Here is a 72089-nt window from a genome sequence, read left to right as displayed (position 1 = left end):
TATTTCTTTGGCAGCATTATGCATCTGTCGATTTTCAGAAAATCTGCTAGTCACAGGAGGTGGCAATGGTTCGCCCTTCCACCTAAATGCATGTACTTGAACACATGCACAACTGATAAAAAAAACAAATCACACACCACTGAGATTACTGAGATTCACTGTTTCAGATTCATGAGTGAAGGAAAGAATTGTAAATTTAAGGGTTTGTTGTCTTTGTTGAACACATTATAGCAGAAAATGATGCAGAACTAGCAGAAAATGATGCCAAGCAAACTATAGGGGATGTTATAAAAAGTAACTTTAACAAAATTGTGAAAAGAAAACTGAACGAAAACGTAACTTGGCAACGTTTTTCGACAATTGAATTGACATTACTTTTTATAACATCCCTATATTTTACTGGGTAATGTTGTCGGGTAATTCTCATTATTAGAGTGGTGAGTAGGCCGACAAAGAAAGTATATGGCATTGATACTTCTTTTGAACACCTAATAGTTTGAGGACCTTAAAAGAGCAGAAGCTACTTTGAGTAGACCAGAATACTTAGTTGGAGCGAAACAAAAACATACACACATTTTTACCAGGCTTTTTAACACATTTTGAGACATAAAAGTGCATGCTGCCAGTAATGTTAGGTACCGTTACTTTTGTCACATTATGCACTGTAGCAGGTGTAGTTAGAGTGGTGATAGTGAAGGATTAATCAAGCACGCCACCAACTGCGTTCACATCAATGGTCGCGTATTTTAAAAATAAACCTGCTGTATAATGAAAAAAATTTTAGAGCATTTATGATTTTATCCGAATCAAGTTAAACCGACTGGGTAAGCAAACCATTTGCATAAAATCTAAAGGCATAAAGTGATTCATGTATTATAACTATGTGAACAATTTCAGCAACGCAGGGCAAAGTGACAACAGTTCTATTAAAAACCCCTCCCATTATAACATGCATGAAAAGCACCACACCAGAATATTTTATAGTGCATGTAATATTGAGACTACTAGACTGTCTATTGACCTTTTAGAAGAAGGGTATCTCCTTCACGTTCAAGGGGCAACCACTCAGCCTTTTCATGAGCTTTTCTGTGAATATTTCCTGAATTTCAGATATCAATAGGATTGAGTTAGAGTGAACAGATTTTGCTTACGCATTGAAATCTAGTTCTTTATGTAACTGCAATCATGGGTGCCAAACCACCTCCAATTAATTTTTAACATTTAACTTATTTTTTAACTGCAGCAGCACAACTAGCTATGAGTTCCCAAAAAGTAGCTAGAAACAATTCCTTTACCTCTTTGAGCCTCTTGGAAGTGTTCAGCTTCTCAGTGCTCACCTTACAACATTTTTTTTAAATACGTGTTTGCGTGCCCACTGCTCTTGCTCCTTGTACAGTGAGGAGGAGCACATGACAAGAAGAGACAAGAAAGAAGCATAGCGAAAAAAAGCGAAATAAGCGAGGACTTCTTTTGTATTGTACAATGTGTGTAACATTACTTTTGCAACAACATATAGATAAATTATCACGGCTATGTATTCATTGTAGAGTCATACACAGCTGCAACACCATGACTAAATTTCAACCTTGTGTTGGTTTAGGATACCTTTAGAGTGGCAAGCTAATGATATCTGCATTTGTTTGGCACATATTAAGATGCAGTAAATTGTGATATGGTAATCTCATTTAGAATGCACATCATGTGGCTTCATTGTATATGTGCCCACAAGTAACTCTGGTTGCAAAGCAATAGGGCAGAGCCTAAACAGACGTCACCGACCACTCCAATCTGAACTTGCCTTTGCTACTTGCCCATTATCATCCCAGCAAAAAATGAATAATTGAATCTGCTACAGATATGTGCTAGCTTAAGCTAAAGGCCAAGTATGAAGGGTGTTTTGTCATTATTGAGATCAGTTATTTGTTCAAGAACACTTGCTGTCAAACACAAATACATTCCTGTCGAAGCATCAAGACTCAAATATAAAGGAAAAAGAAGTGTATCTTTAAAAATTACAGGCCACAAGGTGCAAGATAAATATTTGATATACTTGGGATGTAAGGCACGCACAAGAGGTGCTGCCATATTATACTTTTCCTTGTGTTAAAACCTGCTTGCTTTACTCACCCAACACACCTGTAAAGATGCCGTGAAAACACCAAGGATTTGATTCAGCAAGTTTGAACACATGTCCAGGGATTCCACCATTCTTAAGCAGCCCTACAGCCTCCGAAGGCCTGCAACCATTTGTAAGACAAATATAGTTCTACCCAAAGTTCTTGGTTTACAGACACACATGCAAGACGCATAACCACTCTATAGGAAGTTTGCATGATAATGCGCTGGGTAGCAAAACGGATGCCAATATCAAGTAGCCCGGCCTGCCGCTTCTTTCTTTCCGTTTTTAATTATTCAATCCTTGGTTAATAAATGTTCCCCCAATGTGAAGTGTACTGGCAGTTCGGTGAAGAATTGCAATGTATTTCAAACACAGTCCAATTCATGGCAAGTAAGCATGCAATAGCGTTTTGTCAGCTGTTCGAGAAAAGAGCATGAAGTTTAGCTAAAACCCATGTTTGTTATAAACACCATTTAATTTGATATAAAAGTTGTGAGCATTATGTGAAGGAACACGGACTCATGTTTAATCAATGATTTCTTATATTGTACTGATATGAATGCAACTAACTGAATATGAAACGATAATTTTTGCTTGAGAATTTAGAGTTATGAACACTGTCGCACTTACCAGCTGCATCTTGTCCAAAACAGCGGCAAGATAGGCTAGTTTCTGTAGGTGAGCAGTAATGAGCAGTGCAAAGTAACAACAAGAAACACCAGTAACAACAGTATGGGGCAAGCACAGACTGCCAACTGTATAATTTATTGCACAAAAGTTCACCTGAATATCAGTCAGACAACTCGTGCAAATGAAGGTCCAGTTGGGAATGAACAAGTTACGAAATCAAAAATGCCTGCTTTCACTAACAGGACCCTCATTCACATAAAGTATGCAGCGATAGGCCCCTACCGAGGTACATCACAGCATGATGTCACTGGCACATGTAAAAGGTGTGGCTGGAAAAACACTCCCGCTGGTGGCTCAGCCCGGTACAGTCGTGTGGAGTTTGGGGCAAGTTTTAATTTTCCAAAGCTTACACTTCACGTTACAATGTCGACATTAGCTGTAGTATGTGTCAGCAAACATGTAGCTGTGTGGTAAACTGTGTGGTAAAATATTTGCCACGCTGTCTGTTTATCTTGAAGAAGTGAACACACGTGGTGGCCTGTGCGAGAAACAGCGGCATAGTCTTCAAAAATGTGCACTGTTGATTGCGGCGTGTAGTGTGCATTGAAAGGTATTGAGAATATCGGTTCAACTGAGAATATTTTGTGTGGTGTGTGGAGTGTGAATAACAGTGTGTCTTGTTTGCGAAGACGTTAGCACTCATGACAGGGACCGGTCAATGAAAAACTTGATTCGACATTTTAGTCCAGGTAAATATACACTTGACGCAATCATATGCGAGTGGGTACATCTCGGTGTTTGCGCTGTGTGCAGAAAAAAATTGCATGGTCACCGGGCTAGAGGATACATTTTGATGAAGCTGCATGTATGAACCGCCCCGATGAGTACGCAAGCCCAATAAAGCTATAACTCGTTTGATCGAAGGCCTCATATGTCTTCAGGTAATAAGCAGAGATTCTTGTTTCACATATTGTCACGGGGTCGTGACGTGGCCGAAGACAGGAGACTTCGTGATAGGATTTAACTGTTTATTTGGGCGAACCTGTGCCCGGTAAACTGAAAGTCCAATTACAGCAGCAGTCTCGCACAGATAGCAGTCTCGGACTGATAGCGGCGAACGGAGCGTAGGCCTTCGATCAACAACTGACAAGCGGCGAAGCGCGTCGGCATTTATACTCCCGCCGTCGAATGTTCTAGCGCTATCGCTGGCGGCGGCGTGCGTTCCAGAACAATCTGTACCATTCGCACAGTGGGCGTGATCTTATCGAAATGATCTACTACAGTCCGGAACCCTCTAGAAAACTGCAGGTGCGGTTTGCGCTGAGAATCGTGTGGTGTTTTGGGACGATAACAAAAGCTTGGGAAATGGAACGTGGCATTGCCCCCCTCTGAAAAAAGGCATCGTCCCGATGCTTTAACTAAAGATGAAAGTACAATAATAATGCAAGAAAGTACAATGAATAAATTACGATACAACAATAATACAAAAAAACACTAGTTAAGTTTGTTAACGCGCATGAAACGGCTTGAGGCGCGCGACATGGACGACTTCAGGTCGCGATCGGCGTCGTTGAGAGTTCGTGATGCCGTCGGGGACAACCTCGTAATCAAGTGGGCCGAGCCGTCGAACCACCTTGTACGGTCCGAAGTACCGTCGCAGAAGCTTTTCACTTAGTCCACGTCGGCGTATCGGCGTCCACACCCAAACACGTTCACCGGGCTGGTATTCCACGAAGCGTCGTCGAAGGTTGTAACGGTGGCTGTCTATCGTCTGTTGATTCTTGATACGGAGACGCGCAAGTTGTCGGGCTTCTTCGGCACGTTGAAGGTACTCGCTCACATTGAGGCTTTCTTCGTCGGTGACATTGGGTAACACGGCATCGAGCGTCGTTGCCGGGCTCCTTCCGTAGACCAATTTGTATGGAAATATCTGCGTCGTCTCCTGCACCACCGTGTTGTATGCGAAGGTCACGTACGGAAGAATGGCGTCCCATGTCTTGTGTTCGACATCGACGTACATTGACAGCATGTCGGCGATCGTCTTGTTAAGCCGCTCGGTGAGGCCGTTGGTCTGTGGGTGGTACGCTGTCGTCCGGCGGTGGTTTGTTTGGCTGTATGCCAAGATTGCTTGAGTTAAGTCGGCAGTGAATGCCGTTCCTCTGTCGGTGATAAGGACCTCTGGGGCGCCGTGACGTAGGACGATATTTTCGACGAAGAATTTAGCTACTTCGGTCCTTCAAGGTGGCTAGCCAACACAATGCGTGGTGGTCGCTCACAACTTTGAAGGGCCTGCCGTAGAGGTAGGGGCGAAATTTCGACGTAGCCCAGATGATAGCGAGGCACTCCTTTTCTGTTGTGGAATAATTTGCTTCTGCTTTGGATAGCGATCGGCTGGCGTAACTAATAACCCTTTCAAGTCCGTCAGCCCTCTGCACAAGAACGGCGCCAAGACCTACGCTGCTTGCGTCAGTATGTATTTCTGTCTCGGCGAATTCGTCGAAGTGGGCAAGTAACGGAGGCGTCTGGAGGCGATGTTTAAGCTCCTGGAAAGCGTGTTCCTGCGGCGTTCCCCACTTAAACTCCACGTCGGCCTTGGTAAGGTTAGTGAGAGGATCGGCGATGCGGGCGAAGTTTTTCACGAACCGCCTATAATAGGCACACAGGCCCAGAAATCGGCGCACGGCTTTCTTGTCAGTGGGCGGCGGGAAGTCGGCGATGGCGGCTGTTTTCCGTGGATCGGGACGAACTCCAGACTTGCTGATGACGTGCCCCAGAAACAAGAGCTCCTCATACGCAAATCTGCACTTTTGTGGCTTCAGTGTGAGTCCGGAAGTCTTGATGGCTTGAAGTACAGCTTCAAGGCGCCGAAGATGCTCGTCGAAACTCGAGGAAAACACGACGACGTCGTCCAAGTACACAAGGCAAGTCTGCCACTTCAATCCTGCCAGTACCGACAGATGGGACTGCGTGGCTTCGCCGTCGATGCACCACGTCCGCAGCCAGGAGAACGACCACGTGACATCGCCGACTACCTGACAGGAACTCGGTGGACACCACGAAGCCCTTCGCGTTCGCCGTCGCCCAGCCGCCGCACGTCACCGCACCACCGACAATACTCTGGCCCAACGCGGGGCCGGTCTCCAAGCCCGTATCCGGGAAACTAAGGGCAGCAACCGGTGGAGGTGCGGTTGCTGTGCGACGAACTACCGAAGATCCTCCGACGACGACGACGCCGCGACGAAGCTTTCCGAACACAACGCCAACCAGGCAAAGCCCTGACGGCGAAAGCTCACTTACTGAAGGTGGCCTGACGACGCAACATGGAAGCAGCGGAACAAGCCGACGCAGCCGTGACCCGACGCCACGCCCTAACTGTAATGCGAGACGGCGAACTAGCGACCTCGACGTTCTTATCGACGGCCACAGTGTGACCGCTCTCGTCGATACTGGAGCCGACTATTCTGTCATCAGTGGGTCGTTCGCCGCGAAGTTAAAGAAAGTTAGGACAGCTTGGAAAGGCCCTGAAATCCGCACAGCCGGAGGTCATCTCGTAACGCCTGCAGGAATCTGCACAGCGAGAGTCACCATTAACGGCCGTATTTATCCTACGGACTTCATAGTCCTACAGCGTTGCTCGAGAGATGTCATCCTTGGCATGGACTTCTTATGCCTCCATGGTGCTGTCATTAACCTAAAAACAAAGTCGATAACGTTATCCACAGAAGAAGCACTACCGCCGCGCACGCCGTCAGGACACCATGCCTTGAATGTGCTGGAAGAACAAGTCACTATTCCGCCTCGCTCAAGCGTCATTATTTCAGTCGGCGCTCCTAAATCACCTGACTTGGAAGGCGTCGTTGAAGGCAGTCAGCATCTGTTGGTCACCCGAAATATTTGCGTCGCAAGAGGAATCGCAGAGCTGCGGGGAGGCAAAGCAACGGTTTTGCTCACGAATTTCAGCAATGAGTACAAACATGTGAACAAAGGAACAACGGTCGCATACATCGAAGAAATTGTCGAAGCCACCAGTGCTTTCGCCCTCGCCGATTCTGCGGAACCTGCTCAGAGGCACCAAGCCCCTCCCATATCTTTCGACGTCAATCCCAGACTTCCGAACGATAAGCAAGAACAGCTCAAGGCCCTGCTCCTGCAATACGAAGATTGCTTTTCGTCGTCATCGAAAATTCGGCAGACCCCAATCACGAAACATCGCATCATAACCGAAGAAAATGCCAGACCACTCCGTCAGAGTCCGTACAGGGTTTCGACGCGAGAACGTGAGGCCATGAAGAGACAAGTTGATGAAATGCTGCGGGATGACATTATCCAGCCGTCCAAAAGTCCATGGGCGTCCCCCGTGGTGTTAGTGAAGAAAAAGGATGGGACCCTACGTTTCTGCGTCGATTATCGCCGCCTGAACAAAATCACGAAAAAGGACGTGTATCCCCTCCCACGAATAGACGACGCACTTGATCGGCTCCATAACGCCAAGTACTTTTCGTCAATGGACCTTAAGACTGGCTATTGGCAAATCGAAGTCGACGAAAGAGACCGAGAGAAGACGGCGTTCATAACACCGGACGGCCTCTTCGAGTTTAAGGTGATGCCCTTCGGCCTTTACCCAGCACCTCCACCAGATGTCACGGGGTCGTGACGTGGCCGAAGACAGGAGACTTCGTGATAGGATTTAACTGTTTATTTGGGCGAACCTGTGCCCGGTAAACTGAAAGTCCAATTACAGCAGCAGTCTCGCACAGATAGCAGTCTCGGACTGATAGCGGCGAACGGAGCGTAGGCCTTCGATCAACAACTGACAAGCGGCGAAGCGCGTCGGCATTTATACTCCCGCCGTCGAATGTTCTAGCGCTATCGCTGGCGGCGGCGTGCGTTCCAGAACAATCTGTACCATTCGCACAGTGGGCGTGATCTTATCGAAATGATCTACTACAGTCCGGAACCCTCTAGAAAACTGCAGGTGCGGTTTGCGCTGAGAATCGTGCGGTGTTTTGGGACGATAACAAAAGCTTGGGAAATGGAACGTGGCAATATACTCAGTACCTTTACCGCTCGATATTCATGAAGTGACAATGCAAACAACAAGTTTGTGTGTTAGGTCCTAAGGAAGCAATGTAAATATGCAAATAAGTTGTAGGTGTCAGATGCAGCGATGTAACTGCACAAAACATTACGTATATATTAGGCTACAGGTTTAGAATCGCATACATCTCAGTGGTCTATAATAAACGTCACGAACAACTTTCTTGCCAACCAGCCCTTGCACAGAGGGTGGGATGGCTGGCACGGTGCTTGGAGTGACGTCACACTATTTGCAAACATAGAAAGGTTTCTTACTTAGGCAGCATTTTGCACAATATATTTTTTAGATGCAAGACTGTACTCGTCCACATTGATCATACTGATGTCTTTTGTTGTTATTTTGTGCTGTGAATCACTAGGCATTTAGTCACCATGATCTTTAAAAGCTAATTTCAGTGTTCTCTCTAATATTGCTGACAACTGCGTTGATGCATAAATTTGGCAAAAAAGCAACCCAGAAAGGCTGTCACAATAAATACACCAACATGGGTATTCTCCTGCAAACAAAAGTCGGCACTGGTCCTGTCATTACCCGCCTTCCTTCTCTCTTTGCCTTGTTTGTGCTGAAACAGCCAAACACCTGATGAGTTAGATGAGAAATATGAACGCATCAAAACTATACGTGCTTGCATCAGCAACTACACAACAGCGTGATAACCGCACCCCTGCCACATAGCAGTGAAACATATTTTGAACATGCTGGCAGTGTATTATTTTATAAAAAGCAACTCTGGCAGATTACAAAATCTCACATTGTGCATGCAAGTTTTCTTCAAAGTCAGGCGTACAATGTAGGTGCTAGCCGGTACATTATTAGTTACAAGCAAAGGCGTCTTGCAGGTACACATGCAGATTGCACGAACACCTCTCTCTCTCTACACTAGGCACACACATTATATCTTTTAACAAGCACACGCCACTGTTCAGGGGCATAATAACACTCTACCGTGAACGTATGCTAATCAACCCACTTAGGCGGTTGGCTAGGTGAATCGAACCAAGTTACAAATTGTATCGCCCGCGAACGTAAACAAAATGCTGCTTTGCATCAAATGGCACTGCAGGCTTCGTTTAATCAACAACGTAGCAAGCGCCATGTGCGTCTTCCTCACTACATTGCACATATGAAAAAAATCGATCACCATACACGTGCATGTTGCCGCAGTTGTCTCGAATTAGCTCCAGTAAGGCCGTGCCGATGCGCCATGGCTCTTCTGGCATTGGCATTGTGAAAGCGAATCGGCAACCGCACTCGCAAAGGCGCGTAAGGTTGCCGTTTCACGACGCCTCGTTAGAGTGAAGCAACACACACTTGCACTGAGTGGCAGACTTGGTCTACATAAAAATGTGTCCCCCTTACCTTTAGTTTATTTCACACTGTCCTGAGGGAAGCGACTACAGGCGTCAGCCGTCACCTCGAAGTCCTTCGAGCGCCCGCCCAACCCGCCGATTCCTTGGACGACTGGCACTTGATCCGCACTCGAACAACCGCGGGAATAGGGCGCAATCTTAGCACATCACACGAACGAGGAACGGCGCTTCTTTGCGTAAATTTAACATTTCGTGCTCTCGTGTGTAGCAGCGCGAACACATGACAGACGCACCGACACGGCATGCCCACGAAAACAAAGAAGACAAACAAATGTGGCTTTAGCTGTGAATGGATTTGACTTAGATATCTGTGTGAGGAAAATAAAAAAACATCTGTCGCTGCTATAAACTGAAAAAATGTATGTTATCTGGCAAAATAACTTTAAAAGTGATAAACGGTTATTCAAAAAACAAGTTACAACTTATGAATATTTTCCAGGTCTTTGTTTTGTTTTTGTTCTAGCAGACGACAGCCTCCTACTGCTTCTACGACAGACGTAGTGCGGTTTCACGTTCGGTGCGTGTCGCCGACGCAAAGCTCTACAGTAGTGATATCAGAATAATCAATTCTCAATGAATCGTAGGATGGCTACAAAGCAGTAACATTGTGACATAGTGCAGTACGCAATCTTTCAAGGTATGACATTTCTTTGCTCTGAAGCAAATCGAAGCAAGCCGGCCGGCGCAATCAGCTGATGTCGCCACTACGCGAGGCATGGTCATGCGCAATAGCGTCGCGCCCCGCGCTCGATTTGTCATCAAGCGATAGAGCTACCAAGTGGAATACAGCTAGATACAGGGATTAATGGCGTATCACTCTAATTCCCTGTGGTGGCCGAATCAATCGCAAGAGAGCCCCGGAAAACAACCTTCAACTGCTCAAGCTTGTGTGTGGGTGTAAAAATACTTGTTTTCATCCGCGGCGGGGCAGCAATCTATAGTTAAAAGACATGCGAAAAGCAAGTGACGTATATACAATCACAAAACGTATGCACACAACAATAAATACGAACGCATATTGTACATAAATATGCCAACACATAGCGTGTAAAAAGCAAATTTATATACATAACTTAAACTCACGGCACCCTTCAGCGCGAATAGCTTAGCAAGCTAACGCACTCAGTTCGCGTACGCGAGCACAACTGAGTGGCGCAGGTTCGAGTCCCGCCAAGTCTAATTTTTTTGTTTTTTTTTCAGCGTTTTTATTGTACTGCTATCTTTTCTAATGCCTTAGGTTCTAAAACAAAATAAGAGCAATATTGCGTTCAAGTACGTATGTGGGACTGTGTTTTTTGCGCAACAGTTATAAGTATTTTTATTTTCATTATTAATTTTTTTATTTATTTCATAATATAACAAAATTAAGGACTAAGGAGAACATTGGGTCTGCTTGATTGTGAAGGGACTCGAGAAGTGAGAAAACTCAAACCAAAAAATTTATTTGAGAATAAACTGAGCATTTCACAGCCGGACCAGTTTCTTCAAGGGTAGGCCCTAGGTATGCGCGAGACTTGCTATATGACTCATCTCAAGCTGTGGCAGTTGAAGGAAGGCAATATCACCGAGAAGCAGTTCCAAAATATATTTTGGTGGATGTTTTTTGATTCCTCCAAAATAAGGGCTGCACAATTGTGATCGAGCCAAACCAAGAATTGCGGGCACGAAGTGAGACAGAAAATGAATAATGTTGATTGTTTGAAAAATTGTCCTTAATAAAAGGAAATGTTATGGAGTGCTACGTAGCTTAACTCGCAGTAGGAATTTTATATATACATATAGATAGTTTAAAATGGACAATGTTGCAGACACAGACATTGGTTAAATTTCTTTGAAGCACAGTTGAAGCATCGATGTAGAACTGAAGCATCAAAAGAAGCTCATGCGTCCCCACTTTATTGCGCTTTACATAGCTTGTATGCGTCCATGCAGCCATGATATGATATATTTTAAAGCATTTGTTTAACCAATAATCTTCTTATTGATTAAAGCTGGCCCATAAGATGTGTCTTATGTAGCACTACAATTGAAGCGTAATCTGCATGGTGGTCTGAAACAATGCTTTTGAAAATCTCAAAACGACCCAGCTCTATACACGACCATCCGTGCATCAATGATAAGCACCATTATGTGTTTGTACATATCAGTTGTGCTCTCATACTTAATTATTTTTCTGACCACTCCCTCTGCCCCTACCTCGTTTCTGTCGTGAAGCTGTGGCAAGTTGTGTATAGCTGTATTAATAGTGTAGGAGCACATACTATCAATAAAAAATTATTTTTAGGCTACATGCAATTACTTTTCATAGATTTTCATTTCTTTTGTCGGTGCTCAGGAGAGCTAAGCTCATGGTCGATATTTTAAAATGACATTTCTCTTTGCCAATGTTAATGAGAACAATTTCAATAATATTGACAAGATCATTCACATTGAATTTATTTCTCACTAATATTGTTTCTACCAAAAAACGAGCCCTTGAAGTTATGCATTTTTGCTTGATTTGTTTTCGTGTGACAGCATGCAAGTAAAATGACAGTTATTGTCATTCCTTGTGAATGACACATTTTCTGTGTGACAGACTTTAGCACCAGGTCATCTGCAGAAGTTGTATTCATTCTGGAAAAGGGCGAACAGCGGTGACTGACAACACAGACTAGCCTGCGTTATTCTTTTGTACTATATATGTCACTGTGCATTCATTTATAACTTTATAGAGCTCGGATTTTCTACTGAAAATGTGACAACTGTAGAGTTTCCACATTTTTGCAACAATCCACATGCCTTTCATACACTAATGCACATTTTCGTAAGCACCTTACAAAATCTGTATATTTCCGTAAGACCTTACATTCTGCATTTTCCTTATGAAAGCTTCTGTACACTCCATACACTTTCCTTATTCTTCCATAACTTCCATCATGAACTCTCCGTATGCTCCATAAGTCTCCTTATCTTTCCTTATCCTTCCATATACTCCATAAAAAGCTTTCCATATATGCCATACATTTTCCTTATCTTTCAGTATACTCCATAAAAAGCATTCCGTATACGCCATAAAATTTCCTTGTTCTTCCTTATACTCCATAAGAAGCCTTCCGTAAATGCCATACAACTTCCGTATATTTCCATAAAACTCCATATTTTTTCCGTATGTAGCGTAAGGAAATGTTACGGAGTCCATATATTTTTCGTAAGATTTCATACAGAACGTTTCAGTAGGGTGAAGAGCGAGAGCATATTTCTGCTTGATTACAAATTTATTCTGCAGCGTGTCCCGTATTCAAGTACTGGTTTTCACTCATAAGACAGCATATTTACATTAATACGTTGCTTTCTTCTTGAGCGCTTCTCTTCAGAGGTATAATGTTATCACTTCTGAAATTTCTCTTTGTGTCGGATATATGCGACTACTAAGCCGTGTTTTCTTTTGTTTTGTTTTTTTGCCTGTGTGCCAAGATTTACGCACCTAACGATAGTTATAGCGCGAGAACAGAACGACAATACAGAGACAAGAAGGCCATGAAGGACACGTGTCCTTCGTGTCCTCGTTTTCTCTGTGTCGTTGTTCTGCTCTCACAAGGCCACGAATGACACGTGTCTTTCGTTTTCTTCTTGTCTTTGTGTCGTCGTTCTGCTCTCGCACTATAACTATCGTCATGCCATACCAACTAGCCCAAGCTGCCACAACTCTACGCACAGATGTGAAAATCTATCAGAAAGTATTTTCAAAGCGCTTGTCCGAGAATACCATGGCAGCTCTTGAATTTTTTCTCTTATGTATTCGCTCACTCGTCATGCAGTTTCACACTTTTCTCGCAGTTATCTCGGGGCTTCATCTCAATAAAAAGTGAGTTGATGTTAATTGGGGAAACTTCACACAGCATCATACCAATGGCGCTGTTACACTTGTAAGTACTGGTTTCGATAGCTGACTCCTGAATTCATCTTCCTTGCACTTGATTGCACCCTCCCTTCATTACCTTTTACGTGGATATGACGTGCGACACCAGTGACTGACTCACTTAGGTGAAGTTCATTGAATTATTACCTGGGCCACGTCACTGAGAGCACCACCAATACCGTTCACAATGCTCATTTCAACTTTCGGTCGTTTGCTTTGCAAACGATTGTTATGTATACTACTCCGTCGTGACATAAATATGCAGTTTGTGACGCAGTGTTTGGTTTGACTAGCTGTTTATGCAAATCAGATTTTATGGCCGCATTATTTTCAACAGCGAACAGCTGTTTAAAAGCATTATTTACGCAACTCAAGTGCCTTAACATCTCAGCTATTAACTGGACGTATTGTGTTGGAGCGTGTAATTGGTTTAATAAAATCTTTGTTCGGTAGATTCATCTAATTTCTGTTTTAGCGAAAAGCGAAAATGTATCAAATCACCTGAATGATCTGCACAACAACCACGATGTACCTTGGGAATTCAAAAAACATTCTAACTTTATTAGTATTTCTTCAGAACGCGGCTTCCGAACCCGTTCTGTACGCCAAATTGTAATGAAGTTAGAATGATCAGCGTGATTATTTTCGCACTGATTTCTAGGCATAAGCGTTGAAAACAATCAATGCCTCGCTGTAATGCCCCTCCAGTTTCAGAGTGAATCGGCCATTCAGAAGAAACTTTGCCAGTTAGAGTATCGTAGCTTTCTGCAGTTCATTTAAAATTCGGAAGCTGTGAAAGCAGTCGCCTTCTACCTTGCTACCGCGCTTCGGTGGTCTAATGGGTAAGGTACTCGGCTGCTGACCCGCAGGTCGCGGGATCGAATGCTGGCGGCGACGGCTGCATTTCTAATGGAGTCGGAAATGTTGCAGGTTCTTGTTCTGAGATTCGGGTGCACGTTAAATAACCCTGTTGGTGAAAACTTCCGCAGCCCTCCACTACGGCGTCTCTCATAATGGTATGGTGGTTTTGAGACGTTAAACCCCACATATCAAATCAATTCAAGTCAATCTCTCTTGCTAGATATGCATGGCAACTATCAGCAGTTATCACCACCCTATCGGGTAAGAGCGGGCACACGGCGAGTGCAGAAAAGGTTATATTCGGCCGCGGATCAAGCGAGTCGTAGTCGCGACGTCACGTCACCCCGACGGCCGGGCTGGCAGTGTTTCTTCTCGGGACTTATACAAAACGGTATCGCACGCTGCCAGGGCTGGTCGCGTATTCAACGCCGTAACTCATGTATCGAAGCAACACTTTTAGCGCTGGCGTAGTCTTTCAGACACTTTCCCCAGGCTCTCCTCTCTGGTTGAACGCCGTGTACAAAAACCGTCTGGCAGATTTTTTTGTTTTGTTAAACATGGGGTTAGGTAACTGCGCAAGGTCATAATTTTGCGAAGACCACCACATAACACTTTCATACTAGCAAAAAATATTGTCCAGTGTTATCTTTTGAACAGGTCTTAGAATACATGTTTGAAAAGGGTGGATTCAATTTAGACATTGATTCTCTAACACCATTGATGGAGTGTGGTGGCTGGGTACATTGGGCTGCATGCCTCCAAATATTGTCATCCAGCATAATGGCAGCACGCGGATTATCCATGGCAACACATAGGCTTGGCAGCCAAGACGCACACATTGATAACCATTGTGTATAGCAAGGCAATTTAAGCAGAAAATTGTATGCGAAATAAAGTACGACACAAGTTTTGTTGTGTAAACTCGCAGAGAGAAGACTGAACGAATTGTCTGCCACGGTGGATCGGTGGCTACAGTGCTCGGCTGCTGACTCAAAGATTATAGGTTTTACCGCAACCGCAACGCGGCGTATTTTGGTGAACAAGAAATGATAAAGAACGGTGTATTGTGCGATACTAGTGCACGTTAAATACCGCATGGTCAACATTTTCTGAGCCCTCCGTCATAGCGTCACTTATAATCATATCGTGCGTTGGAGCGTATAGCCCAAGGTATTGTTGAATAATTCAGCAGCACAGCTGAACCCTCCGGCATTTGCGTTGCGCTGCTTGGTGTCCATATTTCTATGCCCTAGCTTCTTTTATAACGTATTCTTACGAGCTATCAGTATCCAGAAGCTGACTAGGTTTGCGGCTCCCGTCTTCCTCCAGACGAAGTAGCTGAGCTTTATGTAGTTCTAAAGAATTATGAGCTTCATGGTAAATTACTTAGCAACCATAGGTATCTCGCACTTACTTCCAAACAGAAAACTTCAGTTGTCTTGAAGATCGGGTGAAACGACTTGATTCCGCGTAGTACCCAGAAAATTATGGCGTCTGTAACGACAGCTTGTGTATTCTTCATTTCAGATAATTTCTTTATATATGAGCAATTAAAGCATGTTGAGCCCGGACACGAAGCTCAAAAAGTTATTTCAAATACTCACCTTCAAATATTGCTTTGAGGTATGATGTATCGGTCCGAAATATAGGGTCAATACTAGGATAATTTTCAGGACTGGTGCTCCTCAGCCGAATGTAGCCTGATGATTTGGGGCGCAGAAGTATTGGCACAATCATTATTACGTTGTCACCAAGCTTTCGCTTGTAGTAGTTGTCATATATCTGCAATAGTCCACGAAAACTGCGTCACACACTCGTGGTGCATTTTATGTTTTGGTTAAATTGAATACTTGAAACATATGTTTGAGTAACTGCGCCTCCCGATTGCACACGCATTCTTCACACTTCATATAACGACCATAAACTTCCGAAACTTAAGAATAACTTTTGAAAAACAGGCATAGAATACAGTGCTCTCCCTCTCAGGGAGTGACTGCCGTGTTCTTTCTTTTAATTGCATTCACTAAAATAATTATATCTTGTTAAAAGCATACACTGTCCTGGGGCCATAGCGCTCACGAAGGCAACAGTTGACGTCTCCAACATTAAACTTTTTATTTGAAACAATTTGTGCCTGCAAAACGGAAATCAATACCCGCCGCACACTTATAGCAGCGAACACAGCATCGGCCGTCGATAAAGAGAAAAGTGCACTAGCACCTAAGCTTTTATACATGTATCATCGCATTGATTGATTGATTATTGATTGATATGTGGGGTTTAACGTCCCAAAACCACTATATTATATTAAGAGACACCGTAGTGGAGGGTTGCGGAAATTTCGACCGCCTGCGGTTCTTTCACGTGCACCCAACCTCAGTACACAGGCCTACAACAATTTCGCCTCCATCGGAAATGCAGCCGCCGCCGCCGCCGGGATTCGATACCGCGACCAGCGGGTCAGTAGCCCTTAGCCACTTGACCGCCGCGGCGGGACGTGTATCATAGGATGTTCTTTCTGGTCTTATCTATAGCGACCGCGAAAATTCCAGCCCTAGCTCTAGATATATATGTGGACTTTAACGTCCTAAAACCACCATAATATTATGAGAGATGCTGCAGTGGAAGGCTCCGAAAATTTTGACCACCTGGGGTTCTTTAACGTGCAGCCAAATCTGAACACACGGGCCTACCGCGTTTTCACCTTCATCGAAAATGCAGCTGCCGCAGCCGGGATTTGATTCCATGACCTGCGGGTCAGCAGCCGAGTACCTTAGCCACTAGACCGCCGCGGCGGGGCGTGTATCATCGGATGTTCTTTTTGGTCTTATTTATAGCGACCGTGAAACTTCCAGCCCTTACTCTAGATATATATGGGGGGTTTAACGTCCTAAAACCACTATATGATTATGAGAGATGCTGCAGTGGAAGGCTCCGAAAACTTCGACCACCTGGAGTTCTTTAGCGTGCAGCCAAATCTGAGCACACGGGCCTTTCGCGTTTTCCCCTTCATCGAAAATGCAGCTGCCGCAGCCGGGATTCGATTCCATGACCTGCGAGTCAGCAGCCGAGTACCTTAGCCACTAGACCACCACGGCGGGGTGTGTATCACCGTATGTTCTTTCTGGTCTTATTTATAGCGACCGCGAAACTTCCAGCCCTTACTTTAGATATATATGGAGGGTTTAACGTCCTAAAACCACCATATGATTATGAGAAATGCTGCAGTGGAAGGCTCCGAAAATTTCGACCACCTGGAGTTCTTTAAAGTGCAGCCAAATCTGAGCACACGGGCCTTTCGCGTTTTCCCCTTCATCGAAAATGCAGCTGCCGCAGCCGGGATTCGATTCCATGACCTGCGAGTCAGCAGCCGAGTACCTTAGCCACTAGACCACCGCGGCGGGGTGTGTATCACCGGATGTTCTTTCTGGTCTTATTTATAGCGACCGCGAAACTTCCAGCCCTTACTTTAGATATATATGGAGGGTTTAACGTCCTAAAACCACTATATGTATATGAGAAATGCTGCAGTGGAAGGCTCCGAAAATTTCGACCACCTGGAGTTCTTTAGCGTGCAGCCAAATCTGAGCACACGGGCCTTTCGCGTTTTCCCCTTCATCGAAAATGCAGCTGCCGCAGCCGGGATTCGATTCCATGACCTGCGAGTCAGCAGCCGAGTACCTTAGCCACTAGACCACCGCGGCGGGGTGTGTAACACCGGATGTTCTTTTTGGTCTTATTTATAGCGACCGCGAAACTTCCAGCCCTTACTCTAGATATATATGGGGGGTTTAACGTCCTAAAACCACTATATGATTATGAGAGATGCTGCAGTGGAAGGCTCCGAAAATTTTGATCACCTGGGGTTCTTTAACGTGCTGCCAAATCTGAACACACGGACCTACCGCGTTTTCACCTTCATCGAAAATGCAGCTGCCGCAGCCGCGATTCGATTCCATGACCTGCGGGTCAGCAGCCGAGTACCTTAGCCACTATTCAACCGCGGCGGGGAGTGTATCATCGGATGTTCTTTTTGGTCTTATTTATAGCGACCGGGAAACTTCCAGCCCTTACTCTAGATATATATGGGGGTTTAACGTCCTAAAACCACTATATGATTATGAGAGATGCTGCAGTGGAAGGCTCCAAAAACTTCGACCACCTGGGGTTCTTTAGCGTGCAGCCAAATCTGAGCACACGGGCCTACCGCGTTTTCCCCTTCATCGAAAATGCAGCTGCCGCAGCCGGGATTCGATCCCACGACCTGCGGGTCAGCAGCCGAGTACCTTAGCCACTAGACCACCACGGCGGGGCGGGTATCATCGGATGTTCTTTCTGGTCTTATTCATAGCGACAGCGAAAATTCCAGCCCTAGCTCTAGATATATATGTGGGGTTTAATGTCCTAAAACCACCATATGATTATGAGAGATGCTGCAGTGGAAGGCTCCGAAAACTTCGACCACCTTGGGTTCTTTAGCGTGCAGCCAAATCTGAGCACACGGGCCTTTCGCGTTTTCTCCTTCATCGAAAATGCAGCTGCCGCAGCCGGTATTCAATCCCATGACCTGCGAGTCAGCAGCCGAGTACCTTAGCCAGTAGACCACCGTGGCGGGGTTCGTTTAAACTCTAATGTTCGAAATTCGCACGTATTGTGACTCGCAAGGTTCTAAGATTATCTAGGTAGTTTCTAACCGTTCTAGCACTCTTTGCAATGGGCAAGTGGTACATTGAAATAGAATTTTAACATAAAAATAGAAAGAAAGGAGCTTGTTTGGTCATATATTGGTTTAATCGAATAATAGAATATACCAAAGCCTTTAGAGCGGGAAGCGGGCATATTACCTCTGCGCTAATTTGGCAAAGCCGCGCGCAACTCTTGAAAAGGCGGCACATGGCGGACTACGGATTGGGGTGCCCCAAGCGACGCTGCTTCAACTTCCCCTTTCGATGCGCGTTTTGAGCTCTTTCCTGTTTCAGTACACTTCTCTGCTGGGCACGCCTCACAAAGTGCTGCCAAAAACGGCACTAGTTCCAGCATTGCGCTAACTAATCTATCTATCTATCTATCTATTTCTCTCTCTCTCTCTCTCTCTCTCTCTCTATATATATATATATATATATATATATATATAAGTATATATATATATATATATATATATATATTTATATATATCTATCTATATATATATATATATATATATATATATATATATATATATATATATATATATATATATATATATATATATATATATATTTGTAGCTGCACCGCTTGCCAACACTACACCCACCACCAACGCTTCATCGGAAATAGAGAAAGCGTGTATGACGGTGTCACGCACATCGTTTTCCAGAGTAAACGCAAATAGATTGCACATGCACTGTGAGCACATGCAAAATGTGGACTTTGTTTCTTGATGCCAGATTTCACAGATTTCCAGTTTTTGTAGTGATCCCAATCTGTGGTTGCTCTTAACATATTCTTTTCAAGGTCATTACTGAATTGAAGTTACCTTACTAAATTGAAGAAACATGCAGTTTTGATTACAAAAAAAACACGTACAATCAACACAAGAAGCATTTTCGCTAAACTTGAATAGTTTTGCGTATATTCACGGTGCAGAAAGGCTTAAAGCATTATTATTGAAGAATAAATTTAAGCTCACCTGTGATACACCTACCATACCGGCTAGGCATCCTGCTTCGATAGTCGTGAGGTTGAGTGTCACGAGAACAAACTGAATATCTGGGTGCGTCGGATCAGCATCTGGCGTGCTCAAGAAGGCGACGCACTCAACACCGTATGCATGAATAAGTGGCCCTGAAACAAGAATTCAGTACAGTTTCGCATATATCCTAAACGTGTAACAGAACCGGTATTTATGATGACAATAAACTATGGCTGCACGCTCTGCCATGTTAGTAAACATAGGTCTGATGGATTCCTCAAGAAATTTTGTCTATCTGGTGTTTTTTAAAGAGCACTGACATTGCAGAGTAGGCGGCCTTCTCGTAATCCACTTGTGACCACCTGGAAAAATCTCGAGCTCGCAATGTTTGTGTCAGCAGGCAAGCAACATGACCATTTCTTCAAGGCTCAAGTTTGAGGGAAAGTTTGGTGGCTTCATAGGATTAACATATTGAACGATAGTAGTTCTGTAACAGACAGGCTGGAGGTGTCCAAATGGGAAAAGGCGAGTGTTATATAAGTCCCACTTGACTGATTGTTGTGAATGCAGAAAATTATTCGACTGACTCAATGCTAGATATCTTCAAGAACCCCAGATTGGAAATCCCTATAGCGTACGTAAATTCGAGCTGAGGACGTGCATAAATGGTTGTTAGATGGCCAGTTGCGTAATTTACGACCAACATACCCAAGACATTTGAGGCACTGATGCGGGCTGTATATGAAGATAGAAGTAAAATCTTGGTGTGAGAGTAATGCTTAAATCGTTAAAATTTTTTTCGCAATTTTATTACAGCAAGAGAAGCAAAAAAGAACCACTGTTATCTGCAGAAAACGTAATGGAACAGTGGAAATCAGTGTTATCGTTGGCTCTTGCATCTGTTCAATATTAAACTTACCTACTCGCGTAGCGTTTTATCTCTTTAGAACGTTCGAATGAAACCGTGAATACTCGCATGCAGTGTAGCGTTAGCTACGTAGGGGGGCATTAGTGAAATGGAGTCAGTAGCAGAGAGTCAGATTCATTTTAAAATATGCCAGATTTGTCGTGCGAATATGTTACTACAAACATCAACTTGTGAGGTTGATTTATAAAGGTTCATTAGGTCACAGATTCGAACGTGACCACTGCATTCGCATTTCGATGGAGGCGAAATGGTAAAAGCTCATGTACTCTGCTATATCCGTGCATGTTAAAGAACGTCACTTGGTTGAAATGCCATGTCCCACAACTACGGCGTCTCGCATAATGATATCTTGCTTTTGGGACGCAAAACGTCACATAATCTTGTAAAAAGTAACCAATGCTCACAGTCAAATGAAAGAAGCAATTATGATCAGTCTGGTGCAGGTACTAGTCCGTTCATCGTCACCCGTGTTCCGCGAAGTTTTCTTTAGATACGAAGCAGCTTATTCGGTGTGCATGTTTTTGCGCAAACGCAACAGCAAGCGCAAGCGCTGCCAGAACGCGCTCACGTATTTGCGCATTGCGGCCTGTGTACAGTGCTGGGTAAGACGCAGTGGCCCTACCCCTTACAAGCTCTCAGCATTCATGTTATTGCTTAGGAAAACTAGATCTTGCAGACGCGCGATGAACCAGCGCATAGTATCCTATTTGTTATTTTGTTTGTTTTCTTGCTACTCTGAGTATTATAGCACTCATATAGACCGAATAGCATTAGAATGTTTCGCTGGCAGTTTTAGGGGCGAAGCTCCTTATAGCGGCACCCGTTCGTTCTTCGTAGTCGTAGTAGTCGTAGTGTGTAACCAGTCTTACATTTTGACCTCCAAGGTGGTGCCGGCGAGAGATATCTTCTGTGCATTGTTGAACAATCAAAAATTTGCAGCGTGCGCCTTAACTAAAAGCCTAATTTTCTTGTTTCTCATTGCCCCTTAGCAGCCATTAGCATGTACATTGAGCACTATCTGCCAAGAAACGGTGGCTACGTTATGCTCGCTGTGCATAACCTCTTTGGTTTTAGAAAGGTTTAGCGAGCGTTGGGCCGCAGTGCCATGAATACAGTGAACTAGTATATACCATGAACTCGAGGTGGTTAAAGGTGTAAAGTAGACACAAAGCGCAAGCCGTAAGAAAGTGTGCGTGTGCCTCCTCTCTTTCAGTCCTTGGAATATCCGCTGGATGGTGGTGCTTCAATATGAGGAATATATGATGAAAAAATGCGAGATGGTGGTACTTGGAGTGTTGAATAGGTGGACGAACGGACACAGAGACAGATGCATGGACGGACACACAGATGGCTGCACGGACGGATGGACGCATGGACGGACGGACGCATGGACGGACGCAGGAGCGGATGCATGGACGCACGGGCGTCCACACAGACGCACGCATGGATGGACGGAAGCAAGAACGAACGGACGGACGGATGTTTTGCCCCACTATCCATCATTCACTCCGTGGATATGCTGCAATTTTTTAACTGGCAGGAAAACACGCCTGACCCTCTACAGGTGCTTGATATGTAAGATAATTTTCCTACATATTATAACAGTACAAAAACTCGAAAAACAACACGCATTATATTGTTCCTTAAAAAGATAAGCGCGCATGAAATTTTGAAATGCTGTAGGTCTGGTCTTACCTGTTCGAAATAGGGCATACTTTGACACTGTAGATGGGAAATAGTAGTTGATTTCTATGTTTTCCGCTGACGATCCTGCGATTCCGTTCATGGTGACGTGGTCGTACAGATTCTCGCCTACGGGAAGATCCTCAATGACGTTGATCTGAAAGATGTATGGAGCGGAGCAGAGTGAGAAGTGTGAAAGGTTGAATATACGGAAATGTATTTTTTTCAGTGAAACAGGAACTCAGATTGCTGGCAGGAATATACCACAAAGTAGTGTGGGCTGGCGTAAATGGTGGCAGGAGAAGAAAAATGAGGACGAAACAGATAAGGGCCCGGGGAGACGCAGATGAAGCATAGACACGAACTGGCATACGTGGACGCCATTTGTTAGATCGTGGTTTCGCTTCGTCCTTTTCTTCTTTGTGCCCCACCTGTATTTTTTAACTGGAAACCAACTAGCTCAACAGTAAGGCCCCTTGCATTAAAATAAAGCAAAAATGAATCATTTTGTCTTGACACACAGTTTCGGGGCACTCGTTCTTGTGCTAAGTGGCGTCAGCATCGGCGCAACCGGCAGAGCGTACGAGAATGATAGTGATCACGGAGTGCAGTGCAGAAGATGGTGACAGGCGGCGATGACGAAAAGAGTTTAAGGAGGAGACACGCCAGTGCTGGGAAAACAACTTCCACGCCTGTCAACCGCAGCGCTGTGGTAGTAAGCCTCATCACGTGTTGGTTGTTATGGAGTGCACCCATGCGCGACCTTCCGCGTTCTCATGGCTAGTGAGGCCGTCGCGCTAAGCTAATTGTACGGCAGTTGACTTGAAAAGGGCTGCATGGAATGGTGCACGCTAGTCATGCTAGTCACGGTCTTTTCTTTTTCTTTGTAATCCGTGTGCCTATATGCAAAAAAGTGTCATCCGCTCTTCCTGACAATCAGTAACCCAAGTGGCAAATAAGCGTCGTTGGCCAAAGCTGCTGAGTGAGCTCGCTAGCAGAGGCTAAGCGCCACTACTGCAATAGTCCAGGGCGGTGCGCTGCTGAAGCAGAAATATTTGCCTTAACATATCGCGATACCCTAACACTCCGAAAAGCGATACTTAGATATCACATAACGAAATATCGCCATATTTAATAAATATTTGTGTTATTTGCATCTACGATGTCCGCATCAGCATGCCTGCCTTTTTTAATGAACACTGCTGATGTTTAACGGCTGCTTTCAATGACAACACGAGTGACGAAGTGCAAGGAAAAAGGGTATTGAAACAAGGAATGTAGTGCTCATCCCTTGAAAAGCTCAAAAAGCCAAATAATGATGCGTAGGAATGGTTGTCACAATGCGTATACAATATCAAACACAACGACGAAGTAAAGTTAGGAACACCCTTGCGCTGAAGTATACGGAATATTGCTGCCCTATACTCTTGCTCTCCGCATCGTCTCGGTGTTAACTGTCCGCTGTTGAGAGCACTTCTCTGAAAAAAATTCGTCAAAGCAATGATCTCGTAGGCAGACAGTTGGCCACTAAACGGTACAAACAGTGATTTGAGGTCGAACTCTCATGATATGTATACTTTCGCTCATGCGTGCACACGTACTTTCCCAACGATAAGGCCTCAATCCCTAACCTATATAAAGGCACAACAACGAAAAGAAATGGGATCTTTGTTTTCAATATAAAGCATGTTTTTCTTCTTTTATTATAAAAGAGGAAGCAGGCACCGAACGCTGAAAACTCACAAGAAGGCCACGGCAGTTTGGTGACAGAAAAATCATATCAGCATATAAAAATATAGATAACAATTCACGTGAACCTGCAACGTACACTTTACTATAAAAAGTAAATAAGCTTGCAATAACGAGCGAAAGGCTTACACAAACCAAAGTCAGTAAAATGTTATTTATTTGCTTTTCAAACTAGCCTAATTGAAACATGAAAATCAATATTTATTGATATTTTAGTATATTGACAAGTACCTGAAATCTTGATTTCTATTCCCCATAGCTTGTTTCCACAGCACATATTGCGATACGTGATTCCAAGCGGGAATCAGTCAAGACGTGCACTGACTGATACGATGGGATTATTTTATACTATAAACACCTAAGTATGGAAACAACACTTACAATAACAAAGTTTCAGCATAGTGACCAACATTTTTTTGTATCTGAAATTGTTCTGCGAAGGCGAACAGCTCAGTGCATTAGGCTAGGGTGTTCATCAACCTCACTTTAGGTAAATTGGTGTATTTATAAATTGGTAACTTATCATATCCGCGCATCATATCTGCATACAACATACCAAGAGATGGCAATGAGATCTCATGATCCTAAAACTGCTCTGCAAAGTATGCCGTGTATTTTATTATGGATCACTTTTGTTATACAACGCATGCTCTTTCTGCATTCGACATGTTTCAGAAAAGTATACATCCTTCCACGGTTATACACGCAACTGCAATGTCACGAAGTTTCCAACATCTCTGCCAAACGTTTGAAGTGTACATTACCCTGTTGAAAGCAAGTTGATGCATCTTGAAGTGTGCAAAGGGTAATAGAATTCGCAGCCATCTCAAGGTCATTTGTCTTTTAACGCGACGGCGGTGAAGAGCTCGTTTCGCAGACATTCCAGCGTCGGCGTTGTTGTCGGTGTGAATTTTGATAGATTTGAGCCAGAAATGATCATCTTAGGCGTGAACAAAAAATTGATCAGAGCAGAGATGAAACCTGGTTCATTTGCATGGCAGGCGCGTGTTCAGCTTCACAGCCGTACGTCTGCTTCTGATTGCAGAAGAATATGCTTGAAAGTCGAGTGATACAAAATTTATTGCTTTACAATACGCGCAAACTGTAAACACCTTTCACAATACGACACTAAATATTGGAGCAATATTTTGTGGGTCAAGTGTCAATTTCCATAGGGTGTCAGAACATGTGATTGTTCCAATGACTTCGTAGTTTAAAGGGGCCCTCAAATACTTTTTCAGATAACCATGAAACAGATTAACTTAAAGGGTTCATTGGCTGCCAATTTCTACGCTGCTAAAATTTTAGGAATCGGTCCAGTACGAGCAGAGTTACAAAAATTTGTCGCAGTCTGTAATCACATTCTCACTTTTTTCGTCCCAACGTAAAAGCTTGAAGCTAAGCAGGGAGGGACGGCATAGACCAGGAAAATATGTCACGCGCATCAAGTGACCTTGAGAACTTTTTCCTTTAATTTGAATGCGCGACCTTTCAGTGTGATTGCTTGCGCACGCGTGGACAAGTGGTGTCCTCCCACAGTGGTCCTTGTAACGACCGAGCGCGCCATGTTCAAACCAGCTAATGGCCAATAGAAGGTCTTCAATGAGTGATTCTACACTGAAAGCTGTTATGAGATTAAAACTAGGGTCAAGCACACTTTTCTGGCGCCGCCGCCACCGCTGGTGTCCATAACCACATCACACAAAATTATAAAAAACTAGCACTAATGACAAAGTGGGGCTCGAACCTGGGTATGCTGGCGCCAGCCCAGTATTTTACCACTGAGCCAGGCTGGTGCTTTTTTTTCGTTAATGCATGGAAATAGTGCAATCAAAGGATGTTATATATAGCTATAAAATCAATCCTTTCAAATATATGGTCACGTGTACGCATGCACAAGGCACATTTTCATGCAGTACAACGGACCTTCAAAAGTCTGGTAAACAAACACGCATGTCCAGAAGTTCAAGCCACTCCGGAACCGGGTCGGACGTCTTTACAACAATACGCACGTTGGCTGCCTCTTCTTAGAAAACAGACTTGGTTAAGCGAGGTTGGTCAGCACGTCTGTGAATCTTGCGGCTCCTGCATAGTGAATAAAGGCCCAATAACATAATTAAATCGTATTGACCATAATTGTTAGGAGTTTTTTATTTGAAAGGTAGGAGCCTAACACCATGAGCTGTAATAGGAAATTCTTTTTTGATGGTTCTCTTAGGAATGTCCCAAAAATGACAAGCATCACATCAATGAATAAAACAATGCTCGATTGTTTCAGGCTCGTTCCACAGTCTGGAATTTAGTGATCAGGGAACGTATATATCTTTTTCATGAAGCCAGGTCCTTCCAGGTAATATGGAGGTTTGTAGCCTGAAAAAAATTGTTTTCGCTGCTGGCGATATACGCATTTTAATCATACAATAGAACACATCATGAACAGATTGAGATAAATATGGCTTTCGGTAAACAGGTTCAAGAAAAAGGGTGCTGACAAGTGCAGCAGTCAGTGTCACTCTGTCTACACAGTATAGATATTCCAAAGAGAATCTGGCTTTGAAAAACTGCATTTCCTCAAAAATGTTTGAAAGAAAGGCCACAATTGCGAGTTTTTAGCCACTCTTGTAGTGACAAAAAAAAGAGAGGTGGTAAGCAAGTCGATTTCAGATAATAGTAAAAAGGAACGGGTGACACACATCCTTAAACTAAAAAAATTGCATCCCCAGTTGTCGTACAAACAAACGCACAAGACTAAGTCCCCCCCCCCTCCTTCTCAAGCGGAAGAAAAATGTTCTCTCTTCACATGGTTCTTAAGATGAATTCCAAACGAAGCAGGCAAATATCCAGTAAAACGCCTCGGTATGTACGCGAGAGCAATGCAATGCTTGTAGAATGTAGATAAGCTTTGATGCAAGACAGATTTTGCATGCTTCAGCCCTCGAAAAACGGAGAGATCCCACCATTTTCAAGTTAACGCCTTTCGACTGATGGTGGGTAAGGTGGACGTCCAATGAGGGCCACTATACGGTGGGTATGAAGAGGCATACCAATATATCAAACCGGAGCACAAATACAACACATATTTGCAAACACCGAGAGAGTTAGTGCACATGTGCCCAATCAACATCCTCTGGTTTTATCGAAATTTACATTAGCTTCGGAAATTTCACAAAAACGCATAGTAGTATTTACTGCTTCTTCAACACTAGGTTTAACTACCCAGAATAAGGCATTGTCATCTGCGTAGGATAACACTTCAATTTCCTAGGCTTCATATCAATATCCTCTAATACCTGAATTGAGCAGTACACTTACACAAAGCGGTTCCAAGCATACTGCAAAAAGTAAAGGCAAAAGCGGACACCCCTGACGCACTGATGAATTCGCCTCTATTATAACTGAAAGCGTACGATTCACAATTATACTTGCTGTGCACTTTTTATAATATAGTGATATGCCATTTTACAGTGCAACTCCTAACTGGAGATGTCTGAGAAGTCGAAACAAGAAGTCATGTCACACCTTGTCAAAAGACTTAGCAGGATGAATTTGAAGAAGAGCTGTCTGATTCTTGCTATTGTCAATGCATTCAAGGACTGATTGTGCTACATGGATATTTGACTGTATAGAGCGGCCTCTTATTACACATGTTTCATAGGCGCCTAAACTTTTAGTAATCACCGTTCGCAACCTGCTCGTGAGTATTTTTGCGAATATCTTACATCAACGTACATAAAGAAATAGGCCGATATCCAGTCGCTCTTTTTAAAACTTCACTGTCGGCACTTTTCGGGATCAAAGTAGTGTGGCTCTGATAAAAGGAAGGAGAAAGTTTCCCAAGTTCATAGGATTCTTTAAAAAGCGCCTAGAGGAAAGGAATGAAAAGTTCTTGATATGTAAAATTCCGCGCTAAGGCTATCTTGGCCGGGAGTTTTGTATCTTTGCAAAGTTCTGATTGCAATCTTAATTTCTTCCTGATTTAATAATCATTCAATAGTGAGCCGATCATCTTCCTGTAAATTGGCGTTGAACCAAAGAATGGTTCATATCTTTTTCTATAGTCATCTAGAACCTCAGCCGTGGTGAACAGGCTTTTGTAAAGATCTTCAAATGCGGCTGTTATTTGCTCTGTGCCTGTGCAATGACTCAACTAGTACTATCAGCTTAGAGAGTGCGTATCGCTTTTCATCCCGAAGAGCTCTTTTTGTGGGCTTATCTTCAAAAAAAGATGAATAACACGAGAGAGAATTATTGCTCCTCTGCATGCTTCTGGCTCATATTTCTGTAAATGGGCTCCAACTATATTTATTCCATCTACGTAACCCCAGCTCTTGCCTTTCAAAAGTATGAAGCCAATAATTAAATTGTGAGGATAACGTTTTTTTATAATTCTTCCTTTCTGCTAGCTCACGTGGCACGCTAAACGCTTCGTTCTTAAGTTTTTCTTTGAAAATTTACCATTGAGCAGAAATTGGCATCTGTCGATGCAGAGGTACATCATGGAGCAATTTTTTGACCATTTAAGCAAAACATTCCTCTTGCAAGAGCTGTACGTTTAGCTTCCCTCATTCCCGATTTGGTAGAATCTTGCAAAATATTTGGGGCTCCATGTAGCTGGCACTAAAAATGATCTGTGAAAAATATAGGCTTTAAAACATAGTTGTGGACGTGCGACCATAGGCTTATAGAGACATAAATATGATCGATTCGAGCATGATAGAGGGCCTTTAAGATCGTGAACCTCAATAAGGCAGGCACATGCTCTTCCCCGTCTGTCAGATTATGGACACTCACTATCTGTTTCATTAAAGGGGCATAGGCATTGTAACTATTTCCTAAATATGATTGATACTTAGAGTCACAAACAAAATAAAATCCCCTATCACAATCAAATGTCTGCCAGTGTTTAGCAACGAAGCTAAAGAAACAAAGATAATATTCTTTTCATTCACATTTGAAGGGTCATAGACACAAACCAATCTCCGATTTTCAGAATTAAAAGAGATGTCAAAGTAAATAGGACACCTTTCCCCTATAATATGCAGCGACAGCAAAGAGTGACCCAGCTGCTAACTAATAAGAAGCATCCAGTAGAAGCACTACGTGCGTTGCTACTGTAAAGATCATAATCCGGAAACGTTTGCAGTGCAGAGCTGAAACTCGATCTGACGAAATCTTTGTTTCTTCCACTGCAAGAACATCAACGTCATGTTGACTAAGCACGTGTTGTAACTGCTGCTGACGCCTTACATTTCCTAAGCCACCTACGCGTTCAGTGTCGCTACACAAAGGGGGAAGGTAAGCGAAGCAGCCAGTTTGCTTACCTGAAGTTTTGTTCATCCCATTTTGCCACTGGCATACTTGTGGCTCTAGTTCCCTTGCACTTTTTTCTGGCACCTTCCCGAGTATGCTGACACAGGCGGCGCGTTTCTTCATCACTTCCCAAAGACACAACACGTTGTTCACACGAAGGCGCATTTTCTGCTTCATCCGACGCCACCATTTTCGCTTCGTCACTCTCCGGTGCAGGGAGTTTTTTGCCCAGCAGCTCTTCATTGCCTCTTCTGCAGCTTTTTTATCCGGAGGTTTTTCCTGTGGTGTTTCTGAGCCACGTTGAATGACAGCGTCTTCTTTCCGGGTGTCATGACTTGTGCTTTTGGCAGCGCAATTGTGACTGCTTGGCATGATCTCCATAGCCAAGCGTTCATTTTTGTTGATGCGACCCACTGTTTTTTCGGACGCGTCAACGATCTCTGTGACATCCTTTATATGGTCAAGATGAGGCTCTTCTGTGCTAGAGTGGAATGAACGCAGCTTGCTTGCGTAGGTTGACACGCAAGTATCCGACAGATGGGGGAAGTGGTTCTTAGAATGGGAAAAGAATAGAAAAGAGAACCCCGCACCTGTCTGCAGATAAGTGCGACACCCCAGCAACTGTTCACAGAGGAAAAGGAATGGGGTAGTGATAGACTTGATTGAAGAGAAGAAAAGGAAGGAGAGAGCGAGCGAAGAGACTAACAAGGAAGAGGAGACGCGCAGATCGTCTACCAAAATCACGGGGCGTGAATTCTCTAAATTCGCTCACGCAGTGCCCTTTCGTCAACAAAGTCGAGAAGCGCTGAAAGGGCAGTGTTGATATGCGCGCGGCCACAGTTCGGAAACAAGAGAAGCTCAGTTGTTGTCCGAGGCAGGCTGAGGGCTCCGTACGTTGCGAACATCACCTGTCTTGAAGCCATGGTACAGCAAGCACCTTGGTATTTTGCACTGCCGACGAATGTGTCCCACTCGCTTGCAACGAAGACAGAGTGGAGGCTGTACTGATGCCAGGAATAAGCACTACACACTGCTAAATAAAGATCGTCATAATGTGTGGTATTGAGCTGCCAGTGACGCAATCCTCGAGCTCTAAGGCCACATCCTTGTTTGTTGTCGTCCACTGCTCCATACCGGCGCATCTCTATGCCTGTATGGCCTTCGCGAGACCATAAGCTTGAAACGCCTCTTCCACACGTCTAGTTTTCAAGTGAGGTGAAAGCAATAGCAGCTTTAGCTTCTTATCCTTGGTTTCCGGATCTATCACCATAAATTTACGCTCTTTAACACGAAGCTCACCACGAGTAACAAGTTTCTGTTTCGCGATTCTGCTTGCACAGGTAATCATCCATACGTGGCTGCTTCGGTTCTGTCTTACACCTACTACGTCTGCAGTAGTCAGCACTTCAAGCAGAGCGTCACGGAAATATGGGGCTTGGTATGGTCTACCATCCAAGTCTGCATGGAGAAAAACGGAGATCAAATCGTCATTACCGGTTGGCAGGCGCGGAAGGACGGCCTGGTAGTTTACGTCTTCATCAGGAAATGGGGTCGATGATTCTCGGCTTGTGGCCGATATGCTGTACTCAGCAGAGAGCATTTTCGAACACCGTCGATCCACACGGCTTCTTCTTCTTCTTGGCTTAGGCAGGTTTGATGTCGGCAAAGCAGTCACGGTAAAACGACTTATAGAGCGTTTTAAAACATCGACAGAACAAGCAGTCGTCGCACAATGCAAATAGCGTGATGAATCGGTCTTCCAATGCTGCAACCTTTTGCTTTGCTTCCCTAAAAACATGGCACGTACCCACTTTGAGGTATTGACCATGAATGCAAGTAGAGACTAGTGAATGTTATTTTAGGTAAGTTATGAAAGTTAAAACAAAAGTAAGAAATTAAATGGCAATATAAGGTAAAATATTCCATATATCTACAACTAATATGTTTCTTAGCCTGTATTCCAGACTGCCATAATAGCTTGACAGGAATAATGTTGAAACATTAGGTTTTAACTTGATAAACTGACACATAATTTCAAATACCAGATTAAAATGGTACTCATTGAGTAGTTATAATGAAATTACACAAGGCATGGAAGCCACCCTTGCGACAGTATCCCAAACCTGAGGCACCGAAGCTTAAAACATTTTCCTCCGAGAAGGTCAAGCCTATTTTCGCAAGAAGAGTAATTAAAAGTCGAAATGTAACACGAGAATATCCTGCTCGCGACAAAATGTAATGTGTGATATTTCCAGTTCTCCGCTAAATTGGCAGAGGGGTGATATTGTCAGACTAGCGCTAAACCAGTAAAAGTTTAATGGGGGAACACGACATCGAAATCAGGTGATCATCGCTGCTGATTGTCGAGAGTGGCTCTACTGCGAATTCCATGAATATTTTAGGTGATTATATTCTGTCCGCGCGGTTATTGCTTCATTCATTACTTGGTGGATGGCTGATTTTCTAAACCTAATAGCCGTGAAGTATTCCAGCACTGGGAGAACCTGAGATCTAGCGATGAGCGGGCTAAAGCGTCGGCAAATTGTTTTAATGTCAACCCATAGAGATTTGGGGCGCATACTATATTGAGGTACTTCAGCTGAGACGGAACTAAAAATTGTAGCGTCGTGATGGCACGAGAGGTATGAGAATTTGTATGACCTGTGCATACTGAGAGCGAAGCAGTCATGATTATTGCCTTGTTCTCATTCCTCGAAAATTTTCGCAGTGGCGTGATGACTGTCATTAGCTCCGCCTCAAAAGCAGGAGTGAAATCGGGTAGGTATCCTCACGGCAAATGTCCAGCCAAGTGATTGGGAGCCTATTCCTACGCCTGCCCTTTCCTCATTGACGGAAGCATCGGTTGGTACTATGTTATGTGTCTGTGTATGCTGCAGGAATTTTGCTAGCCTGTTCTGTAAGAATTTACGTGATTGAAATTTAGATTGTGGACGAAAGATCTCCTCATATTCTATATTAAAATTATGGTTTGAGATATCAGATGCAATTACCTCACTTCTTGTTCGCCTATTAACTGTGGCGCATGCGCTCTTCAGCCAAGATTTTTCATCGTCATCAGCTACTACATGAACAATTGGCGAAAAATGCCTTGCATGTGTTCTGTGGATACGACGCTTCTCAGGAGAATGACAGACAAAGCATAGCTAATGCCTGTCTACTACCCAAAGCATTTTATTATTATTGCCCTAGTGGTTATCAAGCAATTGTGCTTGCAGTAGTTACCCAATGAGTCGTTACCCAATGAGTCAAGCCTCGCTCAAGCTTGTGGACGTGGCACTGGTATGCAAGTGGCGTTCGATCTGATTAGGCGGTTCTCGGTGCTGGTTGAGGGGCTAAGTTCTAGGCAGTTTTATTTTTCGCCTAGTAATTCGTGGCTTTTGAATATTTTATGCAGGATTATTTTTGTTTTCTTGATCTAGTCTTGAGGCTGTACTAATGTCGAGGAATTATCAAGGTCAGATTCATTCCCTGTGGACGGCCTCGCTACACAATGATAACTTACCTTTTGACATGTTTCTCCGCAGTGGCGTGAGCAATATTCCCGTCGCTCTGGTACCTTTGGGGGAAAATTTCATTAAGCTGAATAACCCTAAGGTGACAAAGGAACATCTCCATGCCGTAACTCCAAACTACCAGAGCGTAACCGACGTGTGGCAGTTTGGTCACGGTGACATTGCATGTTGAACACCAGATCAGCAATGTGGAAAGGATCTTCTTAAGTGTTCTTAATTTGCTTCGGTCCCGATAAGTGGGTATATACTCCAGGATCTCGCATGCACTAAAGTCATTGTGCGTGGGGTTGACGCAAGAGACGCTCGAGAAGCTGTCGGTGGAAGGTGTGGTTGTTGTTGACCGGTGTAATCAACTGGTTAACAACAAGCAACACCCCCCAGAGTCAGTGATTACGAATTTTGCAGCTTCGTAGTGCCCTTCAGAAATTAAAGCATAGCCATTAGTGTTTATGGTAGATAAGTTAGCGTCCCACCCATTGCAATGTCAGAACTGCTGGAGGTTTGGACATAGCTCTCGTGGCTGCATAACAGAGGGTCAATGCCGTAGATGTAATGAACACAACTTGATCAAGATGACTTGTGTTGCTTGTGCGGTGTACATCGTGCAGCTGATTTCGCAGAGTGCCCGATGCGCCATGAAGAAGTACAAGTTCTAGAAATCCTAGACAGAAGAAGACGCTCTAGAAAGGAAGCCATTGAAGCTGTTAAGGAGAGAGCCCATGGCGATGCTCGCGTTACAGCACGTCATTCATGTCAGGACACTATTTTTGCAGCAGGCAGTTGAGGTTGCGTTCGGAAGAGCTATGGCTGCAGTTATGGACCAATTGATAGTAGCATCTCCGAATGCATAGCACAAGTTTTCAGTAATGAAATTACTAAGCAGTTATTTCAGCTGCTTTGGGTAATCCTGAGCTCAATAAAATCATCATCATCATCAGCCTGACTAGGTCCACTGCAGGACAAAGGCCCCTCCCATGTTCCACCAGTTAACCTGGTCCAGTGCTTGCTGCTGCCAATGTAAACCCGCAAATCTCATCTGCCCACCCAACCTTCTGTCTCCCCCTAACTAGCTTGCCAATAAAATACCGACTGCCAGCGATGCTACTGCAGCGTGTAATGATGAGGTGAATAACGCGGATAACATCCAGGGCTCCTCAGAGTGCGTGACAAACATTGAGCAAGAAGAATTGTTAGACCTAAATGTGTCTATTGATGTCGAGCTTGATGCTCGGGCACAAAAACGCAGCTGGTCCCTGCTGAACTATGACGTTTCAAGTTCCCTTCCGTCAAATTCCAAAAAGACTACGTCTAGTAAAATACTTCGAGAAAGTATTTTGGAGAAAGCTATCTCCGCAACAATTCTTACATCAAAATAGCGTCCCTGAGAGTTATGCAGTGTAATTGTCGTTCTCTATTTGCCGTTCTTACTGATTTACATTTCCTATGTGATAAACTAAATCCCCATTTAATCTTGCTTCATGAATCTTGGATTGCTCCTCATACTAATATTCAATTTAAAAATTACTGTTTGTTCAGACTAGACCCCCCTACGAACGGTGGCGAAATAGTGACAACGATTTCGAAAAAACTTTGCCACAAAGCCAAACTGATGTTAAAGTTCTTCTCCCCAACATACGAAATATTAGTTGTAGGCTTAACTCTCCAGACCGGGCAGGTTTTGTCAGCAGTAAATGCTTACTTTCCGTCAGGCGTACATGACACTCGGCCATTAGATACTTTAATAACCACGTGTGGAGGAAATATTTTACTAGCAGGTGACTTGAACTCCCGCCATGTTACATGGGGAGTAAAAACTGATATGTGTGGCAGCTGGTTGTGGCATTGAGCCCAAGGTAATCATATTTTATGTCAGAATTTGGGAAGCCCAACATACGTAATCAGCCATACTTCTTCACCGCTAGATTTACCATTTACAAGCTCCAATCTTTATGTTTCATCTTGGTCAGTCATTGATTGCGCAACAAACAACGACTACTTATTGATAACTTTCTAAATAGAAATTCAGATAGCCTCATCAATCTCTATTACTCGTACGCGTATAAGCTACTCAAAATGTAAGGATTCCTTCCTTTTTTCTATGTCTTCTTTGTCAGATAATGGCACGATGCCAAAGGCTCGGAGCTTATAGTCTTTATAATGAATTCTCGTGAGAAATCTGAGTTTGTGGTGTCGTCAGCTAATCACAACTCGAATTCTCCTTGGTGGAATTACGATTGCTCGAGGAACTATAGACGCAGGAAGACAGCATAGAAAATCCTTATGTACAATCAGTGCCCCCGAAATTGGAAACATTACCAGTTCGTTGCAGGTGTTTTTAAACGCAGAGTTGCCAAGTCAAAAGAAGATTACGAAAGGCGGAAGTTCGATTATCTTTCTAAATTCAAGAATAAAAAAGCGTTATTTAGATTCCTACGTTAAAAGAAAATAACTCCGCAATCAATAAATGCAGACTCTATCATTTTGTCGGCCAAAGAGATAAAAGCTTCATTAGAATTGTTTGGTAAGGAATCGGAGCAACGATTTGCAGCCAACTATCACCACCTCCTTCACATGCGCTAAGGGACGAGTACTTTACAGAAGTTTCCAGGTATGAATTGTCCCAAGTGTTAGCTAACTTGCCACCAGCGGCTCCGGGCTCCCACGAAGTTACTTTGTTCATGTTGAAAATAATGAATAAAGACTGCTAAGAATACCTATTGGATATAATCATCTACTCTTTAAGTATGGCATAGCTTCAACTGAAGTGGAAAATAGCAAAGGTAATACCAATACTGAAAGTCTCGTGGAAAGGATACGTTTTGGATAACATTGGACTTGTTGCGTTAACCTCAAACTTTGTGAAAGTAATTGAGAGAATCCTAAACGTTCAAATAACAAGTTTCATCAATGAGAGAGAAATTCTAAATAAATCCCTAATTAGCTTCAGATCCGGATGCTCCATATGGCAGGCCCATATAGACCTTGAAAGTCGCATAAAATTAACTAAGTGTGAAGGAAAAAATGCTGCGCTCGTCACTCTCGATGTAGCAAAAGCGTATGACAGCGTTGCGCATATAGTGTTAATCAACCAGCTGCACAACCTTAACTTCCAAACTATACACAGTCATGGATAGCAGAATTTTTACGCAATAGAACGTTTTACTGTTACAAAAGTGGCATCTCGTCTTTTAAATATGTGCAAACAAGAGGTGTTCCGCAAGGGGCCGTCTTTACCACGGTGTTGTTAAATATTTTGATGATCTCTGTACCATAGCACCAAGACGTCCACACTCATGTGTATGTGGACGACATTGCATTCTTTTCAGCAGAAGAGGACATTCATAAGCTATTTCAAATATTTTTATTTTTTTATTTTATTTATTCATTTTTCGGACAGTACAAAAAGCATTGCCCGCGGTCAGGACAAAAGGAGGTGGTTAGCCCCCTGACATGGTCCTGCTCGCGCTGCGCGTAACAGTAGCAATAGAAACAATATATATTATTGCAATGCGCACACATAAACATATATACATACATAAAATATATACATACAAATAAAAAAGGAACAAAAAAATTACTATTGTAACAATAGAAATCATTGCTGAGCACACATAACATATAGACATACACAAAAATATATACATACAAATAAAAAAAGCTATAAATAACCATTATAACAATAGTATTCATTGCTGAGCACACATAAACATATATATATATATATATATATATATATATATATATATATATATATACACAAAAATATATACATACAAATAGTATGAGAGACTGTAGCTCACCCTACCATGCTGAGAGTGCATTTATCCTAAGTGTTAAAGAGGGACCCAATTGTCATTTTGAATTTTTTTGAGTTGGTGCTCGATCCTGCTAGTTCAATTATTGCAGGATGCTCATTACATAACTTCATAATTTGGAAGTCTATTGTTTGCATTCCATAGTTTGTGCGTGTTCTTTCCACAACTATGTGTGTTTTACGAAGGTCGTGGCCGGTGTTCCTGCTTAAATAACGACGGCTAAATGAACCCCAGTCTCCCGATACTTCGCAATATATGTACATCGACAATTTTATTTTGTAAACAAGGCAGTATTGTGGAATTCTGTACTTTAACATGAGAGCTGACGCATCTACATTATACCCCGAATTAAGTAGTCTAACTGCTTTCCTCTGTAAAGAAGAAAGCTTTTCATTATCAGTCTTAATTCCTGTTCCCCACACTAACGAGCAGTAACTAAAATGAGAATGTACTATAGAAAAATACAATTCCTTCTTTAAGTTAGTTGTTAAAAAGTTACGTAAACGGTTCAACATGCCTATAGACTTCGCTACCTTCATCCTTACATTGTTCACGTGTATTGACGAACTTAAATTTGATTGAAAATAAACGCCTAGAAACGAATGATTGTGTACTAGATCTAGTTGCGAATCGCCGTAGTATAGTTTCATAATGTAATTTACTTCTTTATTTTTAGGATAGAAAAGCATGAACTTTGTCTTTTTAACATTTATTTTTAGTTTATTAGAAGATACCCAGAGATTAAGCTCTTTCAACCAGTTGTTTGACATCGCCTCTAGCTCCTTCAAATCATTCCCAGAAAAGAAAACAGTCGTATCGTCAGCATACATTAATACATTCCCAGTAAAAGGGATATTAACAATATCATTCACATATGTTATAAATAGTAGAGGGCCCAGTACAGAGCCTTGGGGCACACCATATTTGAGAACAGTTTCTTCAGATTGAGCATCCTGGAGACAAATGTACTGTAGTCGATTGTGCAAATAACTACGGATAAGATTTTGTGCTTTACCTCTAAAGCCGTATGCTTCAAGTTTACGGAATAAAATTTCGTGTTTGATGGAGTCGAATGCTTTTTGGAAATCTAGATATATAGCGACTGTAAATAACCTGTTTTGAATATTTTGGATGATTTTATCTTTTATTCGTACAAGTGCTTTTTCTGTAGACTTTCCCTTTTGAAATCCGAACTGTTGCTCTACAATAACATTTTTCGCTGACAAAAATTGATTAAATCGCGTGCATAAGACTTTCTCTGCAACTTTAGCAAATATTGATAGTACAGATATTGGTCTATAATTACCCAACTCATTACACTTGCCGCCTTTATGAGTAAATCACACGAGCAATTTTTAACCTATAAGAATAGATACCTGTTGATATCATTTCATTAAAAATGTGCGTTAATGGCTTTGCAATGTCATGTGCCACGGCCTTAACTGGTGAAGCTTTTATGCCGTCTTCTCCGGCAGCTGATGTGTTATCAAGAGAACCTAGAATAGACATGATTTCATCTTCTGAAGTAGGACAAATAAATAAAGTGTCTTTCACAGCACAATACACGTACGTCATATAACTTCGTTGTGGGTGCACAGTATGGAGGGGTTCAGCAGCTCCAACATTGATAAAATAATTGTTTAACAAGTTTGCTAAAGAATCTCCAGAATACCTCACGCCATCGACTTCTAATTCCGCTGGTACTCCTGATGAAGGGGTACTTGTCAATTCACGAAAGACCTTCTATGTCTTACGACTGTTTTGGGCGACGCTTTCAAACTTGCGTTCAAAAAAGGCAACTTTGGCCTTCCTTAGGTCGACATTTAACCTATTTCTAAACTTCTTAAATTCCTGTAATATTTGAAGATCGCGTGTTTTTAGAAAATTAGCAAATAATTTTTCTTTTTGTTTAATACAATAATAAAGGTCGCTCGTGATCCATGCCTTCCGGGTCTTTCTGTGCTTTACTACTGTTGTTAAAGGAAAAGCAGTATTATAACTGTGCTGTAATTTTGACACAAATATTTCATATGATTTAGATGGATTTTGCTCGGAGTACACGTCTTCCCAGTTTGTGCTGACGACTAGAGACTGAAATAAAGTGATGCTGCGCTGATTTATGCGTCTCGTAGTGAACTTTTCTGCACTGGAATCATTATGCGTTGGAAAATTGCAAATATGGATAAATGATCACTGATATTTGAACCCAGGACACCAGAGCAAGTTTTAGCCTTTGGTACATTTGTAAAGCATAAGTCAATGAGCGTATCACACTGTGAAGTAACCCTGGTGGCCTGGTGAATTAGGTTATCGCAGTTATTCGCAAGCATAACTTCAAGTAGCTGAAATTTTGCTTGATTATCGGTAAACTTATTTACATTAAAATCACCGACCATAATGACGTTTCATTTATTAGCATTGGCATAATGTAGTGGCGTCTCGACATAGTCAAGAAAGTTTGAGAGTGCCGCCTGAGGCGGCTGGTAAACAACAGCTATAAGAAAGTTGCGGCACACAATGGCAACCGTTTCGAAATCATCGCACATGCAAGTAAACTCTCTCAGAGTGTAGAAGTGATTACGTTGGTGAACATAAAAGGACACGCCCCCACCACGCCTCCCGGAACGGTAAACAGAAACATGCTTATAATCGACAAAATTGTGCACTTCTCCGTCATCTGAGTACGAAGTTTCAGACAAAGCTAAAACATCAAAACAACAATCTAACTGAGATAAATAGGCCTCGGTTTCTACATGTTTATTTCTGAGGCTTCTTGCGTTCATGTGAAAACGTGAAGCGTGTTTCTTACGAAAGCAATCCTCAACTTGTACTAAGCTATTGAAATGCTCTGAAGTTAAATGAGTAGCCATTGTTTACTAGAATCAAGGGAATTTCTAATCAGGGGGTGTTACGTAATTTTGGCCAGATCATCCTCGATTGAGATTTTGATTGCGCGCATGTCAGGCTGCTTGCGCACCAAGATTCTGCCCTCTGAAGTCCAGATGAACTGATAATCTTTTTCTCTTGCTCTTTGCTTCACCATCCAGAGCAGTTGTTTGTTTGCTGTGGTCAAGTTGTCAAAGAATTTCACTCCCGGAAGCCTGTTTATTAGTTGCTTTCGTTTCGCGAACCATTTTGCCCTTACTGCTCTCGATGAAAATCTGAGGATAGCGACTGGAGGCTTGCCTTCTTTGGTCGGGAGGCGGTGCAGCCCGTCAATGTCATCCTCAGATAGTTCAGAGATGTCAAGACAGCGCGCTGTTTTATTAACTTCTTCAAAGAGGCTTTCATTCTCGCGAGGAGTAATGCCGTGATTTCTATATTTTGTCTTCTACTGTACTGCTCCAATTCGCTCACTTGTCGTTTCAACACCGTAGTTTGCGTAACTTCCGGCAACTTTTCTACAGTTTCGTCTCGGCGACGCAAATCAGAAATGTCCTTCTCTTGCCGAGTGATACCCAGGCAGCACGCCGCCGTTGGACCAATCTTGGACCAACATCGGCTAACATCGGCACCGACGTCGGGCCGACGTCGGAAGTGCAACTTCTTCCAATGTCGGGCCAACGTTCAAGCCAATGATGGGCCGACGTTTTGCCGATGTTTTAGCCAGTATGCAACCAACATTGGGCCGACGAAGGCCCATCGTATTGCCAACAAAGCTGCCAATGTTCGGCCAACATTGGGCCATATTTCAGCCAATCACATGCCATTTTTACGCCGATGTTTGCAGCACGACGAATATTGGCTACGGATTTACGACCGACATTGGACCAATCCAGGGCCACATTGCAGCCAATCAAATGCCGTTATTACACCGATGTTTCCTGCACGACGAATATTGGCTACTGATTGGCTTGCCATTATGTAACCATTATTAGTAAGCAATTTTTCTTACCGGAAGATTTAAACAATATGCCTCGATGACCCGCTCTTGTAGCTTTGCAGCCCTGTATACTTGGGGCAAGAGAAAGTTGAATGCTGAGAACTGAAAGCAGTTACTCGATCTATTTCATCTTTTATACCTCATTCCCTTTGCTAACACTAGAAGTGTAGTTTATTTTTTTACCAATTTATATTTTGCAATAGCGAGTGCTTTATTTGGTACTGATATTTGGTACAGCAGATCGAAAAAAGTCGTTAGGAAGTAAATGCTGAAAGCGTATGTCCCCCACTTGCAATCCCCACATATGTCCCCCACATGGTGATCGAGAATATTCATAGTTTAGAGCATTTTTTGTAACTAAAACATGGTGATGGTGCTTCCGAATCAGCATAAGCTAGCCGAACAGTGCACCACCGACAGTCTGCAGACTATTTATTCTTTGTTTTTTTTATTTATTTGGTACAACAAAAAATGTATACATTGAAAAATATATATACACAACTAAAAAAGGCCCGCTCTACTGCAGGTCAGGTTGCGTTGGGGGTACAGTGACAGTGGTGCTGTCAAGGCCCTGGCTGCTGTGGCTGGGCAGGAAGCCAGCTGCCACGAGCAGCCGATAATCTGCACTCTGAGAGTGGGGATCACCGGGCTGCTCCACAACAAATGCTTCTCTGAAGCGCCGCTTCCTGCCCCCACAGCGTTCACCAGACCCTGGCAGCCACTCTTAATAAAGTTGAGGGCCTCCGCCTGGTCGCACCCTGCTTTTTGGCAGATGACATCTGCATACAAGAACAGAAATACCATAGTACACATGAAGCACTGCAGTACAGAGAATACACAAGGGTACACACACATAAAACAATGAACAAGTCTAACCTGTCACTAATCTACAGAGCCTCAGGTTCACAAAGGCCCTTTTCCCTTTTCTGCCATGAAGGCTGTACAGCACTTGCACGTCATGTGCCAATACAGCCTTCATGGCATTCACACCAATTTCTCGGAGGCTACGTCCCCCAATCTGCAGGAGGTGCTTGCGGTGTAAAAAAATGCAAGAAGCATAGATGGGGTAAACGCAACAGCGCATCGAAATGTTTTCATGATAAAAATCTGCAAGAAGAGGACACTAAAAACAACAACTTGAATTTTTGGGCATCACAACATTTCATTGTTTTTTTTTTACGCTAACTTCAACTCACTTGACCTAAAATGGTTTCCACATCAGCCCTCTCACACTCAGTGTGAGAACCTTTCGGAGTCCTTCTCTGAATGCAGTTTCGCTGTTATGAAATCAAATACAACACTGTTATAACCCTTAATAAATATTGATTCTAGCTATGAAATAGTATAATTACTTTGTACAGTGCTCAAATTCCAGTACACGTTTCTTCGAGGTTACAATGTCTTTGCCTGAATTTTGACCAAGAGTAGCTTCTACAGGTGAGAAACGATAAAATATGTGGAATTCAAAAAGAAGCTTGGACATGTTTTTAATCAATGCATTGTAAGCAGAGCACGACAAGATAAATGAACATGATCAAGGCGTACTAAGAGGCAACCTTAGAGCGACCAAATCTTGGTCATAGATGAAACTGATAGAAAAATAAAGGTCGCACTAGATGGTCGCACCATTTGCTGTTTATATTTTTCTGTGATAGCCAACAAAGAGGCATGTCGCTATAGAAATTTCATCACAATAAACAAAGGTGCATTTCTCTTCACACTGCGAAATTGGGTGCATGTTAGATTTTTAAAAAAGTAAGAAATCGGCTAACACAAGGCAGGGTGAACTGTAGCTCAAAGTAGAGAGAGCCGCAGCGGACACGAAATAGGGTGATAAATGAACAAAATTACTGAATGTCTGTTTTAAGCAGGCTATTGCTAGTCACTGGCCATCAAACACACGATGCCGCCTACATCGTCTGCTAGCTTAGGACAGTTCACTCGGACTTCACAGACTATAGTAAATACAGTCGAATCTCATTAATTCCAACACACTTAATTCGAACTGACGCTGTGGTCCTATCAAAGCTATATTGCGCTTCGAAAATGCTCTCAGCACCCCGCCCAATCCTGCGGTGGCACTTCAGACACCTCATCGCTGTGGTTGAAGAAGAAAATGAAGAAAAGGAAAGAAAAGACTGCGGTGGAATGTTTGCCAAATGCCAATCTGCGACATTCCTGTGCCCCGCTTCGACTTTTTCCGTCCCTGCCACGTAGAGACCCTTCTCTTCTTAACACTGCGCATGAAGAGAAAGAGGGGAAAAAAGCTGTCGCAGAGAGTTGGCTCTCTCATGCCGATCTGCAACGCGCCGGTGTCACGCTTCCCTGTTTTTCGTTCCTGCTATGTAGAGACTCTTCTCCTTTCAACACCGCGCATGAAGAGAGAAAAAAAAAAGCTGCCGCGGAGTGTTTCTCTCTCGAATGCCGATCTGCTTTTCTCCAGGTGGAGACGCTCCTCCATTCTCATCATGTGCTGGCCACGCTCCGGCTGCAGCGCAGATGGTAACAGTGGAAACACAGTTGTCTTCGAAGAGTGTCAGCACTGGACATTGCCGCGCGCAACTTCTTTTGCCAGGAGAATACTGAAGCCGAAGTACAAATGCTTTGCAAGCTGCACGCAAAACTTGTTGACTCGTTGCAAAGCCAACGTGTACAGACATGTATTGACTACTTTAATTAATGACGGATGTCCTGTAATTTGTGAATAAAACTTCTCCATGCACATGCATCACTGCATGGTGAGCCCTCCGCTCGTTTACCGTATTTACTCTATTCTACCGCGCCGTCAATTGTAACGCGCGCCCCGTTTCCACGAAAAAAAAAACAAAAACAAAAAAAACTAAGAGATCGGTTGCAAAGCGCACCCTTTTTTCTCGTTGGCCCGCTTGATCACACCACTCGCGAAAACGACTCTTTTTGAGAGCGTCTTCCGTTTAAATATGAAGTACGGGGGAAGCTTATGCCTATCTGACGTGCAACAGAGCATTGCTGTCACTCTAGTTTTACCGTGGCCCGATGTCAGTACACAAACTTGCTTCGCCCCCTTCTAGACGGTTGTGGTGCCAAGCATGTCGAAGTAAAGAGGCGTGTGATCGGCATTCCCGATTTGCCCAAGCAGGTAGCCGTTGTTGTGCCGCAAGTTTAGGAGGAACCTCTGAAGACTCTGAAGCTTTTCTTCGTACTCCTCCGGCAACTTCCGGCATATGCCCGTTCGCCTTCGGAGGGAAAAGCCTTTTCTCTTCATAAAGTTCGTTAGCCAGCACCTGCTCGCTTTAAAATGGCTCTGCATTAGCCCTTTTTCTAAGGCTAACTGCATAGTCTGCACTTGGAGCAGTTCTGTCGTCACGGGCCGCTGTGCCGCTCACTGCTTAATCACATACTCGCCGAGCAGCTCTTCAATTTGTGGAAACCGACCCTGCTGTGGTCCACTGAAGCCTTTGCGTGAATCTTTGCTGTCGACAATATTCTGCTTTTGTTTCCGCCAGTCCCGCACGCACGTTTCGGGAACTCCGAATGACCGCGATGCGGCCCGATTTCTGTCCGTTCCGGCACACGCGACGACTTTTCTTTTAGAAGCAGCATTGTGGTGCACTCGTCGAGTTTTTGGAGTCGTCCCTACCATGCCGTCAATGCTAATGTACTACAAGATGACGAACTCCTCAGCACACGTATGAAGTGCCGCGCATGGGAAACACATAGGCAGAAATGACCGACGCGCCATGCCGACGCACGTAGGGGGCGGCCATTTTGTAAGTGGCGATGGCAAAAGAATGACCATATTAATTTTTTTTCGTACTCGATTCTAACGCACATGTGATTTATGAACTCTCTTAACCGGAAAAAAGGTGCGTGTTAGATTCAAGTAATTACGGTAACTTTCATTATTTTGAACTTCTTTTAATTTGAACAAATTTTCTGGCCTCTTTGAGTACGAATTATTCATATTCGACTGTAGTACAGTGGCTCATGAGATAACCTGACTAGTTTGTTTCCCGAAACACAGTATCTTAAAGCAGTACTAAATTTCTGCATGTTACATAGGCATATTAGAAATCAAGAAATATACACCAAAGCCGCAGCCACAGCTTTACTCTGCACAGCTGCCTCTGCTGCCTCCACTTCTCCAATTGTACCAGCAGGCAGCCGGGGAAGGTCAGAGGGGCGCTGTGCTGGCTGGGCGTGCTGAGGCACGGACAAGAGCCGTACCTTGTGCTTCAGCTGTCGCACCTCCTGCAGAACCTCTCTTTGTTGCTGCCGGATGCCGAGTTGGATCCGCAGGATCCGTAGCAATAGAGCTTAAACATACAAGAGTACATACCATATTTACTCGCACAATTTGCATCCTCACATAATTTGCTCACCAGTATAATTAGCCAGCCTGCTTTACTACAAGAAACTTTTTGCTCGCATACTTTGCCCTCCCCAACCAGCCCGAGCCACCTTGCCAGCACACACACAGACACATTTGACTTCATGATGCTCTGGTCAGGCACATCTCTTGTCGAGCAGGCGAGTGCAGTCTTACACAAAATGGACTGAGTGCAAGGTCCCTTCTTCCATGAACTTTTATGCTTTCCCTAGATTATCGAACTTGAAAACTGAAACCTGTTTATGTGTAGTCCGAAATGCCTAAAGGTTTGCCTCCTATCTTCCCACCTCTTCCACGACAAGAATGTATTCCCGAGACACAGCACAGATGTTGAACGCGTGCAAGGACCTGTCACATCAACTAGATGAGGCAGGTTTTCACACTCATTTTTTTTTCGGTTTCGCCATCTGGCCATTGCGTTTTTACCGTTCCTTGTGATAGGCTACAATAATTATATACGAGGCAGATTGCTGTTATAAAGCTTACTGAAGAAAACTGAAACCGTGCTACCGCTAAGCACATCAGCGTGGAGTTCTTCGACATGCAATATTCAGTATGGGTGCCAGCAGAAGAGTGCGTTGAATAAGACTTAGCATAGAAGCTTGGGTGTGTTGGTTAGATATCGGAGGGAACACAACGCAATAGAAGACTGGGACAAGGAATGGACACACACACACATGAAGGGCGACACACACAGCACTGTGTTGGCATCGCGCTTCCTTGTCTGCATCTTACTTTACGTTGGGTTCCCGACAATTATTGGAGAGTACTTATGTTCTCTGGTATAACCCTGTCATGGAAACTGGTTTTTGTGAGCACTGTTCGGAAGAACTTCAAGAAAATGGGGGCATTTGAACAGGCTTAACAAACAAATGACAATCCACTTTGAGACAGCTGTGACAGCGCCTGCAACATATATTCCCAGTTGAGCTTTTAGGCCAGCAATTCCTACTAGCTTCGCACATGACCGAATTGACAAAAAAAGTACACATAATACGCGAGTATATACCGCATTTGACTTTGTAGCTTTGATGAACCAGGCAGATACACAAATTTATCCAAAACTCCATTGATTCTGTTGCAAAATTATTCAACAAACAAATTGCGATGTTATCCATGTTACTACACGATTGTGGCACTTTACCATTGCAGCTTTCCAGGAGGCACACATAGTGCAGCGTTAGTTCACCACTCGCAGTTAATTGTATGCAGTAGGTTGCTCACAGCAACTGACTGCATGCAATGGTGAACATCTTGCATGCTTTCACCGCTGTTTCAGCATGCTGGCTGCTTCCCATACGGCTATCAATTGATGTTCACAAAATTGGGAAGATGAAGAAAGACTACACAGTGCCCTCTGGCCGCCCTATACTCCAAACTCCAGCCAACAAACAAACAAAAGAAACAGAAGTATGCAAATGAATATTATTCCTAATGCAGCTGAAATGGAGTGTAGTTTTCACCAATTTTGGGTGTTAAGTCAATATGGAGTGAGTTAACTTGATAATGTAGCTTTTCTCATAACAGTGTTCACTCTATTGTAACACAAGGAGTGACTTCATAGCATCTAGAAGGAAAAATAGAATCTTCAGTATTTGATAGAAATGTGAGGCTCTATCTTAAAACAACAATAATCTGGAAAAAGAACTCATTACATTCGAAAAAAAAAGGTAGCACAGTTGATCCCCTTTACAAGAGACACTGATGTAACAGACAAACGGGGATAAGAGGCACCAGTGTGCAGGCTGACATTTGGCCCATCATGCATCAGGCACTCCGTAGATGCGCCAGTGCAGCCGGGAGCCCTGCAGTCAAGCATGCTGAGCAAGACTGTTGACAACTGTACAATGACAAATTGCCACAAAATTTCAAAACTTCATTTCACAGACTTCTGCAAAAGCTTCTTACACTCTTGCATAATTTTTGCACAAGCTTCTCTCATTCTTGCGTGATTTTCGTCAGAACATATAAGTGTTGGAAGTTTTATGTCCCCAAAAACTTGCACAATACAAATAGCATACATTAAAGTCTATCACTTAATACGTGCATAGTGTAACAATGAAAGGAAACTCACGCATGGTTTGCTCCGAGCCTTCCCCGTGCGGTGCATCCTTGAGCCTTGCTGAGCACTGTACAGCTAGAGCAAAGTAGCATCAATCCAGTGTTAATGGCAGGTTAACAAGACAACAAAACTAACCCCCATATTCATAAACGCTCCCCGACTGGACTTTCACCCTTCACTTGACAGAGTTGAGCACTGTGCCGCTGCTCATTTGAAAGCGACGCTGCTGCGCTACTCGAGAATCACAGCAGATTATTGCTGACATGCAGCAATTTTCTCTGCTTAGAGACGGCGCTCCCATCAGCAATCTCAAGTGATGGTGAAGCGTTGAGTGGAGGGACGTTCTAGAATACGGGGGTAAGATTGGTTGCAAGAACACTACAATAGACACACTTAATTTTTACACTTCATCTATATTGTACAGCTACATACATTCTGCATCCTTATAATGCAACATATACGTACAGGCTTATAAAGTAAACACTGTAGGCTGCTCAAATAACACCTACACAAAAAAATTACCCAAACGTGGCCATGCGCAAAGTACTTTTATTTGAAACTCACAAAACTTTTGCGGTGATGGAGAATAAATAAGACAGGTTACGCTTGGAAGCACATGAGACCTTCGCAGCTTTCATAAAGTACAAAAAACAATATGGTATGTGTGTGTGTATGTACGCATGAAGCTTCAGCCTTTACATACGGTTTCTTGAAAGAATCGACTACGAATTTTATGGCACCTGTGTCCTTCAGCGCAATTGAGAGCCTGCTGATCAGTGTGTGCAATTGTGGAATAGTTACATGGAAAATGGCGTGAAACACCTAACATCAAATTTTTCTAGCTAGGAAATATGCAGCTGTGTATACAAAACACATGCTGCAAACAGTGGGAGGTGACCACAAGAGTGATTTGAGCGTAAGCGGCCGTATTCCGCATTCATGCACCCCGCCATTTTCAACTGTTGCCCAAAAGCAGCACCACTTCAGCGTGCTACTTTTTTTTACATCATAAACAGCACGGAATACAGCGAGGACGAAAACAACATATGCAATTAAATTTTGAGCACTATTTATGGTGCGCATGATTGATTGATTGATATGTGGGGTTTAACGTTCCAAAACCACTATATGATTATGATAGACGCCGTAGTGGAGGGCTCCGGAAATTTAGACCACCTGGGGTTCTTTAACGTGCACCTAAATCTGAGCACACGGGCCTACAACATTCCCGCCTCCATCGGAAATGCAGCCGCCGCAGCCGGGATGCGATCCCGTGCCCTGCAGGTCAGCAGCCGAGTACCTTAGCCACTAGACCACCGCGGCGGGGATGGTGCGCATGAAAAAAAAATAGGCCTTTGTACAACGACGAATTCATAATTTGCCTTCACGGACCTTCTGTTAGGCTGCACCACATACAGATTTTTTGTGGCTTTCAAAAGAGATTTTAAAAAAAGAAAAAAAATAACCGTGTTTACTCTCGTCATGAGCGCACTCACTAAGTCACCCTCATTTCAGTCGCCAAAATTTTGAATTTTTTTTTTCTTCCACATATTAAACACACACCCTACGTTCATCCACTGAAGTCCCACGGGCTCCCTCCCCCCCCCTTGCCGCCTTCACTCGCTGCCACGTGCCATTTTGTTTTTGTTTCTATTTGTTCACGGAACGTCCCCTGTCTTTTTTAAATATCTCTTGTAACATATGTGGCATTATCTTGTTCCCGAGGTGCCACAGGTACTCTGCTATGTAGATGCACCATTAAACTAGCATTTTTGATCAACTGTGCATTTCTGATGTTTACCTTGCAAGTACGTAAAACTGGCATGCATCTTGATCTACGATACACATGTGGCTTGTCTCACTTTGAAGGAAAAGTTAGCATACAATGGTGTAAATGCTTAGAATTTGAAATATTGAGGCAGCAACACACCGGAGATGATCATATGGTAAAGAAACGAGTGCTGCCTTATTACTGGCAAGTTGTCACTTATATGTACAAATAAATTTTGCGAGCTAAAAAAAGTACAAAAGCACAGCGAGGTTATGATGTGGTTCAACCTGTGGATTCGCTTCATTTATCACGCCATATGATGAAGCTTCCTTTGGTAAAACTGCCCAGATAAGAAAAAAAGTTTGCTGTCCAATACAGCAACTATACAAAGTGTGCACGTGCATCTCGCAGCGCCTTTTCGTCACTTCCGAAATGCGCCACCAACATGCCCGGGCACCAACCGAATCTATCGCCTACAACTGCCATGTTGTCTCCTCGTGCTTGCACCCGTTTAGTTTTGCCTCACGATGCAAGTTTGAGAAATTATGAGCTGCTAGTGAGGCAAGTTGATTTAGTAGTCCACGCAGAGGGAGCAGAGCTTAGGGTGTTTCTTCGCTGAAAGTTATAACCTAAAATTGAGAACGCACATTCCGATTTTCCTAAAAGTACCAGCGTATTTGGTTGGTGCAGATTAACAAAAGCTACTTGAAGAAACTTTGCAATATTTGCATCTTCAGGTGCAACTTCATTAAGGGTAAGTGCCATAGCCAAGTATTTACCTGCAAACAGACATAGCTTACCAAGATACTGTACATACAAACTTGTCCGCAGTCAAAATCATGATGGCGAGGAAGGCGGTTAAAATCGTGATGGCGATCGCGGAGATTTGGTATTGCATTGAAACAAACTATAAAGAATGGGAAACAATATTAGTTCACTTTGAAGCCGATCGGTTCAAGTTGGTCGTCAGGATTTTTTTAATTAGTCAATTAATTCTATACACGGTCTCTATCATGTTCAGTGACTCCACTGTACATTAGCATACAACAAAACAAAATACAAAGTGAAAAGTGTGTTAAAGCATACGCGGAAAATAAAGTGATGACTGGCATTACCGCGGCAGACACCACGCAAAGTCGCTATCTGCTTGTATATTTTTCTCGACTATTTCCACAAATTGCAATCAAAGAGGCTCAAGCTCAACATCAGCACTGTTTAAAACACTTGGGGGGGGGGCGGCATTGCCACTTTGGTGGCGTAGGCCGTGACAATATATTCATAATATTATATCTCTTGTAAGCTTGCCTAGCTCTGCACGACTAGTTTTCGATGGGAGCAGCTGCGCTTCGCACATCCACTCTTAAAATTGCGGCTCGAGAGATTTTGAGCTTTCACTTGTTTTTGGGCCAGGCAATTTGTAGTGAAAGCAAGATAATAGGCCCTCATAGGTTGTGGCGGGCAGCCGGTGTACGCCGTGGCTGGTGTATGTGTCGCACATCTTGATTATCTGGTCTTGTATCGAGTGAACGAGCGAGGCCTTCCTAATCCAATGAGCTCGTTAAAGTAAGACAACAAAAAACCACAATGCTTCCACATCGTTCACAGCAACAGGTGACGAGCCCCCAACAAACCGCACTGCAGCACGTGAACTGCCGTAGGTACCCAGGGAGTTACCCGGGCATGGCGGGAGAGGGCGACAACGGCAGAAGTGACATCACAAGAACACTATGTATAAAGGGGACATTTAAAGACTTTTTTCCCATTTTTAAACTTCGTGCACTGTTCTGTCACAATTTATTGCTCAGAATAGTTGTATTTTGAAAAGGGCACTAATTCATGAGCCCAATGGTTCAAGAATGAGTGCATTTAGGGGGCCCATTCTACGTTTTACTTATGCCCTTCAAGAACTTGCTTACAGGGCCAAAGTCCTGTTTCAGAAAGAACACGCTAGTGCGTGGCCAGCAGTCCGTCAAGCATTAGTGCTGATAGGATTTGGAAATGCAGCGCATGAGCATCCTCATCTGCTACTTCTCTGCTCATGCTCTCGGGGCTTACTTGCGAGGCACGGTCCTTCGCACTTTTCATTTTCCCACTGTAAATCAACTGATACCAACTCTGCCTTCCATTATTTAATAAACCAATATTTCATGGTCACGAGGACGAGCTTAAAATGTTTGCTACATCAGACCTGAACAGCATTTTGAGTAATCGAAACTTGCTAGTTGCGGCGAGCATTATGCGAAAAATATGATGTGCTTTACGGTGACAACTTGCAAAACACTTGCAAGTTTAAACTATTAAAATCATGCATTTTTTGTGCTCACAGGAAATCCCTGAAGCAGGAGGCACTGGGCTAGATAAATTGCGCAGCAAAAATACGGATGCGCTTTCCAATGCTGTCATGCGTACAGGCGGAGAAATGGCAGACAAAACTGGGCGCACCCTGATTCTATGCGCATGCGTCCCATTCACAAGCCTCGCTGCCAGTTAGCACCACATGGCTCACTGTCCATGAGCTCGCTTGTTTCCTGTAACAGTGGACCATACGGTACACCTATTTAAAAACGAGGATAGAATGTATATAATGCAGCATCTGATGAAGCCATGACGATGTGTTGCTGATGAAATCTGGAACTGTAGTTAGTACCCTTATTGTTAACCAGCCGACCGACTAGCAAAAAGATTTGCGACTGAAATGATGGCATCTACACCTGCCCTTAAAGGGACACTGAACAAAGTTTTTGCCGTCGAGATTTTCAGCCAAAGCAAAAGAGTGGGCCATGAAATTCATAGACAATAATAATTTCAAGCAGAAACTACGAAAAAATACTGAATTTAATGAGCCTTTTACAAAATGCCGCGTCTAGATCTTAGACACGGCATTTTCTAAAAGGTCGCGACATTTATTTTTCAAGTTTTTTTTGTTATTCAAGACAAATCTACGATGCATTGTTCACAGAAAACAAAATTGCCTCGGTAAGATTTCTTTGCGAGCAGCTTACTAATTTTAAGGCAGGCGCGTTGATTCGTGAACTGAAGGATGCGAGTGATCGATCTTGCCTGCTAGTGGCTAGGCGACAAAGGCTTTACCTCATGTCCTGGTGTAGCTAAATCACGCAAATGGAGCAGAAAATGTGCATTATCATTTATTTCACCTAAATATCACACGTATGTGACTTATTGCCGGTGACAGGTGATCAGGATAAAGTCGACAAGTTGTAAATCTGAACAAGAATTCACTCGAATGAAAAACCAACCTATATTCACGTGCACGGTGAAGTCGAACACGTCGTCCGTCAATGTTGTCGCTGATGCCCGAAGGAAAAGAGAAGAGGTCAAGCGACGGGGTCGTCTCTTTCTATAAAGTCGGCGGAACGGCCAGAACGGCCAACACAAAAGGGATAGGGTTGACATTCCTCCATCTGGGCATCAGTCGCTCCACCCGGGCATGCAGCTGCTACTGGTTCTATCCTCTTCCCGACATTGCAGTGTTGCTGCCATACTCACGAACCTTTTTAAAATAAAGCACGCAATCATGTATTATCGTGCGCCATACTAAACTTAAAAACAGTGCGCCGGTACATGAGATCACGAAGCGCGGTCCACGCCATCACAAGAGCAATTAGAGAAATGAAACAAAGAAAACAAAAATGTATAAAATATTTTGTCTCAATACGATCCGCAATCCAGTTTCCTGCAGCGGCTTTTGGCTCTGTATGAACGGCCAAGCCAGTGCCAAGCCAATTTTGCGTCCCTGATCAGCTGTTTGTTTCCATCGAGAATTCAACAGTGAACTGGCAATTTGTTTAGATGATATTGCTAAAGGGCTTGAAATTGAATAGTTCTCTACGTACTACTGCTGTACTTTTCCTCTCTGTTTCCTGATCACAGTGATGAGATTGAGGAGGTTACAATTTAGAAAACAGCAAGTGCAGCTCAAGCATTGCTAGTATCGCTGTTTCGGTTATAAAATGTTACAAAGATTTTGCCCCGCGACCTGCTTGCCGTGTTCGAGCACCCAGTAGAAATTTACGGTGCCGCGTTTGAAAGAGTTGAATAAAATTGCAATATTACGAAAGGAAGGCTCTGAAGCAACATCGCATTTTATCAGGCCTACACCTCGCACACCTAGACGAGTAAAACTCGTCGATATTATCTTGCAAAGCTGTGTATAATATTTAAAACAATTCTTTAGCCCACGATGAATTGTTCTCTCGTGTGGCTTCTCCATTTGGTACTGTCATGTTAACTTACAAAGGCAACTTTCCATATTTAGTCTCTTTAGATGTTGCACACGTGGTGTGTATGCCATACTGATAATTCTCCTCGTAACCTGGGTCCACCTATTTAAACAGCGTCGCACTTTATTTTTCGCAATTGTGTTTGTTTTATACTGTAAGCAAGCTGTGTGATTTCATCAATATTCACGAGTGTTCCCTGACTATACAAACACGTGCGTCTTATTTGGTGCGGTGCACGTTTGTATGTAGCAAAAAATGTCATTTCGTCAGCGTGTGTCTGCATACACTTGCATGCCCTGCAGTACGTGTACATAATTAATGCAGTAAGGACTGCAATGCATAGCCTTGCATGGGACATATATTCCATGCACCCTCAGAGAAATGTTGTTTGTTATGAGCCTACTGTTTATCATTACATTTTTTTTCGTTAATGTTTCATCTCCATATAAAGCAGCTGTATACAGGCACGAGCTTCAGCAGCTTCCTCGTTGTTCCATTTTAAATAAAAACACCAAGCCTACCCGAATCAATGATCTGTTAGCTATCATTACTGTTATGTGTTCTACGATGTACACAAGGACATTCCACGCCATCACAAGAAAATAGGGAGGGAATTGAATGCCCTGCCTGCATGGCTGCGCCGTTTCACAAGATCAGGCGCTGCGCTGTGAAGCTTCCTACCGGCCTGCAGAAATTCAAGGGAGCGTACGATAGCGTGGTTCAAGAGGACTTGTGGGGAATACTAGACACACTGGGTGTAAAAGATGGAGTCACTAATCGTTTAAAGAAAATCTATATAACTAACAAGGTAGTTAAAAAGTGGGAAAAACAGGTATCCAAGCCCACAGTGGTGAAACGTGGACTTAGGCAGGCGTGCCCACTGTCACCCTTCTTATTCATGATGTACCTACAAGGATTAGAGGCCAAATTAGAGGCAAGGGGACTTGGCTTAAACCTCTCTTTAGTCAAACAAGGAAAACTCATTGATCAGGCACTACCAGCATTAATTTACGCAGTTGATATAGTGCTAATGGCCGACACCAAGGAAGATTTGCAGAGGTTGATGGACATCTGCAGTAATGAGGGAGATAGGTTACATTTCAGATTCAGTTAGGAAAAATCAGTAGTCATGATTTTTAATGATAACAAAGGTAGTGAGCTTAGAATACAGGAAGTCACGCTAGAGATAAGAGATAGATACAAATAACTGGGCGTATGGATAAGCAATGGGACCGAGTACCTGAGGGAACACGAAATATGCGTGACGACTAAAGATAACAGGAATGCAGCAGTGATGAAAAATAGGGCACTGTGGAATTACAATAGGTATAATGTTGTAAGAGGAATATGGAAAGGGGTCATGGTTCCTGGGCTGACGTTCGGCAACGTGGTCTTGTGCATGAGGTCAGAAGTTCAAGCAAGATTAGAAATTAGGCAACGTGAAATATGTAGGCTTGCTTTAGGAGCTCACGGGAATACACCAAACCAGGGAGTACAAGGTGATATGGGATGGACATCATTTGATGGCAGGGAAGCTAGCAGCTAGATAAAATTTGAGAAGCGATTGAGAGAAACGGGGGAGGAGCGTTGGGCTATGAAGATTTTCAGCTACTTGTACATGAAGAATGTCAATACAAAATGGAGGAAGCGAACCAGGAAATTGACTGGTAAATACTTAGAAAACAGCAGGTGGCCAAACCAGAAAGAACTATCGGTTAAAAAGGAACTGCAGGAAACGGAGACTGACATGTGGAGAATCGGCATGATTGAGAACTCCGCACTAGAGATCTATCGAACTTTTAAGCAGGAAATTGCCAAAGAAAGAATCAATGATAATACTCAGGGTAGTTCTCTACTGTTTGAGGCCAGGACGGAAGTATTGCGAACCAAGACATATCGGGCCAAATATGAAGAGGTAGACACAATATGCAGTGCGTGCGAAGAGAAAAAAAAACTGCCGAACACTTGACAATGCTCTGTAAAGGGCTTCACCTTATAGTTCAAGATGATGGCGCAGAGTTTTTCAAAGCACTGGTGTTTAGGGACAGGGAAGGCAAAATAGACTTTAAGCGGGTAGACTTAACTAGAAGGAGCTTATCTGATTGGTGGCTAAAGTCAAGGCACGATTAAAAATTAAACCCTTCACTTCAAAGTACCCGTCCAACTTTACTATTTAAAGGGGGGAAAAATCTAGTGGTTAGTTTACTAAGCATTACGGCTAGGTGACGTTAGCCGCCGCCCGATCTAAAGGGTACAGCCACATCCATCCATCTATCCTGCCAAGAATATGCTCTCTGGCTTGTTGCTCCAGGCCTAGTCAGGTAGATTTTCTGGCCTCACCGTTGAATTGTTTGCTCGGGTTGTGGCTTGCAAACATTGCGGTTTTGGGCTTCGTATCATCTTGTTCCGTCATCATGTCCTCCAAGTGGAGGACATGTCGCAGTGTGAGGAGGGAGTACGACAAGGCGCTGATAGAATGAGCTATCAGTCTTACCAGGCAGGCGGTTGAGAGCGCACCGAGGCAGCTAACGCACACCAGCACTATCCGCTTCCTGTATAATACAGGCTAGGGAATTATAGAAACACAGAGCAGAAATCAACTCTTGTGCCTCTCTCAGGCACTCACAAGGCGGAACCTGCTTCGAACACTGAGGACCGAGCTAAGCAACACCATGCGTGACGATAAATCATGGTCTCCTATTGCAGTAATGGTTAAGGCACGCGTGCAACCTAAACTATTGTCACGCAAGATGCATTCACAACACCATCGAAGTGAACCCAAGGCACGTGCTGATTATTATGTACGGTACTAGCGCTAAATTTATGCAGACGTTTAGTTGGCGCTGCAGTAGGCCTAGTTGAAGGAATGGCCACAGCTACTGCTGTGATGGAGAACGGGCTCATTAACATCTTCATGTAGATTAAAACGGCTTACCCCGAAATGGCTGGGAGTGTCATGCTATCCCTAGCAGTGGCACATGCAGTTGCATATTTAACGATTACAGAAATGGCGTACCGATTTCCAAAGCATCTATCAATACTTCCGTCAAGGCGTAGCACCAAACACTTTATCGCACATTTCGGGAAACATTCCTTTTTCTCCTAATCTGGTGGCTAGGCATGACTACGCCCAAGAATAAGCATGTTATTATGTATGTCGGAGGTATTTTCATCTGATCCCTGAAAAATTATTTCCCTAAACCCATGGAAAAAAAGAAAATGGAATTCGCACCTGTTATCACATTGCACCCCATCACAGGAATGGGATCAGATTGGCCTGGCGCTCAATACTCCTTTACGCTTAATCAGAGCTCGGTCTGGCACCAGCTCTAGACAAAACCATTTAAAGCTCCTGTCTGGCACATCTGTTTTACTCTGCTCTCTCTCAACCAGAGTGCACCATGTACCTGTGGTTCACCCCTGGTGGATCTCTTTCACTGTTTGTGAATTGCACACAAAGCCCTTACTGGTAGATCCTATTCCCAATTCTTCACTATTCTCACGGGAGGCCACTTTTTGGGCAGCTTACATCACGACATGTGCGTGTCATGATGTCAGTGCCGTCTTTTTCAGAGTCGGCGCCGTCTTTTCTTTCTCTTTTGCTCCTTCCCTGTCCTGTGTTTCTGGTGTTGCACTGCAAACAAGGGAAGATGTTAAAGAACACCAGATGTTCAAAATTTGCTTCTCATTAATATATCGTGGTTTTGGGAATTAAAACCCCAGATATATTGAAAGAAGATGCATGAAAAGGGAAGGATGATATTGGAAACTGGCAAACAAGAGATGACAGACTTCTGAAGCTATGCTGCCATTGAGATTTTCAGCTGTTCACGCAATTCTCACAGGTGGCTTTGATGCAGCTATGCACATATCACACAAGCATGCTGACTGTACAGTTAGTATAACTGCAACCTTCATGTACCCAGCCTTCATGTACCCTCTATGACATTTCAGAGTATCTGAGTCAGTGTTAGCATCAAGTTATGTTCTTCATGCTGGGGAACCATTGTGATGAGTTACCATTTCTACAGAATGAAGCCCTGTCTACCTGGAACAAGCTGCAAGATATATAACTAAACAGCCCTTTTCAGGGCCAGTCAATCTCTGTCCGGCTTGGATGCACCAACTGATTCCCTTTATCATCAACCCTCAATAAAACTAGCAAATGTTTGTACATGTTCAAGCAGTGTCATTCAATATCTTAGGAAATGCTTGTGAAGCAATTTCAAGGAGAATCGTTTTTCTGATCTCATAGTGAGGCATTAGGAACACCTTAGTCACACCAAATGCCATTATTCAATGAGAGGAACAAGAGAAATATTTCACTGGGAACTATGAAGTAAACAAAAAAACAAATGTTTTCAGATACTGCGAGATCATTTGATAAAAAAGCTCAGAAGTTGCTATGTGTGGCCACATTTAATCTGTGCAAGATCGTGTGGTTACAATATTCTGTACCAAACATAGGTTCAGCTTTCTGGAATAGACCGCGCTGCACAAGCTAGCTCAGTGCATGCACTTCTGTACCCTGCCAGAGAATATATTTACCACCAGTATGTTGTAACGTGAAGTGAAATGGTGATTGCATACTAGGGTGCGTCTTGCAGGGCCCCAATAAAGTTGTTTCACTTGATCGGTTGGTGTGCTGTAAGCAGAACAATTCCAAGAAAAATCGTATAGTTTGGAGGAGGAGGACTTAAGCAAGGAAAAGTGTAGATAAAACACTGGATTCACTGGCATTATCCTCACCAAGTATAACATTGTTTTTCTGGTGAAGCTTTGTGTCTGAACAGCGAGCAGGATAAGCTGGTAAAAACATGCAAAATGGGAAGTCTAGCACAGCAATAGCAATCTGTGCAGTACTGCTCATTTCATGGAGCATTAATTTCACAGGCTTTGCTCATTGTTAGCGTTAAGCCTATATTATGTCCACTGCAGGGTGGAAGCTCAATCAATGTTCCCTGTCCTGTATGAGCCAATTTCATATTATGGCTGATAATTTCTCGATCTTATTGGAACTAACCACCTGCCACCCTCTGCTACATTTCATGTGTCCTAATATAAATTAATTGACATTACTGACCTGTCATTCATCTTTTTTTCTCATTCCCAACTAATGCATTCATTTTTGATAAACTCTGCTTTTTTCCCATGTCTTAATATTATGCTAGCCTTTTTTCATTTTTCTGAAACATTATCTTTGCTCAGAAGCTAGAAGTTATCAGAAAGAACATAACGACATTCTACCTCCTGAGTATATGGCATCATCAACACAAAAATGTAATAAAAGTGAGAAAACATCCTATCTGTATAAGAGGCCCTAAAATACTGCAGGAGGCAACAAATAAACTGGTATTTGTATAAAGGCAGTGACAAAAACTTTGACTACTGTCAATTATTCTGATTCTTGGGACATCTTTTTTAGTACATCATAACACATAATTACACATTTACACAACTGACACAGAGGAATTGCCACCACGTGCATTGAGGCCACCCTTCAGAAGTCATGTGAGCACAAGGATGAGGTAAGCCTTAAAAACCAGATTAAAAGACTAAAGGATGCTGGATATCCCAACAGCACCATCACACCCGTGTGCTAAACTCTCCGGCAGAAAGTCAAGTTGAAGAAAACAGGACCAAAATAAAAACAGAATGACCAAAGATCTTTGCATGCTATACCGTAGGTGCGCCTTTTTCTGGTTACACCTGGTATATTTTCCAGTGGCTATATATAAATATATATATATATATATATATATATATATATATATATATATCTTATAAATATATATATATATATATATATATATATATATATATATATATTGCTAACTTGAGAAACAAGGCCTCTTTAGGAAGAGTACTTCTATTACTTGCCAAGATTGTGGCCCCTTATGGTGGGAATCATAATGCACTGTTGATGTGTCAAATTCACATAGCATAATTCCAAAGCACTCGATCAATATTCAAGGAAGAAAATTATGTTATTTTGCGTGAGTTTCAGCAACTCATAGTAATTTGTATGTAAATGAATACTTGATCATTCTTGGCTGTCATGTTTTATGGAAGCACATGTGCTTCGTTAAAAAAAAATACGCACGCTCACGCCACTGCAGTGGCGTGAGCGTGCGTATTTTTTTTTGTTATTAACGATATGCCCTATGCATTCACGTTTCTTCTTTTTTGTGTGTGTCGTACTTCTCGTATCGCGCAGCCTACCGTTTTGGGCACACGTAAAAAAAGTACATAAAAAAGAAGCCTTCCACGCCGAAATTCGCGTTCGCAACGAGCTGGGCACCGACAGGGTGCCCTACGACGCCCACACACTCCGCAACACCTTACCAACCGTTCGCTGCGATGTTGTTGGGAGTTCGTGCGGTCGTTGCATGAATATAGCGCGTGCGTGCGTGCGCACGCGCGTCTGTGTGTTAGATCACGGCAACTGCATATGTTGTATGATTCAGTCACCATAACGCAACTGACGACCCCCGCTCTTCCCACACGTCAAGCAGCAGCAAGTGCCGTTAACACGTACTGTGCTGTGAACGCAAAACAGATTCGAATAGGTCCCGTAGATAGCTAGCCCGACACATGATACCATAAGATTTGCGTCAGATATTCGACGTCTACATGCACGCGTAAGACAGCGGTATCCGCAGCAGCTTCGTCATACGTACGGATAGCACCGCATCGGACGTCACGTCTGACAGAGAAACTTGATCGGTAATTTTTTCTCACTTAAAAAGTCTACCTTGCACAACTTCAACCAACGATTATGCATTTCAACGAGCTGTGCATGGTTTAATGATTGATTGATTGATATGTGGGGTTTAACGTCCCAAAACCACCATATGATTATGAGAGACGCCGTAGTGGAGGGCTCCGGAAAGTTCGACCACCTGGGGTACTTTAACGTACACCCAAATCTGAGCACACGGGCCTACAACATTTTCGCCTCCATCGGAAATGCAGCCGCCGCAGCCGGGATTCGAACCCGCGACCTGCGGGTCAGCAGCTGAGTACCTTAGCCACTAGACCGCCGCGGTGGGGCATGGTTTAATGACGAAAAGATAGTTCTAATATTGTGCCCGGCACATATATTACTTTCTCTCTAACTTGAAAAATCGGCGCGTGAATTGGGGCCAGAACAGCGCCAAAAAGCAGCACACGCAGAAATTGGCTCATATTCTAATATTATGACATCGTGATGTTGACTTTTCAGCTGACGCCGGCAATAACGTTCAAACGGCGGGCCAATAATGCCGGTCTTATTGGATGGCTCCGCCCATATTGGCTGCTACTTGTACAACCTGGCCCGATGTGTCCGTTCTAATAGGCCGGCACAGCCTATATGGGCGGAAAGTTCTGAAAGCTGGCCCAATATAACCAATCTAATAGACTGGCACAGCCATCATTGGCGGAATGTTGTTAATGCTGGTCCAACATAGCCTTTCTATTCGGCTGGCAGAACCAATATTGGGGGTACGTTGTCAACGCTGGTCCAACGTCGCCGTTCCATTTGGCTGGCACAGCCAATCTTGGCGGTACATTGTGAAAACTGGGCCGTTCATGGGCCAGGCAATGCCGATCTATCCCCAATATTGGGCCAACCTTCTGTGCTGCCTGGGCGAGTATCTTTTAGTTCATCATAGGTATTAGACAAGTGCTGAACAGATGTTTCGATGTGCCGCACTGTATCCTGCAAGCCCATTAGTCTGTCTAATTTTGTCTCTAGCACAGAGATTAGCGACAGCTTCTTGCTGATTTCTGCCAGCTGTGCCTGCAATGGGCCAGACGCAGTTAGTGTCTCACCCCGGCAGCCACCGCATTTTTGGGTTTTTCTAGTTGAGTCTTTCATTGACCGAAAAGATCGGTCACTGATTCCACTGCACTTTCCAACATGAAAAACCATGCTACATACAGCACATGTAACAGCTTGATCTTTTTCTTCAAACTGTACCTCGCAAGATGAGCATCTAGCGACAGCAGACATAGCAACGAAGCTTCCAGAAGGCGAAACCCATACAAGTACAATAGCTTGAGGGGCATCAGCAGCAGTGAGACAACGGAATTAATGCTATGGTATCGAGTAATAAATTTGTATCACAAACCTGCAATGAATACAGGATGCGCTTAGTCCACGATGTGTTGATCCGTGTCACTGCTACCGCTGCCGCCCACAAAGTGACGGTAGCTGGCCTCTGGTTGACGCTTTTAAGGGCTGGCCACGACGCCAATCTGTACACGTGTGTGTACTTCCAGGCTTGACCGCGGTGACAGCTGTCGGCGCTCGATGAAAAGATATCTTGGTTGTTCCTTCACTGCTGGATTCTTCAATGAATACAGGATGCTCTTAGTCCACGATGTGTTGATGCGTGTCACTGCTACCACTGCCGCCCACAGAGTGATGGTAGCTGGCCTCTGGTTGGCGCTTTTAAGGGCTGGCCACGACGCCAATCTGTACACATGTCTGTACTTCCAGGCTTGACCGCGGTGACAGCTGTCGGCGCTCGATGAAAAGATATCTTGGTTGATCCTTCACTGCTGGATTCTGCAATGAATACAGGATGCGCTTAGTCCACGATGTGTTGATCCGTGTCACTGCTACCGCTGCCGCCCACAAAGTGACGGTAGCTGGCCTCTGGTTGACGCTTTTAAGGGCTGGCCACGACGCCAATCTGTACACGTGTCTGTACTTCCAGGCTTGACCGCGGTGACAGCTGTCGGCGCTCGATGAAAAGATATCTTGGTTGTTCCTTCACTGCTGGATTCTTCAATGAATACAGGATGCTCTTAGTCCACGATGTGTTGATCCGTGTCACTGCTACCGCTGCCGCCCACAGAGTGATGGTAGCTGGCCTCTGGTTGGCGCTTTTAAGGGCTGGCCACGACGCCAATCTGTACACATGTCTGTACTTCAAGGCTTGACCGCGGTGACAGCTGTCGGCGCTCGATGAAAAGATATCTTGGTTGTTCCTTCACTGCTGGATTCTGCAATGAATACAGGATGCGCTTAGTCCACGATGTGTTGATCCGTGTCACTGCTACCGCTGCCGCCCACAAAGTGACGGTAGCTGGCCTCTGGTTGACGCTTTTAAGGGCTGGCCACGACGCCAATCTGTACACGTGTCTGTACTTCCAGGCTTGACCGCGGTGACAGCTGTCGGCGCTCGATGAAAAGATATCTTGGTTGTTCCTTCACTGCTGGATTCTTCAATGAATACAGGATGCTCTTAGTCCACGATGTGTTGATCCGTGTCACTGCTACCGCTGCCGCCCACAGAGTGATGGTAGCTGGCCTCTGGTTGGCGCTTTTAAGGGCTGGCCACGACGCCAATCTGTACACATGTCTGTACTTCCAGGCTTGACCGCGGTGACAGCTGTCGGCGCTCGATGAAAAGATATCTTGGTTGTTCCTTCACTGCTGGATTCTGCAATGAATACAGGATGCGCTTAGTCCACGATGTGTTGATCCGTGTCACTGCTACCGCTGCCACCCACAAAGTCAGACATAGCTATCTCCCGTATAAATGCGGCTTGATAGCTTCCATCTGTATTTAAATTTCAAGAAATGTTCTGTTTTAACATTTCACTCTCCTATCATCTGGATCCTATTTTTCAAGTAGTGAATGTGAAATATGAGGGTGTGATATATGACCGAATAATGTCTTGAAAGACACACATAGAGTACATTGCAGCAAAGGGAGGTCGTGCGGTGGGAATATTAAGCAAAATCAGTAATAGTCGTCTATTTATGCGGAGAAATACTCTTATCTCAGTGTATTGCATGTATATTCGCCCGGTGCTTGAGTTTGGGTCCATGTTATACGTGGGGCACCTGCCTACAAGATACATCCTCTGGTAGTCATAGAGAGACAAGCCTTGAGACGATTCTTAACTCTCCCTAAGTTTGTTTCAGTGAAGATCCTGTATCTGGAAGCTAGGCTTCCCTCACTTGCGACCCGTTTTAAATTGTTAGTGACACTGGCATTGCTCAGGCTGTATGAATCGCCGGTAAGGCGCTTAGAAACAGTTTTTATTGACCATACTGACTTGTTTTTTGGACAATACTGGTCGAGATTTTTTATACCTCAAATTCTGGTTATACAGGGCTTTCTAGATTATTTACACGTTCAAATTATTGCTGTTTCTTTATACAGTACCATTAACAATGCTATTAAATTACAGTTTCATGATATCTTTCCGAAAAACTCTAAATTGATGCCACTCAGTGTTTAGAAGCTATATCAAGAGATTACCTGGCACATAGGTCAATACAAGCAGTCATAGCAACTGATGCGTCACAAAGGAAAGAAAAATGTTTAATTCGTATTTTTCTCCCGCCCGCGACTGTTCCTTTTTGCTTCACCTTCCAGATTTTGTGCGCATATTCGAAGCAGAATTTTTGCGATAATTCTAGCTCTCCGTAAAATACCTGCGTCCGTAAGGTCTGCAATAATTTTAACGGATTCACTATCAGTATGTGCCTCCCTTCCTGCAAATAAGAACTCTCATGCTCAGAGTGCTTTCAAAGCATTAGTTTCCCCACATCTCAATCTGATCAAATTGGTCTGCGTTCCAGGATATAAGGGCATTTATATGAATGAAATGGCAGATGCGCTGGCCAAGTCATTTATTATTTATTTATTTATTACATGCTGCCAGCCTCATACGAAGGCCTTAGGCAGGAGTGGGGCATAAATACAGAACACAGAACAAGCTCGAAGTATTGAATTGATCTGCACAAAAAAATACATGACTTCTTCTTCATCATCATCATCATCATTAGCCTGACTACGTCTACTCCAGGACAAAGGCCTCTCCCATGTTTCGCTAGTTAACCCGGCCCTGTGCTTGCTGCTGCCAATTTATACCCGCAAACTTCTCAATCTCATCTGCCCACCTAACATTCTGTCTCCCCCTAACCCGCATGCCTTCTCTGGGAATACAGTTAGTTACCCTTACCGACCAGCGGTTATCCTGTCTACGCGCCACATGCCCGGCCCATGTCCATTTCTTCTTATTGTTTTCAGCTATGATATCCTTAACCCCCGTTTGTTCCCTAAGCCACTCTGCTCTCTTCTTGTCTCTTAAGGTTACACCTAACTTTTTCTTTCCATTGCTCGGTGCGTCGTCCTTAGTTTAAGCTGAACCCTCTTTGTAAGTCACCAGGTTTTTGCTCCGTAGCCAAGTACCGGTGAGATACAGCTGTTATAGACCTTTCTCTTGAGGGATAGTGGCAATCTACCTGTCATAATTTGAGAGTGCTTGTCAAATGTGCTCCAACCCACTCTTATTCTTCTAGTTTTTTCAATCTCATGGTTCGGCTCCGTGCTTATTACATGCCCTAAGTAGACATGGCCTTTTACAACTTGACTTGCACCATTACCTATCTCTTAGCGCTGCTCTTTTCTGAGGTTGTTGTACATTACTCTAGTTTTCTGTAGATTCACTTTAACACCCACCTTTCTGCTCTCCTTGTCTAACTCCGTAATCATGAGTTGCTGTTCGTCCCCTGAGTTACTCAGCAATGCAATGTCATCGGCGAAGCGCAGGTTACTAAAGTATTCTCCATTAACCCTTATCCCTAACTGTTCCCATTCTAGGCTTCTGAAAACCTCCTGTAAGCACGCGGTAAATAACATTGGGGAGATTGTGTCCCCCTGCCTTACACCCTTCTTGATTGGTATTCCGTTGCTTTCCTTATGAAGCATTATGGTAGCAGTTGATCCCCTGTAGATTTCTTCCAGAATGTTTATATATACTTAATCTACGCCCTGATTCCGCAGTGTCTGCATGACGGCTGATATTTCTACTGAATCAAAGGCCTTCTCCTAATCTATGAAGGCTACGTATATTGGTTGGTTATATTCTGAGCATTTCTCTATTACCTGATTGGTAGTATAAATGTGGTCGATTGTTGAGTAGCCTGTTCGAAATCCTGCTTGTTCCTTTGGTTGATTGAATTCTAATGTTTTCTTTACTCTGTTAGCAAATACTTTTGTAAGTAGCTTGTATACTACAGAGAGCAAGCTAATCGGCCTGTAGTTCTTCAAGTCCTTGTCATCTCCTTTCTTATGTATTAAGATGATGTTAGCGTTCTTCCAAGACTCTGGTACTCTTCCCGTCAGGAGATACCTCGTAAACAGGGTGGCTAGTTTTTCTAACACAATTTGTCCTCCTTCTTTCAGCAGATCTAATGTTACCTGATCCTCACCAGCAGCTTTGCCTCTTTGCAAGCTCTCCAAAGCTTTTCTGACTTCTTCTATCATTACTGGTGGGGTGTCATCTGGGTTACTGCTAGTTTTTATAGTATTAAAGTCGTGGTTGTCCCAGCTACTGTACAGATCTCCGTAAAACTCCTCCGCTATTTCAACTATCATTTCCATATTGGTAGTTATATTGACTTCTTTGTCCCTTAGTGCATACGTTCGATTTTTGCCTATCCCAAGTTTCCTCTTCACTGCTTTGACGCTTCTTCCGTTTTTCAGAGCGTGTTCAATTCTCCTGATGTTATACCCTCTTACGTCGGATACCTTTCACCTATTAATCAACTTCGAAAGCTCTGCTAGTTCTATTTAGTTTGTTGTACTTGAGACTTTCATGATTTGACGCTTCATAATGAGATTCTTTGTTTCCTGGGAAAGATTACCAGTGTCTTGTCTAATTACCCTGCCTCCAACTAGCACTGCACACTGCTTACTCATACTCGTCAGATTATCATTCATTGTATCTACGCTAAGGTTGGTTTCCTCACTAAGAGCCGAGTACCTGTTCTGAAGCGAGACTCGGAATTCCTGTACTTTCCCTCTCAGTGCTAGCTCATTGTTTGGCTTCTTGCGTATCAGTTTCTGCGGTTCCTTTCGACACCGTACCATTCTATGGTCACTGCATCGTACCTTGCCAACTACTTCTACATCCTGCACGATGCCTGAGTGTGCACTCATTATAAAGTCTATTTCGTTTTTTATTTTCGCCATTAGGGCTCCTCCATGTCCACTTGCGGTTTGCTCGTTTTCGGTAGAAGGTATTCAAAATCCGTAAATTATTGCGTTCTGCGAATTCTACTAGTAGCTCTCCTCTGGCGTTTCTAGTACGTATGCCATAATCTACTACTGCCTCGTCTCCAGCCTGCTTCTTCCCTTCCTTTGCATTAAAGTCTCCCATAATTATTGAATATTGTGTTTTTCCCTGACTCATTGCCGACTCCATGTCTTCTTAAAAGCTTTCAACTGAAGCGTCATCATAGCTGGATGTAGGTGCGTAAGCCTGTACCACCTTCATCTTGTATCTCTTATTCAGTTTACTTACCATACCTACAACCCTTTCATTAATGCTATAGTATTCCTCTATGTTGCCAGCTATGTTTCTGTGGATTAGGAACCCCACTCCCAGTTATCTTCTGTCAGCCAAGCCCCGATAGCAAAAGACGTGCCCATTATGTAGCACCGTATAGGCCTCATCTGTCCTCCTAACCTCACTGAGCCCTATTATATCCCATTTAACACCCTCTAGCTCTTCGAATAGTACAAGTAGATTTCCCTCACTAGATAAAGTTCTAGCGTTAAACATTGCCAAGTTCGGTTTCCAATGGCGGCCTGTCCGGATCCAGAGATTCTTAGCACCCTCTGCTGCGTTGCAGATCTGACCGCTGCCATGGTCAGTTGCTTCGCAGCTGCTGGGGACTGAGGGCCGTGAGTTATTTGACGTATGCATGTGGGAGGTAGTGGCCAGATACTGCACTAGGGTGGCCAATCCTTCTCTGGTGAGGGTGTGCGTTTCCGGCAGTGGTTGCCCGTGAGGCCGCACCCCAGGCCTCGTAATGCAGTTCCATTACTACGCGGATTTTTTTTATCCGGTTGGAAACTGCGGGGCACCGGGATTCGAACCACGGACCTTTTGCATGCGAGGCGGATGCTCTAACCACTACGCCATCGCTGCCATTGTGCCAATATACATATGTACATAACATTAAACCCACCTAATTCGTGCATAGTGAACATGAGCACTGCTATTTCAATAAATGTAGTATTCTGAATCACCCTACTGAGCAAACAATGACGTCCACATTACCATTTGCCGTGCCGACGGAATCCTTAAACAGACACTGCGAATTCAAATGTGGCTCGGACAAGTTGGCGACCTTGAAATACGGGAGATTCATAAAACTGGGGAATAGGTATGGGGAAGGAAAAGCTAATGCACAAGGTTTTCTTTTTTTTGGGAGGGGGAAACAGAAGTGTCATTTGCTGCTCCAAATGATTGCAAAATGACAAATGAGGGACCTAGACATTTTTATTGCTAATCACAACGTCCCCACTCTCGTTGACACTGGTGCCGACAATTCTGTCATCAGCGGGCCGTTCGTTGCCAAGCTGAAGAAAGCAAGGACAGCTAAGAATGTTTTCAAAATCCGGACAGCTGAAGGCCACCTGATAACACCAGTAGAATTTCGCACAGGCAGAGTTACAATCAATAATCGGACTTATCCTCCGAGTTTTCTTATCCTACAACAGTGCTCTACGGAAGTGATTATCACGTGTAAATACGGCAAAAACACTGGCGCGTACCACCGAGCATGGACAGAAGAAAAAGAAGAGCGCGGTGGCATGGTAGCATGAGGCGCGCTTTTTGGGTTTGGGCCCGGTGCAGTGCAGTTTCAGGCTCCAAGACGAGCGACACATTCTGCTGGGCGAGATGAGTACGAGTACGGAGGACCACGGAGCTGGGCAAGGTCCAGGGTGGCCGATGTGCCGAGGCTCCAGGTACCAGCATTCAGGTGACTTGCTGATCTAAGGGCCACTGAGCAGTGCCGAGTCGCACCGAGCGATGTGCCAGGCTGGGACATGGGTTGCTGGCCAATGAGCATCTGCACCCGAGCTATGCCTGGCAGTGTCCTCGCAGAGGCGAGGAAGGTCTGTTGAACTGCCACACTGAAGCTGTGGCGAGCAGCATCCCAGCACAGCATAGAGAGGCTGTGCTGTACATTACTAGCACAGGGAACCGCCACTGTTACGTGGTGTTCAAGGCGTTGTTTAAATGGGGCTGGTCCAGGCACTTCTGAGGCGTTGCTGCCACTGGGGCTCTGATTTTCAGGCCTCTAGCAGCTCTCTGGCAGCCAGACCTAGCCAGAGAGTCAGTCAGTTACTTCCGGTTTGGATAGGAAACAGCGTCGCGGTCACGTGTGTGGGGAATCCGAGAGCGTTCGTCAAATAAGTGACGCTAAAAAATATATGCTAATAGATCGCAAAGAAAAAAACAAAAAACAGAAGGTGAACATCTCTCGTGTGAAATCAAACCAGCAAGCTCTTGTTTCTCAGCGAGCGCCGCCAACCACTTCGCCACAAAAGGTACTTTTTCATATCGTGATATTCTAATACAGTTTCTATACAGTTATCATTTCAATGTTATGCTCACGTGCACACATGTGCAAGACGAAATTTCATACAGTCCAATGAATCGTCAAAAGTCTGGTAAACAAACCCGCATGTCCAGAAGTCAAAGCGTACGTTGTCTGGAAACCTAACAGCAAGCCATTTATACACACCATACACAGTTTAGCAGTCATCAGAGCTTTGAAACTTTAGCCCGCTTTTGTTATCAGTGACGAGACGCCGCGACAGGCTCGCGTCGGACGTGCTCTAAAAATTTTCCCCTCCACGAAGCGCCGCCTTCCCTCAAAACCGTGGTCTCTCTCGCATGCGCTTATCAGACCCGTAATTTGAGAGAGCACAAAAGTCGCTTCACACGCCATCACGGACGCATTTATTACAAAAGACGCCCGCTACTACTGACGCTAGTCCTGTATATACTTGCGCACTTGTTTAGCACGTCTTTCAGTCTGTTTGAACATTGCGCTTTAAGTGCTGATCGATGACAATGGTTAGTCTGCGCTCGTCTTGTGTATGCTCATTTCATTCGTGCTTTCTGCTTGAGGTGTGCGCTGCAAGTTTCGAGCTGCTTGCCGTTGTTATTGCTACTTTTCAATTTGTTGCTACTGCTGAAACAATGCACAAAAAATGCTCAACTACCTTTGTAAAGACATGTTTCGCTTTCGTGTTATACAGACTTTTATATACAAGAATCAAGCACTTTGTTTTTGTTACACATAGTATTATTGAGAACTAGCAGATCTGGCTGGTAATTTTAAATGTGCCATACCCCAATGGTGACCAAAATAATGACTGTAACAGTAACAGCTTACAACTTCTTAGAAAAAGGGCAGGGTAGTTATGACAGGGCATCACTCATCAAAATCTTCGACCATACGACACTGCCCCCCTTCTTTTCCCCAGGAAAATTCATCCAAAACTTCCTGAGAAAGTGTACGTGATGTTAAACGAAAATGACCTACCAATGTTATTCTGTCTGTCTACATGTGCCATCATTTCTTCCTGTTATTTACGTGCACTACAAGGAAGCTTACTCAAGATGAGCTACCAGCAAGCCCGCATCGCATCTCTTGTGAACTTTATTCTTATACCTATGTTACACAGACAAGCTAAGCGTGGTTACGACCAACCACAGTTAACAACGTTAAGCTGCGGTTAGCACCAACCGCGGTTTGCCGATGTTACGCAGCTACTATAGAGCTGATGATGCACACTGCGTTTCTCCCAATAGAAAAACGCCACGCGATCTCGCGGCTTGCACTCATTGGGGGTGGACGCCGCCATTCGCTCCGTTATCTGCCTAACTGCGATTCCCAAGCTCGGTTTCTTAGGTTAGCGGTATAAGCGCGGTTTTGTGTGCTGTTTAACATCAGCGAACCGCGTTTGGCGTAACTGCCTAATAGGCTGCCTGTGTAACAAAGACATTAATAACCTAGACAGAGCTAGCCTCGACCAAAGCCTCTCGTTACGGTAGCCACCACGTAATTTGGAGACGGCACAACAATGAAAAACAACGTTTAGTACCATTACAGGTGTATGAAACGTTTCTGGCGTTTCAGAGAATAAGACAAGCAAAAATTAGGCGTTCGTTCCACAGGCCTTAATTGTCCTATAAACTGTGTAGGGGAACATTATTATTTTGATCTTCTTAGTGATCCCCATATGTAATGACCATGCACATTAGGTAAGTAAAGATGTATTCTATAAGAGGAATTTTGACCATTTATTTTTCTTCTTATAGCACCATTGGGACACATACAGTTTTTCTTGCTAAATGGCAGCTGTGCGTTCAATTTCTAGGTAGCCTGGCCACTCCGGTTAGGTGTTTATTTTCTACATTGAATCGGTAAAACCTGAATGAAGAAGACATGAATGAAGGAAGACATGAATGAAGACTGAATGAAGCCATGAATAACCTGGAGGAGAAGCTGCGGGACGCTGTTGGGAAAAGTCACCATCAGCTCATCCTGCCCGATGGAGTCTTCAGCTTGGGTGGAAATGTTAGGTGCGTGTCTGTTGTAACGTAGAAAAATGACCAGTGATTTTCCATGTCATCTTGATAAATACATGCCTTAGTATTCTGCAAATCAACGGCATTGGCAAAATATGCAAAGGCAACGAAAGGGAACGAATTGCATGGCAGTTATACTGGCATAGCACAAGGTACTCACATTAGGTGTTTATATAGCAGAAAGCATTGCAGGTACTGACATTGTACTTACATAGCGCAAAAAGTCAAAAAGAAAAAAGAAAAAAAAACAGGAAGTTTTGCCATTTATTCGAACACCGCAAAGTGAAAGCGAATGCAAGTGAGTACATGACTTTACATGACGCTTCGAGCATAGTGGCGATTATTGAACTTCATTTCTGATCACCTGCAGAAAAGAATCAATGTTTGAACGTTCTACCGCATGAGCAGACAAGGCGTTCCACTCGACGATTCTCCGAGGAAAGAAAGAGTACGTAAAAGTGTTAGTTCTGCACTTCAGCCCGGCCACCTTTTTTGCGTGAAAAGACCGAGTAAAGCAACTAATGGCAGGTTTTATGAATGCGGATGAATAAACTCGTAGCATTTTGTGATAGAACAAATTAAATAACTTTAACCTGTCATTGCAGCTCCTTGCTTCAAGTTTCCCTAGTCCTGCTTTCTGTAGGAGGGGGGACGGGGATTTTTTCCAACTATAACTATTATAAATAAACCTAACAGATTTTCTTTGGATACTTTCCAGCTTTAGTTTATTAGAGGCTGTCCATGGATCCCAGGCCGCCACTGCATACTCCAATATGGGCCTAATAAACGTCCTGTAGGCTAATAGTTTTATTTCCATTGTTGAGTGACCCAGCGTGCACCGAATATATCCTAGTTGTCTGTACGCTTTTTTAGCAATCAACTTTACATGTTCATTCCAGGGCAAATCGGAGGTTATCATTACTCATAAATATTTATAGCTTTGCACTAAGCTTAAACATTGATTATTGATGAAGTAGGTAAATTCAAGTGGTTTATTCTTGCGGGTTATGGTCATTGCTACCAATTTTTTTACTATTAACTGTCATCTGCCATACACAACACGAGTTTGCAATTGCACTTAATGCTTGATTTAGCAGGACCTGATCATTAGGGCTAGATACTTCCTGGTATATTGCGCAGTCGTCTGCGAATAGGCGAATTTGGATGCCTATGCTCTGAACAATATCTTTATTATATAGCAGGAAAAATACAGGCCCGAGAACGGAGCCCTGCGGAACACCAGATGCCACCAGAGTTGAAGGAGAAGCTGTGCCAAAAATGACTAAACATTGCCGCCTTGACGAGAGGTACGCAGCGATTTAGGCCAAAAGGCGATCATTTTTGAGAATGGGCTTCAGGCTTAGTATCATCTTGGAATGAGATACTCGGTCAAAGGCTTTTTCGAAGTCTAGAAATATTATATCTACCTGATTATGTCTGTTTAATGCTAAGTGAGGTCATGTATTGTTAAGACTAGCTGGGTTACTGTAGACATCCATCTACGAAATCCATGTTGCCGATGGTCGATCAAATTATTGCTCTCAACAAAGGAAGATATGTGCTTGAATACAATATGTTCAAGCAGCTTTACAGAAGTACATAAAATCGATATAGGCCTGTATGAAGAAGGTGATGATTGGTCGCCTGGTTTAGGTATGGGGGTAATTTTAGCAAATCTCCAGTCATCTG

General features: G+C 43.6%; 2 protein-coding genes across 2 annotated transcripts; both read right to left on the bottom strand.

Moving 5' to 3' along the window:
- Positions 1 to 40649: 40649 nt before the first annotated feature.
- Positions 40650 to 41609, bottom strand: LOC142768725 (uncharacterized). Its single transcript, XM_075870734.1, has 2 exons — positions 41428 to 41609; positions 40650 to 41330 (listed from the first exon to the last, which is right to left on the bottom strand). Exons 1-2 carry the CDS (start codon positions 41528 to 41530, stop codon positions 41053 to 41055), a joined length of 381 nt encoding a protein of 126 aa, XP_075726849.1. The 5' UTR covers positions 41531 to 41609; the 3' UTR covers positions 40650 to 41052.
- A 2968-nt stretch (positions 41610 to 44577) lies between these two features.
- On the bottom strand, positions 44578 to 52592 carry LOC142768716 (uncharacterized). Its single transcript, XM_075870726.1, has 3 exons — positions 52021 to 52592; positions 46995 to 47049; positions 44578 to 44846 (listed from the first exon to the last, which is right to left on the bottom strand). Exons 1-3 carry the CDS (start codon positions 52165 to 52167, stop codon positions 44605 to 44607), a joined length of 444 nt encoding a protein of 147 aa, XP_075726841.1. The 5' UTR covers positions 52168 to 52592; the 3' UTR covers positions 44578 to 44604.
- Between the last annotated feature and the right edge of the window lie 19497 nt (positions 52593 to 72089).

The sequence above is a fragment of the Rhipicephalus microplus genome, chromosome 1 (genome assembly GCF_043290135.1).
Source record: "Rhipicephalus microplus isolate Deutch F79 chromosome 1, USDA_Rmic, whole genome shotgun sequence".
Classification (NCBI taxonomy): domain Eukaryota; kingdom Metazoa; phylum Arthropoda; class Arachnida; order Ixodida; family Ixodidae; genus Rhipicephalus; species Rhipicephalus microplus.
This window is presented reverse-complemented; position numbering and strand designations above follow the sequence as displayed.

Coding starts and splice junctions, on each gene's coding strand:
- LOC142768725 (XM_075870734.1), bottom strand. CDS start 41,530: ATGAAGGCTGTATTGGCACATGACGTGCAAGTGCTGTACAGCCTTCAT. Junction 41,331..41,427: donor GCTCTGTAGATTAGTGACAG/GTTAGACTTGTT, acceptor TCTTGTATGCAG/ATGTCATCTGCCAAAAAGCA.
- LOC142768716 (XM_075870726.1), bottom strand. CDS start 52,167: ATGTCAACCCTATCCCTTTTGTGTTGGCCGTTCTGGCCGTTCCGCCGA. Junction 47,050..52,020: donor TGTTCGACTTCACCGTGCAC/GTGAATATAGGT, acceptor CTAGCTGTACAG/TGCTCAGCAAGGCTCAAGGA. Junction 44,847..46,994: donor AGGCTCGGAGCAAACCATGC/GTGAGTTTCCTT, acceptor TGTATGTTTAAG/CTCTATTGCTACGGATCCTG.